The 71,659-nt window shown below is 46.5% G+C and overlaps 1 protein-coding gene across 1 annotated transcript; it reads right to left on the bottom strand.

The window, feature by feature from the left end:
* Window positions 1-46,496: 46,496 nt before the first annotated feature.
* On the bottom strand, window positions 46,497-48,973 carry LOC307027334 (uncharacterized protein). Its single transcript, XM_079695561.1, has 3 exons — window positions 48,951-48,973; window positions 48,265-48,568; window positions 46,497-48,136 (listed from the first exon to the last, which is right to left on the bottom strand). Exons 2-3 carry the CDS (start codon window positions 48,565-48,567, stop codon window positions 46,595-46,597), a joined length of 1,845 nt encoding a protein of 614 aa, XP_079551687.1. The 5' UTR covers window position 48,568; window positions 48,951-48,973; the 3' UTR covers window positions 46,497-46,594.
* Window positions 48,974-71,659: the final 22,686 nt, after the last annotated feature.

Below are 71,659 nucleotides of genomic sequence, written 5' to 3'. Positions count from 1 at the left end.
AGTACTCAGGTCCAGTGGCTCACTGCGTTAACGCTCTCCCCTTGATGCGGATGGTCGCGTGTTCGAATCCATGCTGTGGCAAAAAAAAAATCATTTTCACCCTTTTTCTATTGATCTCCAAAAAGTGAACTTTTACATTTTCTGAGTCTGGAGGAATTCAAGGGGAGTTTTCAGGGGAGTGCGTTCTCTCTGCCATCTCCTCCCTGTGTGTGCGTTGCTGCATGCAGCAGCTGCGTGTGTGTGTAAACTGCCCCTCCCCCTCGCAAGCAGGCGGGGGAGAGAGAGATCTTTCGTCTCGATTTACACATGCTATGACTCCGGGGGTACTTCCATTCACTTCGTCTTGATCTGTTTATGTTATTTCATGTCTCGTTTGTCCATTGTGACGGTGGTAAAGCCAGGGAAATATCCCGGAGATATACTGATAAATCTTTATAACAGCATTTTCCTGCGATCACAGCTGTTCACAGCTACGAGGCTGGGACCGCTTCCATTCGCTTCGTCTTGATCTGTAGATGTTATTTCATGTCTCATTTGTTCATTTTGATGGAGAAAAAGTTGTACATTTAGTGAATTCAGAGTGTCTAAGCTGCACAAGCAGGCATGTTTGAGTACTCAGGTCCAGTGGCTCACTGCGTTAACGCTCGCCCCTGGATGCGGTTGGTCGCGTGTTCGAATCGATGCTGTGGCATACTTTTTTTCATTTTCACCCTTTTTCTATGGATCTCCAAAAAGTGAACTTTTACATTTTCTGAGTCTGGAGGAATTCAAGGGGAGTTTTCAGGGGAGTGCGTTCTCTCTGCCATCTCCTCCCTGTGTGTGCGTTGCTGCATGCAGCAGCTGCGTGTGTGTGTAAACTGCCCCTCCCCCTCGCAAGCAGGCGGGGGAGAGAGAGATCTTTCGTCTCGATTTACACATGCTATGACTCCGGGGGTACTTCCATTCGCTTCGTCTTGATCTGTTGATGTTATTTCATGTCTCGTTTGTCCATTTGGACGGTGGTAAAGCCAGGGAAATATCCCGGAGATATACTGATAAATCTTTAAAACAGCATTTTCCTGCGATCACAGCTGTTCACAGCTACGAGGCTGGGACCGCTTCCATTCGCTTCGTCTTGATCTGTAGATGTTATTTCATGTCTCATTTGTTCATTTTGATGGAGAAAAAGTTGTACATTTAGTGAATTCAGAGTGTCTAAGCTGCACAAGCAGGCATGTTTGAGTACTCAGGTCCAGTGGCTCACTGCGTTAACGCTCGCCCCTGGATGCGGTTGGTCGCGTGTTCGAATCCATGCTGTGGCAAAAAAAAAAAATGTTCACCCTTTTTCTATGGATCTCCAAAAAGTGAACTTTTACATTTTCTGAGTCTGGAGGAATTCAAGGGGAGTTTTCAGGGGAGTGCGTTCTCTCTGCCATCTCCTCCCTGTGTGTGCGTTGCTGCATGCAGCAGCTGCGTGTGTGTGTAAACTGCCCCTCCCCCTCGCAAGCAGGCGGGGGAGAGAGAGATCTTTCGTCTCGATTTACACATGCTATGACTCCGGGGGTACTTCCATTCGCTTCGTCTTGATCTGTTGATGTTATTTCATGTCTCGTTTGTCCATTGTGACGGTGGTAAAGCCAGGGAAATGTCCCGGAGATATACTGAGAAATCTTTGAAACAGCATTTTCCTGCGATCACAGCTGTTCACAGCTACGAGGCTGGGACCGCTTCCATTCGCTTCGTCTTGATCTGTAGATGTTATTTCATGTATAATTTGTTCATTTTGATGGAGAAAAAGTTGTACATTTAGTGAATTCAGAGTGTCTAAGCTGCACAAGTAGGCATGTTTGAGTACTCAGGTCCAGTGGCTCACTGCGTTAACGCTCGCCCTTGGATGCGGTTGGTCGCGTGTTCAAATCCATGCTGTGGCATACTTTTTTTCATTTTCACCCTTTTTCTATGGATCTCCAAAAAGTGAACTTTTACATTTTCTGAGTCTGGAGGAATTCAAGGGGAGTTTTCAGGGGAGTGCGTTTTCTCTGCCATCTCCTCCCTGTGTGTGCGTTGCTGCATGCAGCAGCTGCGTGTGTGTGTAAACTGCCCCTCCCACTCGCAAGCAGGCGGGGGAGAGAGAGATCTTTCGTCTCGATTTACACATGCTATGACTCCGGGGGTACTTCCATTCGCTTCGTCTTGATCTGTTGATGTTATTTCATGTCTCGTTTGTCCATTGTGACGGTGGTAAAGCCAGGGAAATGTCCCGGAGATATACTGAGAAATCTTTGAAACAGCATTTTCCTGTGATCACAGCTGTTCACAGCTACGAGGCTGGGACCGCTTCCATTCGCTTCGTCTTGATCTGTAGATGTTATTTCATGTATAATTTGTTCATTTTGATGGAGAAAAAGTTGTACATTTAGTGAATTCAGAGTGTCTAAGCTGCACACGTAGGCATGTTTGAGTACTCAGGTCCAGTGGCTCACTGCGTTAACGCTCGCCCTTGGATGCGGTTGGTCGCGTGTTCAAATCCATGCTGTGGCATACTTTTTTTCATTTTCACCCTTTTTCTATGGATCTCCAAAAAGTGAACTTTTACATTTTCTGAGTCTGGAGGAATTCAAGGGGAGTTTTCAGGGGAGTGCGTTCTCTCTGCCATCTCCTCCCTGTGTGTGCGTTGCTGCATGCAGCAGCTGCGTGTGTGTGTAAACTGCCCCTCCCCCTCGCAAGCAGGCGGGGGATAGAGAGATCTTTCGTCTCGATTTACACATGCTATGACTCCGGGGGTATTTCCATTCGCTTCGTCTTGATCTGTTGATGTTATTTCATGTCTCGTTTGTCCATTTGGACGGTGGTAAAGCCAGGGAAATATCCCGGAGATATACTGATAAATCTTTATAACAGCATTTTCCTGCGATCACAGCTGTTCACAGCTACGAGGCTGGGACTGCTTCCATTCGCTTCGTCTTGATCTGTAGATGTTATTTCATGTCTCATTTGTTCATTTTGATGGAGAAAAAGTTGTACATTTAGTGAATTCAGAGTGTCTAAGCTGCACAAGCAGGCATGTTTGAGTACTCAGGTCCAGTGGCTCACTGCGTTAACGCTCGCCCCTGGATGCGGTTGGTCGCGTGTTCGAATCCATGCTGTGGCAAAAAAAAAATCATTTTCACCCTTTTTCTATGGATCTCCAAAAAGTGAACTTTTACATTTTCTGAGTCTGGAGGAATTCAAGGGGAGCTTTCAGGGGAGTGCGTTCTCTCTGCCATCTCCTCCCTGTGTGTGCGTTGCTGCATGCAGCAGCTGCGTGTGTGTGTAAACTGCCCCTCCCCCTCGCAAGCAGGCGGGGGAGAGAGAGATCTTTCGTCTCGATTTACACATGCTATGACTCCGGGGGTACTTCCATTCGCTTCGTCTTGATCTGTTGATGTTATTTCATGTCTCGTTTGTCCATTGTGACGGTGGTAAAGCCAGGGAAATGTCCCGGAGATAGACTGAGAAATCTTTGAAACAGCATTTTCCTGCGATCACAGCTGTTCACAGCTACGAGGCTGGGACCGCTTCCATTCGCTTCGTCTTGATCTGTAGTTGTTATTTCATGTATAATTTGTTCATTTTGATGGAGAAAAAGTTGTACATTTAGTGAATTCAGAGTGTCTAAGATGCACAAGCAGGCATGTTTGAGTACTCAGGTCCAGTGGCTCACTGCGTTAACGCTTGCCCCTGGATGCGGTTGGTCTCGTGTTCGAATCCATGCTGTGGCATACTTTTTTTCATTTTCACCCTTTTTCTATGGATCTCCAAAAAGCGAACTTTTACATTTTCTGAGTCTGGAGGAATTCAAGGGGAGTTTTCAGGGGAGTGCGTTCTCTCTGCCATCTCCTCCCTGTGTGTGCGTTGCTGCATGCAGCAGCTGCGTGTGTGTGTAAACTGCCCCTCCCCCTCGCAAGCAGGCGGGGGAGAGAGAGATCTTTCGTCTCGATTTACACATGCTATGACTCCGGGGGTACTTCCATTCGCTTCGTCTTGATCTGTTTATGTTATTTCATGTCTCGTGTGTCCATTGTGACGGTGGTAAAGCAAGGGAAATGTCCCGGAGATATACTGAGAAATCTTTGTAACAGCATTTTCCTGCGATCTCAGCTGTTCACAGCTACGAGGCTGGGACCGCTTCCATTCGCTTCGTCTTGATCTTTAGATGTTATTTCATGTCTCATTTGTTCATTTTGATGGAAAAAAAGTTGTACATTTAGTGAATTCAGAGTTTCTAAGCTGCACAAGTAGGCATGTTTGAGTACTCAGGTCCAGTGGCTCACTGCGTTAACGCTCTCCCCTTGATGCGGATGGTCGCGTGTTCGAATCCATGCTGTGGCAAAAAAAAAATCATTTTCACCCTTTTTCTATTGATCTCCAAAAAGTGAACTTTTACATTTTCTGAGTCTGGAGGAATTCAAGGGGAGTTTTCAGGGGAGTGCGTTCTCTCTGCCATCTCCTCCCTGTGTGTGCGTTGCTGCATGCAGCAGCTGCGTGTGTGTGTAAACTGCCCCTCCCGCTCGCAAGCAGGCGGGGGAGAGAGAGATCTTTCGTCTCGATTTACACATGCTATGACTCCGGGGGTACTTCCATTCGCTTCGTCTTGATCTGTTGATGTTATTTCATGTCTCGTTTGTCCATTGTGACGGTGGTAAAGCCAGGGAAATGTCCCGGAGATATACTGAGAAATCTTTGAAACAGCATTTTCCTGTGATCACAGCTGTTCACAGCTACGAGGCTGGGACCGCTTCCATTCGCTTCGTCTTGATCTGTAGATGTTATTTCATGTATAATTTGTTCATTTTGATGGAGAAAAAGTTGTACATTTAGTGAATTCAGAGTGTCTAAGCTGCACACGTAGGCATGTTTGAGTACTCAGGTCCAGTGGCTCACTGCGTTAACGCTCGCCCTTGGATGCGGTTGGTCGCGTGTTCAAATCCATGCTGTGGCATACTTTTTTTCATTTTCACCCTTTTTCTATGGATCTCCAAAAAGTGAACTTTTACATTTTCTGAGTCTGGAGGAATTCAAGGGGAGTTTTCAGGGGAGTGCGTTCTCTCTGCCATCTCCTCCCTGTGTGTGCGTTGCTGCATGCAGCAGCTGCGTGTGTGTGTAAACTGCCCCTCCCCCTCGCAAGCAGGCGGGGGATAGAGAGATCTTTCGTCTCGATTTACACATGCTATGACTCCGGGGGTATTTCCATTCGCTTCGTCTTGATCTGTTGAGGTTATTTCATGTCTCGTTTGTCCATTTGGACGGTGGTAAAGCCAGGGAAATATCCCGGAGATATACTGATAAATCTTTATAACAGCATTTTCCTGCGATCACAGCTGTTCACAGCTACGAGGCTGGGACTGCTTCCATTCGCTTCGTCTTGATCTGTAGATGTTATTTCATGTCTCATTTGTTCATTTTGATGGAGAAAAAGTTGTACATTTAGTGAATTCAGAGTGTCTAAGCTGCACAAGCAGGCATGTTTGAGTACTCAGGTCCAGTGGCTCACTGCGTTAACGCTCGCCCCTGGATGCGGTTGGTCGCGTGTTCGAATCCATGCTGTGGCAAAAAAAAAATCATTTTCACCCTTTTTCTATGGATCTCCAAAAAGTGAACTTTTACATTTTCTGAGTCTGGAGGAATTCAAGGGGAGCTTTCAGGGGAGTGCGTTCTCTCTGCCATCTCCTCCCTGTGTGTGCGTTGCTGCATGCAGCAGCTGCGTGTGTGTGTAAACTGCCCCTCCCCCTCGCAAGCAGGCGGGGGAGAGAGAGATCTTTCGTCTCGATTTACACATGCTATGACTCCGGGGGTACTTCCATTCGCTTCGTCTTGATCTGTTTATGTTATTTCATGTCTCGTGTGTCCATTGTGACGGTGGTAAAGCAAGGGAAATGTCCCGGAGATATACTGAGAAATCTTTGTAACAGCATTTTCCTGCGATCTCAGCTGTTCACAGCTACGAGGCTGGGACCGCTTCCATTCGCTTCGTCTTGATCTTTAGATGTTATTTCATGTCTCATTTGTTCATTTTGATGGAAAAAAAGTTGTACATTTAGTGAATTCAGAGTTTCTAAGCTGCACAAGTAGGCATGTTTGAGTACTCAGGTCCAGTGGCTCACTGCGTTAACGCTCTCCCCTTGATGCGGATGGTCGCGTGTTCGAATCCATGCTGTGGCAAAAAAAAAATCATTTTCACCCTTTTTCTATTGATCTCCAAAAAGTGAACTTTTACATTTTCTGAGTCTGGAGGAATTCAAGGGGAGTTTTCAGGGGAGTGCGTTCTCTCTGCCATCTCCTCCCTGTGTGTGTTTTGCTGCATGCAGCAGCTGCGTGTGTGTTTAAACTGCCCCTCCCCCTCGCAAGCAGGCGGGGGAGAGAGAGATCTTTCGTCTCGATTTACACATGCTATGACTCCGGGGGTACTTCCATTCGCTTCGTCTTGATCTGTTGATGTTATTTCATGTCTCGTTTGTCCATTGTGATGGTGGTAAAGCCAGGGAAAGGTCCCGGAGATATACTGAGAAATCTTTGAAACAGCATTTTCCTGCGATCACAGCTGTTCACAGCTACGAGGCTGGGACCGCTTCTATTCGCTTCGTCTTGATCTGTAGATGTTATTTCATGTATAATTTGTTCATTTTGATGGAGAAAAAGTTGTACATTTACTGAATTCAGAGTGTCTAAGATGCACAAGCAGGCATGTTTGAGTACTCAGGTCCAGTGGCTCACTGCGTTAACGCTCGCCCCTGGATGCGGTTGGTCTCGTGTTCGAATCCATGCTGTGGCATACTTTTTTTCATTTTCACCCTTTTTCTATGGATCTCCAAAAAGTGAACTTTTACATTTTCTGAGTCTGGAGGAATTCAAGGGGAGTTTTCAGGGGAGTGCGTTCTCTCTGCCATCTCCTCCCTGTGTGTGCGTTGCTGCATGCAGCAGCTGCGTGTGTGTGTAAACTGCCCCTCCCCCTCGCAAGCAGGCGGGGGAGAGAGAGATCTTTCGTCTCGATTTACACATGCTATGACTCCGGGGGTACTTCCATTTGCTTCGTCTTGATCTGTTTATGTTATTTCATGTCTCGTTTGTCCATTGTGACGGTGGTAAAGCCAGGGAAATGTCCCGGAGATATACTGAGAAATCTTTGTAACAGCATTTTCCTGCGATCACAGCTGTTCACAGCTACGAGGCTGGGACCGCTTCCATTCGCTTCGTCTTGATCTGTAGATGTTATTTCATGTCTCATCTGTTCATTTTGATGGAAAAAAAGTTGTACATTTAGTGAATTCAGAGTTTCTAAGCTGCACAAGTAGGCATGTTTGAGTACTCAGGTCCAGTGGCTCACTGCGTTAACGCTCTCCCCTTGATGCGGATGGTCGCGTGTTCGAATCCATGCTGTGGCAAAAAAAAAATCATTTTCACCCTTTTTCTATGGATCTCCAAAAAGTGAACTTTTACATTTTCTGAGTCTGGAGGAATTCAAGGGGAGTTTTCAGGGGAGTGCGTTCTCTCTGCCATCTCCTCCCTGTGTGTGCGTTGCTGCATGCAGCAGCTGCGTGTGTGTGTAAACTGCCCCTCCCCCTCGCAAGCAGGCGGGGGAGAGAGAGATCTTTCATCTCGATTTACACATGCTATGACTCCGGGGGTACTTCCATTCGCTTCGTCTTGATCTGTTTATGTTATTTCATGTCTCGTTTGTCCATTGTGACGGTGGTAAAGCCAGGGAAATGTCCCGGAGATATACTGAGAAATCTTTGTAACAGCATTTTCCTGCGATCACAGCTGTTCACAGCTACGAGGCTGGGACCGCTTCCATTCGCTTCGTCTTGATCTGTAGATGTTATTTCATGTCTCATTTGTTCATTTTGATGGAGAAAAAGTTGTACATTTAGTGAATTCAGAGTGTCTAAGCTGCACAAGCAGGCATGTTTGAGTACTCAGGTCCAGTGGCTCACTGCGTTAACGCTCGCCCCTGGATGCGGTTGGTCGCGTGTTCGAATCCATGCTGTGGCAAAAAAAAAATCATTTTCACCCTTTTTCTATGGATCTCCAAAAAGTGAACTTTTACATTTTCTGAGTCTGGAGGAATTCAAGGGGAGTTTTCAGGGGAGTGCGTTCTCTCTGCCATCTCCTCCCTGTGTGTGCGTTGCTGCATGCAGCAGCTGCGTGTGTGTGTAAATTGCCCCTCCCCCTCGCAAGCAGGCGGGGGAGAGAGAGATCTTTCGTCTCGATTTACACATGCTGTGACTCCGGGGGTACTTCCATTCGCTTCGTCTTGATCTGTTGATTTTATTTCATGTCTCGTTTGTCCATTGTGACGGTGGTAAAGCCAGGGAAATGTCCCGGAGATATACTGAGAAATCTTTGTAACAGCATTTTCCTGCGATCACAGCTGTTCACAGCTACGAGGCTGGGACCGCTTCCATTCGCTTCGTCTTGATCTGTAGATGTTATTTCATGTCTCATTTGTTCATTTTGATGGAGAAAAAGTTGTACATTTAGTGAATTCAGAGTGTCTAAGCTGCACAAGCAGGCATGTTTGAGTACTCAGGTCCAGTGGCTCACTGCGTTAACGCTCGCCCCTGGATGCGGTTGGTCGCGTGTTCGAATCCATGCTGTGGCAAAAAAAAAATCATTTTCACCCTTTTTCTATGGATCTCCAAAAAGTGAACTTTTACATTTTCTGAGTCTGGAGGAATTCAAGGGGAGTTTTCAGGGGAGAGCGTTCTCTCTGCCATCTCCTCCCTGTGTGTGCGTTGCTGCATGCAGCAGCTGCGTGTGTGTGTAAACTGCCCCACCCCCTCTCTCTCCCCCTCGCAAGCAGGCGGGGGAGAGAGAGATCTTTCGTCTCGATTTACACATGCTGTGACTCCGGGGGTACTTCCATTCGCTTCGTCTTGATCTGTTGATTTTATTTCATGTCTCGTTTGTCCATTGTGACGGTGGTAAAGCCAGGGAAATGTCCCGGAGATATACTGAGAAATCTTTGTAACAGCATTTTCCTGCGATCACAGCTGTTCACAGCTACGAGGCTGGGACCGCTTCCATTCGCTTCGTCTTGATCTGTAGATGTTATTTCATGTCTCAATTGTTCATTTTGATTGAGAAAAAGTTGTACATTTAGTGAATTCAGAGTGTCTAAGCTGCACAAGTAGGCATGTTTGAGGACTCAGGTCCAGTGGCTCACTGCGTTAACGCTCGCCCCTGGATGCGGTTGGTCGCGTGTTCGAATCCATGCTTTGGCATACTTTTTTTCATTTTCACCCTTTTTCTATGGATCTCCAAAAAGTGAACTTTTACATTTTCTGAGTCTGGAGGAATTCAAGGGGAGTTTTCAGGGGAGTGCGTTCTCTCTGCCATCTCCTCCCTGTGTGTGCGTTGCTGCATGCAGCAGCTGCGTGTGTGTGTAAACTGCCCCACCCCCTCTCTCTCCCCCTCGCAAGCAGGCGGGGGAGAGAGAGATCTTTCGTCTCGATTTACACATGCTGTGACTCCGGGGGTACTTCCATTCGCTTCGTCTTGATCTGTTGATTTTATTTCATGTCTCGGTTGTCCATTGTGACGGTGGTAAAGCCAGGGAAATGTCCCGGAGATATACTGAGAAATCTTTGTAACAGCATTTTCCTGCGATCACAGCTGTTCACAGCTACGAGGCTGGGACCGCTTCCATTCGCTTCGTCTTGATCTGTAGATGTTATTTCATGTCTCAATTGTTCATTTTGATTGAGAAAAAGTTGTACATTTAGTGAATTCAGAGTGTCTAAGCTGCACAAGTAGGCATGTTTGAGGACTCAGGTCCAGTGGCTCACTGCGTTAACGCTCGCCCCTGGATGCGGTTGGTCGCGTGTTCGAATCCATGCTGTGGCATACTTTTTTTCATTTTCACCCTTTTTCTACGGATCTCCAAAAAGTGAACTTTTACATTTTCTGAGTCTGGAGGAATTCAAGGGGAGTTTTCAGGGGAGTGCGTTCTCTCTGCCATCTCCTCCCTGTGTGTGCGTTGCTGCATGCAGCAGCTGCGTGTGTGTGTAAACTGCCCCTCCCCCTCGCAAGCAGGCGGGGGAGAGAGAGATCTTTCGTCTCGATTTACACATGCTATGACTCCGGGGGTACTTCCATTCGCTTCGTCTTGATATGTTGATGTTATTTCATGTCTCGTTTGTCCATTTGGACGGTGGTAAAGCCAGGGAAATATCCCGGAGATATACTGATAAATCTTTATAACAGCATTTTCCTGCGATCAAAGCTGTTCACAGCTACGAGGCTGGGACCACTTCCATTCGCTTCGTCTTGATCTGTAGATGTTATTTCATGTCTCATTTGTTCATTTTGATGGAGAAAAAGTTGTACATTTAGTGAATTCAGAGTGTCTAAGCTGCACAAGCAGGCATGTTTGAGTACTCAGGTCCAGTGGCTCACTGCGTTAACGCTCGCCCCTGGATGCGGTTGGTCGCGTGTTCGAATCCATGCTGTGGCAAAAAAAAAATCATTTTCACCCTTTTTCTATGGATCTCCAAAAAGTGAACTTTTACATTTTCTGAGTCTGGAGGAATTCAAGGGGAGTTTTCAGGGGAGTGCGTTCTCTCTGCCATCTCCTCCCTGTGTGTGCGTTGCTGCATGCAGCAGCTGCGTGTGTGTGTAAACTGCCCCTCCCCCTTGCAAGCAGGCGGGGGAGAGAGAGATCTTTCGTCTCGATTTACACATGCTATGACTCCGGGGGTACTTCCATTCGCTTCGTCTTGATCTGTTGATGTTATTTCATGTCTCGTTTGTCCATTGTGACGGTGGTAAAGCCAGGGAAATGTCCCGGAGATATACTGAGAAATCTTTGAAACAGCATTTTCCTGCGATCACAGCTGTTCACAGCTACGAGGCTGGGACCGCTTCCATTCGCTTCGTCTTGATCTGTAGATGTTATTTCATGTCTCATTTGTTCATTTTGATGGAGAAAAAGTTGTACATTTAGTGAATTCAGAGTGTCTAAGCTGCACAAGCAGGCATGTTTGAGTACTCAGGTCCAGTGGCTCACTGCGTTAACGCTCGCCCCTGGATGCGGTTGGTCACGTGTTCAAATCCATGCTGTGGCATACTTTTTTTCATTTTCACCCTTTTTCTATGGATCTCCAAAAAGTGAACTTTTACATTTTCTGAGTCTGGAGGAATTCAAGGGGAGTTTTCAGGGGAGTGGGTTCTCTCTGCCATCTCCTCCCTGTGTGTGCGTTGCTGCATGCAGCAGCTGCGTGTGTGTGTAAACTGCCCCTCCCCCTCGCAAGCAGGCGGGGGAGAGAGAGATCTTTCGTCTCGATTTACACATGCTATGACTCCGGGGGTACTTCCATTCGCTTCGTCTTGATCTGTTGATGTTATTTCATGTCTCGTTTGTCCATTGTGACGGTGGTAAAGCCAGGGAAAAGTCCTGGAGATATACTGAGAAATCTTTGTAACAGCATTTTCCTGCGATCACAGCTGTTCACAGCTAAGAGGCTGGGACCGCTTCCATTCGCTTCTTCTTCATCTGTAGATGTTATTTCATGTCTCATTTGTTCATTTTGATGGAGAAAAAGTTGTACATTTAGTGAATTCAGAGTTTCTAAGATGCACAAGCAGGCATTTTTGAGTACTCAGGTCCAGTGGCTCACTGCGTTAACGCTCTCCCCTGGATGCGGTTGGTCGCGTGTTCGAATCCATGCTGTGGGAAAAAAAAAATCATTTTCACCCTTTTTCTATGGATCTCCAAAAAGTGAACTTTTACATGTTCTGAGTCTGGAGGAATTCAAGGGGAGTTTTCAGGGGAGTGCGTTCTCTCTAACCAATGAGCTAACTGAAACTAACCAATGAGCTAACTGAAGCTAACCAATGAGCTAACTGATGCTAACCAATGAGCTAACCCAGGCTAACCAATGAGCTAGCCGAGGCTAACCAATGAGCTAACTGAAGCTAACCAATGAGCTAACCGAGGCTAACCAATGAGCTAACTGAGGCTAACCAATGAGCTAACTGATGCTAACCAATGAGCTAACCGAGGCTAACCAATGAGCTAACTGAATCTAACCAGGGCTAAACAATGAGCTAACCGAGGAATGAGCTAACCCAGGCTAACCAATGAGCTAACCGAGGCTAACCAATGAGCTAACTGAAGCTAACCAATGAGCTAACCCAGGCTAACCAATGAGCTAACCGAGGCTAACCAATGAGCTAACTGAAGCTAACCAATGAGCTAACCCAGGCTAACCAATGAGCTAACCCAGGCTAACCAATGAGCTAACCCAGGCTAACCAATGAGCTAACTGAAGCTAACCAATGAGCTAACGCAGGCTAACCATTGAGCTAACCAAGGCTAACCAATGAGCTAACTGAAGCTAACCAATGAGCTAACCCAGGCTAACCAATGAGCTAACTGAGGCTAACCAATGAGCTAACCCAGGCTAACCAATGAGCTAACTGAAGCTAACCAATGAGCTAACTGAGGAATGAGCTAACCCAGGCTAACCAATGAGCTAACTGAGGCTAACCAAAGAGCTAACTGATGCTAACCAGAGAGCTAACTGATGCTAACCAATGAGCTAACCCAGGCTAACCAATGAGCTAACCGAGGCTAACCAATGAGCTAACTGAAGCTAACCAATGAGCTAACCCAGGCTAACCAATGAGCTAACCCAGGCTAACCAATGAGCTAGCCCAGGCTAACCAATGAGCTAACTGAATCTAACCAATGAGCTAACCGAGGCTAACCAATGAGCTAACTGAGGCTAATCAATGAGCTAACTGATGCTAACCAATGAGCTAACTGAGGCTAACCAATGAGCTAACTGAAGCTAACCCAGGCTAACCAATGAGCTAACCGAGGAATGAGCTAACCCAGGCTAACCAATGAGCTAACCGAGGCTAACCAATGAGCTAACTGAAGCTAACCAATGAGCTAACCCAGGCTAACCAATGAGCTAACCATGGCTAACCAATGAGCTAACCGAGGCTAACAAATGAGCTAACTGAGGCTAACCAATGAGCTAACTGATGCTAACCAATGAGCTAACCGAGGCTAACCAATGAGCTAACCGAGGCTAACCAATGAGCTAACTGAAGCTAACCAATGAGCTTACCCAGGCTAACCAATGAGCTAACCCAGGCTAACCAATGAGCTAGCCCAGGCTAACCAATGAGCTAACTGCATCTAACCAATGAGCTAACCGAGGCTAACCAATGAGCTAACTGAGGCTAACCAATGAGCTAACTGATGCTAACCAATGAGCTAACCGAGGCTAACCAATGAGCTAACTGAAGCTAACCCAGGCTAACCAATGAGCTAACCGAGGCTAACCAATGAGCTAATTGAAGCAAACCAATGAGCTAACCCAGGCTAACCAATGAGCTAACCCAGGCTAACCAATGAGCTAACCGAGGCTAACCAATGAGCTAACTGAGGCTAACCAATGAGCTAACCCAGGCTAACCAATGAGCTAACCGAGGCTAACCAATGAGCTAACCCAGGCTAACCAATGAGCTAACTGAAGCTAACCAATGAGCTAACGCAGGCTAACCATTGAGCTAACCGAGGCTAACCAATGAGCTAACTGAAGCTAACCAATGAGCTAACCCAGGCTAACCAATGAGCTAACTGAGGCTAACCAATGAGCTAACCCAGGCTAACCAATGAGCTAACTGAAGCTAACCAATGAGCTAACTGAGGAATGAGCTAACCCAGGCTAACCAATGAGCTAACTGAGGCTAACCAAAGAGCTAACTGATGCTAACCAGAGAGCTAACTGATGCTAACCAATGAGCTAACCAAGGCTAACCAATGAGCCAACCAAAGCTAACCAATGAGCTAACCCAGGCTAACCAATGAGCTAACCCAGGCTAACCAATGAGCTAACTGGGGCTAAACAATGAGCTAACTGATGCTAACCAATGAGCTAACTGAAGCTAACCCAGGCTAACCCAGGCTAACCAATGAGCTAACTGAAGCTAACAATGAGCTAACGCAGGCTAACCATTGAGCTAACCGAGGCTAACCAATGAGCTAACTGAGGCTAACCAATGAGCTAACTGATAATAACCAATGTGCTAACCGAGGCTAACCAATGAGCTAACTGAAGCTAACCAATGAGCTAACCCAGGCTAACCGAGGAATGAGCTAACCCAGGCTAACCAATGAGCTAACCGAGGCTAACCAATGAGCTAACTGAAGCTAACCAATGAGCTAACTGAAGCTAACCAATGAGCTAACCAAGGCTAACCAATGAGCTAACTGATGCTAACCAATGAGCTAACTGAGGCTAACCGATGAGCTAACTGATGCTAACCAATGAGCTAATCCAGGCTAACCAATGAGCTAACCCAGGCTAACCAATGAGCTAACCGAGGAATGAGCTAACACAGGCTAACCAATGAGCTAACCAAGGCTAACCAATGAGCTAACTGGAGCTAACCAATGAGCTAACTGAAGCTAACCAATGAGCTAACCGAGGCTAACCAATGAGCTAACTGATGCTAACCAATGAGCTAAGTGAGGCTAACCAATGAGCTAACTGATGCTAACCAATGAGCTAACCCAGGCTAACCAATGAGCTAACCGAGGCTAACCAATGAGCTAACTGAAGCTAACCAATGAGCTAACTGAAGCTAAACAATGAGCTAACTGATGCTAACCAATGAGCTAACCGAGGCTAACCAATGAGCTAACTGATGCTAACCAATGAGCTAATCCAGGCTAACCAATGAGCTAACCCAGGCTAACCAATGAGCTAACCGAGGAATGAGCTAACACAGGCTAACCAATGAGCTAACCAAGGCTAACCAATGAGCTAACTGGAGCTAACCAATGAGCTAACTGAAGCTAACCAATGAGCTAACCGAGGCTAACCAATGAGCTAACTGATGCTAACCAATGAGCTAAGTGAGGCTAACCAATGAGCTAACTGATGCTAACCAATGAGCTAACCCAGGCTAACCAATGAGCTAACCGAGGCTAACCAATGAGCTAACTGAAGCTAACCAATGAGCTAACTGAAGCTAAACAATGAGCTAACTGATGCTAACCAATGAGCTAACCGAGGCTAACCAATGAGCTAACTGAAGCTAACCAATGAGCTAATCCAGGCTAATCAATGAACTAACTGAAGCTAACCAATGAGCTAGCCCAGGCTAATCAATGAACTAACTGAAGCTAACCAATGAGCTAACCAAGGCTAACCAATGAGCTAACCGAGTAACGAGCTAACCCAGGCAAACCAATGAGCTAACCGAGGCTAACCAATGAGCTAACTGAGGCTAACCAATGAGCTAACTGATGCTAACCAATGAGCTAACCCAGGCTAACCAATGAGCTAACCGAGGCTAACCAATGAGCTAAATGAAGCTAACCAATGAGCTAACCCAGGCTAACCAATGAGCTAACCCAGGCTAACCAATGAGCTAGCCCAGGCTAACCAATGAGCTAACTGAATCTAACCAATGAGCTAACCGAGGCTAACCAATGAGCTAACTGAGGCTAATCAATGAGCTAACTGATGCTAACCAATGAGCTAACTGAGGCTAACCAATGAGCTAACTGAAGCTAACCCAGGCTAACCAATGAGCTAACCGAGGAATGAGCTAACCCAGGCTAACCAATGAGCTAACCGAGGCTAACCAATGAGCTAACTGAAGCTAACCAATGAGCTAACTGAAGCTAACCAATGAGCTAACTGATGCTAACCAATGAGCTAACCCAGGCTAACCAATGAGCTAGCCCAGGCTAACCAATGAGCTAACTGAAGCTAACCAATGAGCTAACCGAGGCTAACCAATGAGCTAACTGAGGCTAACCAATGAGCTAACTGATGCTAACCAATGAGCTTACCGAGGCTAACCAATGAGCTAACTGAAGCTAACCAGGGCTAACCAATGAGCTAACCGAGGCTAACCAATGAGCTAACTTAAGCTAACCAATGAGCTAACCAAGGCTAACCAATGAGCTAACTGAGGCTAACCAATGAGCTAACCGAGGCTAACGATTTACACATGCTATGACTCCGGGGGTACTTCCATTCGCTTCGTCTTGATCTGTTGATGTTATTTCATGTCTCGTTTGTCCATTGTGACGGTGGTAAAGCCAGAGAAATGTCCCGGAGATATACTGAGAAATCTTTGGAACAGCATTTTCCTGCGATCACAGCTGTTCACAGCTACGAGGCTGGGACTGCTTCCATTCGCTTCGTCTTGATCTGTAGATGTTATTTCATGTCTCATTTGTTCATTTTGATGGAGAAAAAGTTGTACATTTAGTGAATTCAGAGTGTCTAAGCTGCACAAGCAGGCATGTTTGAGTACTCAGGTCCAGTGGCTCACTGCGTTAACGCTCGCCCCTGGATGCGGTTGGTCGCGTGTTCGAATCCATGCTGTGGCATACTTTTTTTCATTTTCACCCTTTGGATCTCCAAAAAGTGAACTTTTACATTTTCTGAGTCTGGAGGAATTCAAGGGGAGTTTTCAGGGGAGTGCGTTCTCTCTGCCATCTCCTCCCTGTGTGTGCGTTGCTGCATGCAGCAGCTGCGTGTGTGTGTAAACTGCCCCTCCCCCTTGCAAGCAGGCGGGGGAGAGAGAGATCTGTCGTCTCGATTTACACATGCTATGACTCCAGGGGTACTTCCATTCGCTTCGTCTTGATCTGTTGATGTTATTTCATGTCTCGTTTGTCCATTGTGACGGTGGTAAAGCCAGGGAAAAGTCCCGGAGATATACTGAGAAATCTTTGTAACAGCATTTTCCTGCAATCACAGCTGTTCACAGCTACGAGGCTGGGACCGCTTCCATTCGCTTCGTCTTGATCTGTAGATGTTATTTCATGTCTCATTTGTTCATTTTGATGGAGAAAAAGTTGTACATTTAGTGAATTCAGAGTGTCTAAGATGCACAAACAGGCATGTTTGAGTCCTCAGGTCCAGTGGCTCACTGCGTTAACGCTCGCCCCTGGATGCGGTTGGTCGCGTGTTCGAATCCATGCTGTGGCATACTTTTTTTCATTTTCACCCTTTGGATCTCCAAATAGTGAACTTTTACATTTTCTGAGTCTGGAGGAATTCAAGGGGAGTTTTCAGGGGAGTGCGTTCTCTCTGCCATCTCCTCCCTGTGTGTGCGTTGCTGCATGCAGCAGCTGCGTGTGTGTGTAAACTGCCCCTCCCCCTCGCAAGCAGGCGGGGGAGAGAGAGATCTGTCGTCTCGATTTACACATGCTATGACTCCGGGGGTACTTCCATTCGCTTCGTCTCGATCTGTTGATGTTATTTCATGTCTTGTTTGTCCATTGTGACGGTGGTAAAGCCAGGGAAAAGTCCCGGAGATATACTGAGAAATCTTTGGAACAGCATTTTCCTGCGATCACAGCTGTTCACAGCTACGAGGCTGGGACCGCTTCCATTCGCTTCGTCTTGATCTGTAGATGTTATTTCATGTCTCATTTGTTCATTTTGATTGAGAAAAAGTTGTACATTTAGTGAATTCAGAGTGTCTAAGCTGCACAAGCAGGCATGTTTGAGTACTCAGGTCCAGTGGCTCACTGCGTTAACGCTCGCCCCTGGATGCTTTTGGTCGCGTGTTCGAATCCATGCTGTGGCAAAACAAAATTCATGTTCACCCTTTTTCTATGGATCTCCAAAAAGTGAACTTTTACATTTTCTGAGTCTGGAGGAATTCAAGGGGAGTTTTCAGGGGAGTGCGTTCTCTCTGCCATCTCCTCCCTGTGTGTGCGTTGCTGCATGCAGCAGCTGCGTGTGTGTGTAAACTGCCCCTCCCCCTCGCAAGCAGGCGGGGGAGAGAGAGATCTGTCGTCTCGATTTACACATGCTATGACTCCGGGGGTACTTCCATTCGCTTCGTCTTGATCTGTTGATGTTATTTCATGTCTCGTTTGTCCATTGTAACGGTGGTAAAGCCAGGGAAAAGTCCCGGAGATATACTGAGAAATCTTTGGAACAGCATTTTCCTGCGATCACAGCTGTTCACAGCTACGAGGCTGGGACCGCCTCCATTCGCTTCGTCTTGATCTGTAGATGTTATTTCATGTCTCATTTGTTCATTTTGATGGAGAAAAAGTTGTACATTTAGTGAATTCAGAGTGTCTAAGCTGCACAAGCAGGCATGTTTGAGTACTCAGGTCCAGTGGCTCACTGCGTTAACGCTCGCCCCTGGATGCGGTTGGTCGTGTGTTCGAATCCATGCTGTGGCAAAACAAAATTCATGTTCACCCTTTTTCTATGGATCTCCAAAAAGTGAACTTTTACATTTTCTGAGTCTGGAGGAATTCAAGGGGAGTTTTCAGGGGAGTGCGTTCTCTCTGCCATCTCCTCCCTGTGTGTGCGTTGCTGCATGCAGCAGCTGCGTGTATGTGTAAACTGCCCCTCCCCCTCGCAAGCAGGCGGGGGAGAGAGAGATCTTTCGTCTCGATTTACACATGCTATGACTCCGGGGGTACTTCCATTCGCTTCGTCTTGATCTGTTGATGTTATTTCATGTCTCGTTTGTCCATTGTGACGGTGGTAAAGCCAGGGAAATGTCCCGGAGATATACTGAGAAATCTTTGTAACAGCATTTTCCTGCGATCACAGCTGTTCACAGCTACGAGGCTGGGACCGCTTCCATTCGCTTCGTGTTGATCTGTAGATGTTATTTCATGTCTCATTTGTTCATTTTGATGGAGAAAAAGTTGTACATTTAGTGAATTCAGAGTGTCTAAGATGCACAAGCAGGCATGTTTGAGTACTCAGGTCCAGTGGCTCACTGCGTTAACGCTCGCCCCTGGATGCGGTTGGTCGCGTGTTCAAATCCATGCTGTGGCATACTTTTTTTCATTTTCACCCTTTTTCTATGGATCTCCAAAAAGTGAAGTTTTACATTTTCTGAGTCTGGAGGAATTCAAGGGGAGTTTTCAGGGGAGTGCGTTCTCTCTGCCATCTCCTCCCTGTGTGTGCGTTGCTGCATGCAGCAGCTGCGTGTGTGTGTAAACTGCCCCTCCCCCTCGCAAGCAGGCGGGGGAGAGAGAGATCTTTCGTCTCGATTTACACATGCTATGACTCCGGGGGTACTTCCATTCGCTTCGTCTTGATCTGTTGATGTTATTTTATGTCTCGTTTGTCCATTGTGACGGTGGTAAAGCCAGGGAAATGTCCCGGAGATATACTGAGAAATCTTTGAAACAGCATTTTCCTGCGATCACAGCTGTTCACAGCTACGAGGCTGGGACCGCTTCCATTCGCTTCGTCTTGATCTGTAGATGTTATTTCATGTCTCATTTGTTCATTTTGATGTAAAAAAAGTTGTACATTTAGTGAATTCAGAGTGTCTAAGATGCACAAGCAGGCATGTTTGAGTACTCAGGTCCAGTGGCTCACTGCGTTAACGCTCGCCCCTGGATGCGGTTGGTCGCGTGTTCGAATCCATGCTGTGGCATTCTTTTTTTCATTTTCACCCTTTTTCTATGGATCTCCAAAAAGTGAACTTTTACATTTTCTGAGTCTGGAGGAATTCAAGGGGAGTTTTCAGGGGAGTGCGTTCTCTCTGCCATCTCCTCCCTGTGTGTGCGTTGCTGCATGCAGCAGCTGCGTGTGTGTGTAAACTGCCCCTCCCCCTCGCAAGCAGGCGGGGGAGAGAGAGATCTTTCGTCTCGATTTACACATGCTATGACTCCGGGGGTACTTCCATTCGCTTCGTCTTGATCTGTTGATGTTATTTCATGTCTCGTTTGTCCATTGTGACGGTGGTAAAGCCAGGGAAATGTCCCGGAGATATACTGAGAAATCTTTGTAACAGCATTTTCCTGCGATCACAGTTGTTCACAGCTACGAGGCTGGGACCACTTCCATTCGCTTCGTCTTGATCTGTAGATGTTATTTCATGTCTCATTTGTTCATTTTGATGTAAAAAAAGTTGTACATTTAGTGAATTCAGAGTGTCTAAGATGCACAAGCAGGCATGTTTGAGTACTCAGGTCCAGTGGCTCACTGCGTTAACGCTCGCCCCTGGATGCGGTTGGTCGCGTGTTCGAATCCATGCTGTGGCATACTTTTTTTCATTTTCACCCTTTTTCTATGGATCTCCAAAAAGTGAACTTTTACATTTTCTGAGTCTGGAGGAATTCAAGGGGAGTTTTCAGGGGAGTGCGTTCTCTCTGCCATCTCCTCCCTGTGTGTGCGTTGCTGCATGCAGCAGCTGCGTGTGTGTGTAAACTGCCCCTCCCCCTCGCAAGCAGGCGGGGGAGAGAGAGATCTGTCGTCTCGATTTACACATGCTATGACTCCGGGGGTACTTCCATTCGCTTCGTCATGATCTGTTGATGTTATTTCATGTCTCGTTTGTCCATTGTAACGGTGGTAAAGCCAGGGAAAAGTCCCGGAGATATACTGAGAAATCTTTGGAACAGCATTTTCCTGCGATCACAGCTGTTCACAGCTACGAGGCTGGGACCGCCTCCATTCGCTTCGTCTTGATCTGTAGATGTTATTTCATGTCTCATTTGTTCATTTTGATGGAGAAAAAGTTGTACATTTAGTGAATTCAGAGTGTCTAAGCTGCACAAGCAGGCATGTTTGAGTACTCAGGTCCAGTGGCTCACTGCGTTAACGCTCGCCCCTGGATGCGGTTGGTCGTGTGTTCGAATCCATGCTGTGGCAAAACAAAGTTCATGTTCACCCTTTTTCTATGGATCTCCAAAAAGTGAACTTTTACATTTTCTGAGTCTGGAGGAATTCAAGGGGAGTTTTCAGGGGAGTGCGTTCTCTCTGCCATCTCCTCCCTGTGTGTGCGTTGCTGCATGCAGCAGCTGCGTGTATGTGTAAACTGCCCCTCCCCCTCGCAAGCAGGCGGGGGAGAGAGAGATCTTTCGTCTCGATTTACACATGCTATGACTCCGGGGGTACTTCCATTCGCTTCGTCTTGATCTGTTGATGTTATTTCATGTCTCGTTTGTCCATTGTGACGGTGGTAAAGCCAGGGAAATGTCCCGGAGATATACTGAGAAATCTTTGTAACAGCATTTTCCTGCGATCACAGCTGTTCACAGCTACGAGGCTGGGACCGCTTCCATTCGCTTCGTCTTGATCTGTAGATGTTATTTCATGTATAATTTGTTCATTTTGATGGAGAAAAAGTTGTACATTTAGTGAATTCAGAGTGTCTAAGCTGCACAAGTAGGCATGTTTGAGTACTCAGGTCCAGTGGCTCACTGCGTTAACGCTCTCCCCTTGATGCGGATGGGCATGTGTTCGAATCCATGCTGTGGCAAAAAAAAAATCATTTTCACCCTTTTTCTATTGATCTCCAAAAAGTGAAGTTTTACATTTTCTGAGTCTGGAGGAATTCAAGGGGAGTTTTCAGGGGAGTGCGTTCTCTCTGCCATCTCCTCCCTGTGTGTGCGTTGCTGCATGCAGCAGCTGCGTGTGTGTGTAAACTGCCCCTCCCCCTCGCAAGCAGGCGGGGGAGAGAGAGATCTTTCGTCTCGATTTACACATGCTATGACTCCGGGGGTACTTCCATTCGCTTCGTCTTGATCTGTTGATGTTATTTTATGTCTCGTTTGTCCATTGTGACGGTGGTAAAGCCAGGGAAATGTCCCGGAGATATACTGAGAAATCTTTGAAACAGCATTTTCCTGCGATCACAGCTGTTCACAGCTACGAGGCTGGGACCGCTTCCATTCGCTTCGTCTTGATCTGTAGATGTTATTTCATGTCTCATTTGTTCATTTTGATGTAAAAAAAGTTGTACATTTAGTGAATTCAGAGTGTCTAAGATGCACAAGCAGGCATGTTTGAGTACTCAGGTCCAGTGGCTCACTGCGTTAACGCTCGCCCCTGGATGCGGTTGGTCGCGTGTTCGAATCCATGCTGTGGCATACTCTTTTTCATTTTCACCCTTTTTCTATGGATCTCCAAAAAGTGAACTTTTACATTTTCTGAGTCTGGAGGAATTCAAGGGGAGTTTTCAGGGGAGTGCGTTCTCTCTGCCATCTCCTCACTGTGTGTGCGTTGCTGCATGCAGCAGCTGCGTGTGTGTGTAAACTGCCTCTCCCCCTCGCAAGCAGGCGGGGGAGAGAGAGATCTGTCGTCTCGATTTACACATGCTATGACTCCGGGGGTACTTCCATTCGCTTCGTCTTGATCTGTTGATGTTATTTCATGTCTCGTTTGTCCATTGGGACGGTGGTAAAGCCAGGGAAAAGTCCCGGAGATATACTGAGAAATCTTTGGAACAGCATTTTCCTGCGATCACAGCTGTTCACAGCTACGAGTCTGGGACCGCTTCCATTCACTTTGTCTTGATCTGTAGATGTTATTTCATGTCTCATTTGTTCATTTTGATGGAGAGAAAGTTGTACATTTAGTGAATTCAGAGTGTCTAAGCTGCACAAGTAGGCATGTTTGAGTACTCAGGTCCAGTGGCTCACTGCGTTAACGCTCGCCCCTGGATGCCGTTGGTCGCGTGTTCGAATCCATGCTGTGGCATACTTTTTTTAATTTTCACCCTTTTTCTATGGATCTCCAAAAAGTGAACTTTTACATTTTCTGAGTCTGGAGGAATTCAAGGGGAGTTTTCAGGGGAGTGCGTTCTCTCTGCCATCTCCTCCCTGTGTGTGCGTTGCTGCATGCAGCAGCTGCGTGTGTGTGTAAACTGCCCCTCCCCCTCGCAAGCAGGCGGGGGAGAGAGAGATCTTTCGTCTCGATTTACACATGCTATGACTCCGGGGGTACTTCCATTCGCTTCGTCTTGATCTGTTGATGTTAATTTATGTCTCGTTTGTCCATTGTGACGGTGGTAAAGCCAGGGAAATGTCCCGGAGATATACTGAGAAATCTTTGAAACAGAATTTTCCTGCGATCACAGCTGTTCACAGCTACGAGGCTGGGACCGCTTCCATTCGCTTCGTCTTGATCTGTAGATGTTATTTCATGTATAATTTGTTCATTTTGATGGAGAAAAAGTTGTACATTTAGTGAATTCAGAGTGTCTAAGCTGCACAAGTAGGCATGTTTGAGTACTCAGGTCCAGTGGCTCACTGCGTTAACGCTCGCCCCTGGATGCGGTTGGTCACGTGTTCAAATCCATGCTGTGGCATACTTTTTTTCATTTTCACCCTTTTTCTATGGATCTCCAAAAAGTGAACTTTTACATTTTCTGAGTCTGGAGGAATTCAAGGGGAGTTTTCAGGGGAGTGCGTTCTCTCTGCCATCTCCTCCCTGTGTGTGCGTTGCTGCATGCAGCAGCTGCGTGTGTGTGTAAACTGCCCCTCCCCCTCGCAAGCAGGCGGGGGAGAGAGAGATCTGTCGTCTCGATTTACACATGCTATGACTCCGGGGGTACTTCCATTCGCTTCGTCTTGATCTGTTGATGTTATTTCATGTCTCGTTTGTCCATTGTGACGGTGGTAAAGCCAGGGAAATGTCCCGGAGATATACTGAGAAATCTTTGGAACAGCATTTTCCTGCGATCACAGCTGTTCACAGCTACGAGGCTGGGACCGCTTCCATTCGCTTCGTCTTGATCTGTAGATGTTATTTCATGTCTCATTTGTTCATTTTGATGGAGAGAAAGTTGTACATTTAGTGAATTCAGAGTGTCTAAGCTGCACAAGTAGGCATGTTTGAGTACTCAGGTCCAGTTGCTCACTGCATTAACGCTCGCCCCTGGATGCGGTTGGTCGCGTGTTCGAATCCATGCTGTGGCAAAAAAAAAAACATTTTCACCCTTTTTCTATGGATCTCCAAAAAGTGAACTTTTACATTTTCTGAGTCTGGAGGAATTCAAGGGGAGTTTTCAGGGGAGTGCGTTCTCTCTGCCATCTCCTCCCTGTGTGTGCGTTGCTGCATGCAGCAGCTGCGTGTGTGTGTAAACTGCCCCTCCCCCTTGCAAGCAGGCGGGGGAGAGAGAGATCTTTCGTCTCGATTTACACATGCTATGAATCCGGGGGTACTTCCATTCGCTTCGTCTTGATCTGTTGATGTTAATTTATGTCTCGTTTGTCCATTGTGACGGTGGTAAAGCCAGGGAAATGTCCCGGAGATATACTGAGAAATCTTTGAAACAGAATTTTCCTGCGATCACAGCTGTTCACAGCTACGAGGCTGGGACCGCTTCCATTCGCTTCGTCTTGATCTGTAGATGTTATTTCATGTATAATTTGTTCATTTTGATGGAGAAAAAGTTGTACATTTAGTGAATTCAGAGTGTCTAAGCTGCACAAGTAGGCATGTTTGAGTACTCAGGTCCAGTGGCTCACTGCGTTAACGCTCGCCCCTGGATGCGGTTGGTCACGTGTTCAAATCCATGCTGTGGCATACTTTTTTTCATTTTCACCCTTTTTCTATGGATCTCCAAAAAGTGAACTTTTACATTTTCTGAGTCTGGAGGAATTCAAGGGGAGTTTTCAGGGGAGTGCGTTCTCTCTGCCATCTCCTCCCTGTGTGTGCGTTGCTGCATGCAGCAGCTGCGTGTGTGTGTAAACTGCCCCTCCCCCTCGCAAGCAGGCGGGGGAGAGAGAGATCTGTCGTCTCGATTTACACATGCTATGACTCCGGGGGTACTTCCATTCGCTTCGTCTTGATCTGTTGATGTTATTTCATGTCTCGTTTGTCCATTGTGACGGTGGTAAAGCCAGGGAAATGTCCCGGAGATATACTGAGAAATCTTTGGAACAGCATTTTCCTGCGATCACAGCTGTTCACAGCTACGAGGCTGGGACCGCTTCCATTCGCTTCGTCTTGATCTGTAGATGTTATTTCATGTCTCATTTGTTCATTTTGATGGAGAGAAAGTTGTACATTTAGTGAATTCAGAGTGTCTAAGCTGCACAAGTAGGCATGTTTGAGTACTCAGGTCCAGTTGCTCACTGCATTAACGCTCGCCCCTGGATGCGGTTGGTCGCGTGTTCGAATCCATGCTGTGGCAAAAAAAAAAACATTTTCACCCTTTTTCTATGGATCTCCAAAAAGTGAACTTTTACATTTTCTGAGTCTGGAGGAATTCAAGGGGAGTTTTCAGGGGAGTGCGTTCTCTCTGCCATCTCCTCCCTGTGTGTGCGTTGCTGCATGCAGCAGCTGCGTGTGTGTGTAAACTGCCCCTCCCCCTTGCAAGCAGGCGGGGGAGAGAGAGATCTTTCGTCTCGATTTACACATGCTATGAATCCGGGGGTACTTCCATTCGCTTCGTCTTGATCTGTTGATGTTATTTCATGTCTCGTTTGTCCATTGTGACGGTGGTAAAGCCAGGGAAATGTCCCGGAGATATACTGAGAAATCTTTGAAACAGCATTTTCCTGCGATCACAGCTGTTCACAGCTACGAGGCTGGGACCGCTTCCATTCGCTTCGTCTTGATCTGTAGATGTTATTTCATGTATAATTTGTTCATTTTGATGGAGAAAAAGTTGTACATTTAGTGAATTCAGAGTGTCTAAGCTGCACAAGTAGGCATGTTTGAGTACTCAGGTCCAGTGGCTCACTGCGTTAACGCTCGCCCCTGGATGCGGTTGGTCACGTGTTCAAATCCATGCTGTGGCATACTTTTTTTCATTTTCACCCTTTTTCTATGGATCTCCAAAAAGTGAACTTTTACATGTTCTGAGTCTGGAGGAATTCAAGGGGAGTTTTCAGGGGAGTGCGTTCTCTCTAACCAATGAGCTAACTGAAACTAACCAATGAGCTAACTGAAGCTAACCAATGAGCTAACTGATGCTAACCAATGAGCTAACCCAGGCTAACCAATGAGCTAGCCCAGGCTAACCAATGAGCTAACTGAAGCTAACCAATGAGCTAACTGAAGCTAACCAATGAGCTAACCCAGGCTAACCAATGAGCTAACCGAGGCTAACCAATGAGCTAACTGAAGCTAACCAATGAGCTAACCCAGGCTAACCAATGAGCTAACCCAGGCTAACCAATGAGCTAACCCAGGCTAACCAATGAGCTAACCCAGGCTAACCAATGAGCTAACTGAAGCTAACCAATGAGCTAACGCAGGCTAACCATTGAGCTAACCAAGGTTAACCAATGAGCTAACTGAAGCTAACCAATGAGCTAACCCAGGCTAACCAATGAGCTAACTGAGGCTAACCAATGAGCTAACCCAGGCTAACCAATGAGCTAACTGAAGCTAACCAATGAGCTAACTGAGGAATGAGCTAACCCAGGCTAACCAATGAGCTAACTGAGGCTAACCAAAGAGCTAACTGATGCTAACCAGAGAGCTAACTGATGCTAACCAATGAGCTAACCCAGGCTAACCAATGAGCTAACCGAGGCTAACCAATGAGCTAACTGAAGCTAACCAATGAGCTAACCCAGGCTAACCAATGAGCTAACCCAGGCTAACCAATGAGCTAGCCCAGGCTAACCAATGAGCTAACTGAATCTAACCAATGAGCTAACCGAGGCTAACCAATGAGCTAACTGAGGCTAATCAATGAGCTAACTGATGCTAACCAATGAGCTAACTGAGGCTAACCAATGAGCTAACTGAAGCTAACCCAGGCTAACCAATGAGCTAACCGAGAAATGAGCTAACCCAGGCTAACCAATGAGCTAACCGAGGCTAACCAATGAGCTAACTGAAGCTAACCAATGAGCTAACCCAGGCTAACCAATGAGCTAACCATGGCTAACCAATGAGCTAACCGAGGCTAACAAATGAGCTAACTGAGGCTAACCAATGAGCTAACTGATGCTAACCAATGAGCTAACCGAGGCTAACCAATGAGCTAACCGAGGCTAACCAATGAGCTAACTGAAGCTAACCAATGAGCTTACCCAGGCTAACCAATGAGCTAACCCAGGCTAACCAATGAGCTAGCCCAGGCTAACCAATGAGCTAACTGCATCTAACCAATGAGCTAACCGAGGCTAACCAATGAGCTAACTGAGGCTAACCAATGAGCTAACTGATGCTAACCAATGAGCTAACCGAGGCTAACCAATGAGCTAACTGAAGCTAACCCAGGCTAACCAATGAGCTAACCGAGGCTAACCAATGAGCTAATTGAAGCAAACCAATGAGCTAACCCAGGCTAACCAATGAGCTAACCCAGGCTAACCAATGAGCTAACCGAGGCTAACCAATGAGCTAACTGAGGCTAACCAATGAGCTAACCCAGGCTAACCAATGAGCTAACCGAGGCTAACCAATGAGCTAACCCAGGCTAACCAATGAGCTAACTGAAGCTAACCAATGAGCTAACGCAGGCTAACCATTGAGCTAACCGAGGCTAACCAATGAGCTAACTGAAGCTAACCAATGAGCTAACCCAGGCTAACCAATGAGCTAACTGAGGCTAACCAATGAGCTAACCCAGGCTAACCAATGAGCTAACTGAAGCTAACCAATGAGCTAACTGAGGAATGAGCTAACCCAGGCTAACCAATGAGCTAACTGAGGCTAACCAATGAGCTAACCCAGGCTAACCAATGAGCTAACTGAAGCTAACCAATGAGCTAACGCAGGCTAACCAGAGAGCTAACTGATGCTAACCAATGAGCGAACCAAGGCTAACCAATGAGCCAACCAAAGCTAACCAATGAGCTAACCCAGGCTAACCAATGAGCTAACCCAGGCTAACCAATGAGCTAACTGGGGCTAAACAATGAGCTAACTGATGCTAACCAATGAGCTAACTGAAGCTAACCCAGGCTAACCCAGGCTAACCAATGAGCTAACTGAAGCTAACAATGAGCTAACTGAGGCTAACCAATGAGCTAACTGATAATAACCAATGTGCTAACCGAGGCTAACCAATGAGCTAACTGAAGCTAACCAATGAGCTAACCCAGGCTAACCGAGGAATGAGCTAACCCAGGCTAACCAATGAGCTAACCGAGGCTAACCAATGAGCTAACTGAAGCTAACCAATGAGCTAACTGAAGCTAACCAATGAGCTAACCAAGGCTAACCAATGAGCTAACTGATGCTAACCAATGAGCTAACTGAGGCTAACCGATGAGCTAACTGATGCTAACCAATGAGCTAATCCAGGCTAACCAATGAGCTAACCCAGGCTAACCAATGAGCTAACCGAGGAATGAGCTAACACAGGCTAACCAATGAGCTAACCAAGGCTAACCAATGAGCTAACTGGAGCTAACCAATGAGCTAACTGAAGCTAACCAATGAGCTAACCGAGGCTAACCAATGAGCTAACTGATGCTAACCAATGAGCTAAGTGAGGCTAACCAATGAGCTAACTGATGCTAACCAATGAGCTAACCCAGGCTAACCAATGATCTAACCGAGGCTAACCAATGAGCTAACTGAAGCTAACCAATGAGCTAACTGAAGCTAAACAATGAGCTAACTGATGCTAACCAATGAGCTAACCGAGGCTAACCAATGAGCTAACTGAAGCTAACCAATGAGCTAATCCAGGCTAATCAATGAACTAACTGAAGCTAACCAATGAGCTAGCCCAGGCTAATCAATGAACTAACTGAAGCTAACCAATGAGCTAACCAAGGCTAACCAATGAGCTAACCGAGTAACGAGCTAACCCAGGCAAACCAATGAGCTAACAGAGGCTAACCAATGAGCTAACTGAGGCTAACCAATGAGCTAACTGATGCTAACCAATGAGCTAACCCAGGCTAACCAATGAGCTAACCGAGGCTAACCAATGAGCTAAATGAAGCTAACCAATGAGCTAACCCAGGCTAACCAATGAGCTAACCCAGGCTAACCAATGAGCTAGCCCAGGCTAACCAATGAGCTAACTGAATCTAACCAATGAGCTAACCGAGGCTAACCAATGAGCTAACTGAGGCTAATCAATGAGCTAACTGATGCTAACCAATGAGCTAACTGAGGCTAACCAATGAGCTAACTGAAGCTAACCCAGGCTAACCAATGAGCTAACCGAGGAATGAGCTAACCCAGGCTAACCAATGAGCTAACCGAGGCTAACCAATGAGCTAACTGAAGCTAACCAATGAGCTAACTGAAGCTAACCAATGAGCTAACTGATGCTAACCAATGAGCTAACCCAGGCTAACCAATGAGCTAGCCCAGGCTAACCAATGAGCTAACTGAAGCTAACCAATGAGCTAACTGATGCTAACCAATGAGCTTACCGAGGCTAACCAATGAGCTAACTGAAGCTAACCAGGGCTAACCAATGAGCTAACCGAGGCTAACCAATGAGCTAACTGAAGCTAACCAATGAGCTAACCAAGGCTAACCAATGAGCTAACTGAGGCTAACCAATGAGCTAACCGAGGCTAACGATTTACACATGCTATGACTCCGGGGGTACTTCCATTCGCTTCGTCTTGATCTGTTGATGTTATTTCATGTCTCGTTTGTCCATTGTGACGGTGGTAAAGCCAGAGAAATGTCCCGGAGATATACTGAGAAATCTTTGGAACAGCATTTTCCTGCGATCACAGCTGTTCACAGCTACGAGGCTGGGACTGCTTCCATTCGCTTCGTCTTGATCTGTAGATGTTATTTCATGTCTCATTTGTTCATTTTGATGGAGAAAAAGTTGTACATTTAGTGAATTCAGAGTGTCTAAGCTGCACAAGCAGGCATGTTTGAGTACTCAGGTCCAGTGGCTCACTGCGTTAACGCTCGCCCCTGGATGCGGTTGGTCGCGTGTTCGAATCCATGCTGTGGCATACTTTTTTTCATTTTCACCCTTTGGATCTCCAAAAAGTGAACTTTTACATTTTCTGAGTCTGGAGGAATTCAAGGGGAGTTTTCAGGGGAGTGCGTTCTCTCTGCCATCTCCTCCCTGTGTGTGCGTTGCTGCATGCAGCAGCTGCGTGTGTGTGTAAACTGCCCCTCCCCCTCGCAAGCAGGCGGGGGAGAGAGAGATCTGTCGTCTCGATTTACACATGCTATGACTCCAGGGGTACTTCCATTCGCTTCGTCTTGATCTGTTGATGTTATTTCATGTCTCGTTTGTCCATTGTGACGGTGGTAAAGCCAGGGAAAAGTCCCGGAGATATACTGAGAAATCTTTGTAACAGCATTTTCCTGCAATCACAGCTGTTCACAGCTACGAGGCTGGGACCGCTTCCATTCGCTTCGTCTTGATCTGTAGATGTTATTTCATGTCTCATTTGTTCATTTTGATGGAGAAAAAGTTGTACATTTAGTGAATTCAGAGTGTCTAAGATGCACAAACAGGCATGTTTGAGTCCTCAGGTCCAGTGGCTCACTGCGTTAACGCTCGCCCCTGGATGCGGTTGGTCGCATGTTCGAATCCATGCTGTGGCATACGTTTTTTCATTTTCACCCTTTTTCTATGGATCTCCAAAAAGTGAACTTTTACATTTTCTGAGTCTGGAGGAATTCAAGGGGAGTTTTCAGGGGAGTGCGTTCTCTCTGCCATCTCCTCCCTGTGTGTGCGTTGCTGCATGCAGCAGCTGCGTGTGTGTGTAAACTGCCCCTCCCCCTCGCAAGCAGGCGGGGGAGAGAGAGATCTTTCGTCTCGATTTACACATGCTATGACTCCGGGGGTACTTCCATTCGCTTCGTCTTGATCTGTTGATGTTATTTCATGTCTCGTTTGTCCATTGTGACGGTGGTAAAGCCAGGGAAATGTCCCGGAGATATACTGAGAAATCTTTGGAACAGCATTTTCCTGCGATCACAGCTGTTCACAGCTACGAGGCTGGGACTGCTTCCATTCGCTTCGTCTTGATCTGTAGATGTTATTTCATGTCTCATTTGTTCATTTTGATGGAGAAAAAGTTGTACATTTAGCGAATTCAGAGTGTCTAAGCTGCACAAGCAGGCATGTTTGAGTACTCAGGTCCAGTGGCTCACTGCGTTAACGCTCGCCCCTGGATGCGGTTGGTCGCGTGTTCGAATCCATGCTGTGGCATACTTTTTTTCATTTTCACCCTTTGGATCTCCAAATAGTGAACTTTTACATTTTCTGAGTCTGGAGGAATTCAAGGGGAGTTTTCAGGGGAGTGCGTTCTCTCTGCCATCTCCTCCCTGTGTGTGCGTTGCTGCATGCAGCAGCTGCGTGTGTGTGTAAACTGCCCCTCCCCCTCGCAAGCAGGCGGGGGAGAGAGAGATCTGTCGTCTCGATTTACACATGCTATGACTCCGGGGGTACTTCCATTCGCTTCGTCTCGATCTGTTGATGTTATTTCATGTCTTGTTTGTCCATTGTGACGGTGGTAAAGCCAGGGAAAAGTCCCGGAGATATACTGAGAAATCTTTGGAACAGCATTTTCCTGCGATCACAGCTGTTCACAGCTACGAGGCTGGGACCGCTTCCATTCGCTTCGTCTTGATCTGTAGATGTTATTTCATGTCTCATTTGTTCATTTTGATTGAGAAAAAGTTGTACATTTAGTGAATTCAGAGTGTCTAAGCTGCACAAGCAGGCATGTTTGAGTACTCAGGTCCAGTGGCTCACTGCGTTAACGCTCGCCCCTGGATGCTTTTGGTCGCGTGTTCGAATCCATGCTGTGGCAAAACAAAATTCATGTTCACCCTTTTTCTATGGATCTCCAAAAAGTGAACTTTTACATTTTCTGAGTCTGGAGGAATTCAAGGGGAGTTTTCAGGGGAGTGCGTTCTCTCTGCCATCTCCTCCCTGTGTGTGCGTTGCTGCATGCAGCAGCTGCGTGTGTGTGTAAACTGCCCCTCCCCCTCGCAAGCAGGCGGGGGAGAGAGAGATCTTTCGTCTCGATTTACACATGCTATGACTCCGGGGGTACTTCCATTCGCTTCGTCTTGATCTGTTGATGTTATTTTATGTCTCGTTTGTCCATTGTGACGGTGGTAAAGCCAGGGAAATGTCCCGGAGATATACTGAGAAATCTTTGAAACAGCATTTTCCTGCGATCACAGCTGTTCACAGCTACGAGGCTGGGACCGCTTCCATTCGCTTCGTCTTGATCTGTAGATGTTATTTCATGTATAATTTGTTCATTTTGATGGAGAAAAAGTTGTACATTTAGTGAATTCAGAGTGTCTAAGCTGCACAAGTAGGCATGTTTGAGTACTCAGGTACAGTGGTTCACTGCGTTAACGCTCGCCCCTGGATGCGGTTGGTCGCGTATTCAAATCCATGCTGTGGCATACTTTTTTTCATTTTCACCCTTTTTCTATGGATCTCCAAAAAGTGAACTTTTACATTTTCTGAGTCTGGAGGAATTCAAGGGGAGTTTTCAGGGGAGTGCGTTCTCTCTGCCATCTCCTCCCTGTGTGTGTGTTGCTGCATGCAGCAGCTGCGTGTGTGTGTAAACTGCCCCTCCCCCTCGCAAGCAGGCGGGGGAGAGAGAGATCTGTCGTCTCGATTTACACATGCTATGACTCCGGGGGTACTTCCATTCGCTTCGTCTTGATCTGTTGATGTTATTTCATGTCTCGTTTGTCCATTGTGACTGTGGTAAAGCCAGGGAAATGTCCCGGAGATATACTGAGAAATCTTTGAAACAGCATTTTCCTGCGATCACAGCTGTTCACAGCTACGAGGCTGGGACCGCTTTCATTCGCTTCGTCTTGATCTGTAGATGTTATTTCATGTATAATTTGTTCATTTTGATGGAGAAAAAGTTGTACATTTAGTGAATTCAGAGTGTCTAAGCTGCACAAGTAGGCATGTTTGAGTACTCAGGTCCAGTGGCTCACTGCGTTAACGCTCGCCCCTGGATGCGGTTGGTCGCGTGTTCAAATCCATGCTGTGGCATACTTTTTTTCATTTTCACCCTTTTTTCTATGGATCTCCAAAAAGTGAACTTTTACATTTTCTGAGTCTGGAGGAATTCAAGGGGAGTTTCAGGGGAGTGCGTTCTCTCTGCCATCTCCTCCCTGTGTGTGCGTTGCTGCATGCAGCAGCTGCGTGTGTGTGTAAACTGCCCCTCCCCCTCGCAAGCAGGCGGGGGAGAGAGAGATCTGTCGTCTCGATTTACACATGATATGACTCCGGGGGTACTTCCATTCGCTTCGTCTTGATCTGTTGATGTTATTTCATGTCTCGTTTGTCCATTGTGACGGTGGTAAAGCCAGGGAAAAGTCCCGGAGATATACTGAGAAATCTTTGTAACAGCATTTTCCTGCAATCACAGCTGTTCACAGCTACGAGGCTGGGACCGCTTCCATTCGCTTCGTCTGGATCTGTAGATGTTATTTCATGTCTCATTTGTTCATTTTGATTGAGAAAAAGTTGTACATTTAGTGAATTCAGAGTGTCTAAGATGCACAAGCAGCCATGTTTGAGTACTCAGGTCCAGTGGCTCACTGCGTTAACGCTCGCCCCTGGATGCGGTTGGTCGTGTGTTCGAATCCATGCTGTGGCAAAACAAAATTAATGTTCACCCTTTTTCTATGGATCTCCAAAAAGTGAACTTTTACATTTTCTGAGTCTGGAGGAATTCAAGGGGAGTTTTCAGGGGAGTGGGTTCTCTCTGCCATCTCCTCCCTGTGTGTGCGTTGCTGCTTGCAGCAGCTGCGTGTGTGTGTAAACTGCCCCTCCCCCTCGCAAGCAGGCGGGGGAGAGAGAGATCTTTCGTCTCGATTTACACATGCTATGACTCCGGGGGTACTTCCATTCGCTTCGTCTTGATCTGTTGATGTTATTTCATGTCTCGTTTGTCCATTGTGACGGTGGTAAAGCCAGGGAAATGTCCCGGAGATATACTGAGAAATCTTTGGAACAGCATTTTCCTGCGATCACAGCTGTTCTTAGCTACGAGGCTGGGACCGCTTCCATTCGCTTCGTCTTGATCTGTAGATGTTATTTCATGTCTCATTTGTTCATTTTGATTGAGAAAAAGTTGTACATTTAGTGAATTCAGAGTGTCTAAGATGCACAAGCAGGCATGTTTGAGTACTCAGGTCCAGTGGCTCACTGCGTTAACGCTCGCCCCTGGATGCGGTTGGTCTCGTGTTCGAATCAATGCTGTGGCAAAAAAAAAATCATTTTCACCCTTTTTCTATGGATCTCCAAAAAGTGAACTTTTACATTTTCTGAGTCTGGAGGAATTCAAGGGGAGTTTTCAGGGGAGTGCGTTCTCTCTGCCATCTCCTCCCTGTGTGTGCGTTGCTGCATGCAGCAGCTGCGTGTGTGTGTAAACTGCCCCTCCCCCTCGCAAGCAGGCAGGGGAGAGAGAGATCTTTCGTCTCGATTTACACATGCTATGACTCCGGGGGTACTTCCATTCGCTTCGTCTTGATCTGTTGATGTTATTTCATGTCTCGTTTGTCCATTGTGACGGTGGTAAAGCCAGGGAAACGTCCCGGAGATATACTGAGAAATCTTTGTAACAGCATTTTCCTGCAATCACAGCTGTTCACAGCTACGAGGCTGGGACCGCTTCCATTCACTTCGTCTTGATCTGTAGATGTTATTTCATGTCTCATTTGTTCATTTTGATGGAGAGAAAGTTGTACATTTAGTGAATTCAGAGTGTCTAAGCTGCACAAGTAGGCATGTTTGAGTACTCAGGTCCAGTGGCTCACTGCGTTAACGCTCTCCCCTGGATGCGGTTGGTCGCGTGTTCGAATCCATGCTGTGGGAAAAAAAAAATCATTTTCACCCTTTTTCTATGGATCTCCAAAAAGTGAACTTTTACATGTTCTGAGTCTGGAGGAATTCAAGGGGAGTTTTCAGGGGAGTGCGTTCTCTCTAACCAATGAGCTAACTGAAACTAACCAATGAGCTAACTGAAGCTAACCAATGAGCTAACTGATGCTAACCAATGAGCTAACCCAGGCTAACCAATGAGCTAGCCCAGGCTAACCAATGAGCTAACTGAAGCTAACCAATGAGCTAACCGAGGCTAACCAATGAGCTAACTGAGGCTAACCAATGAGCTAACTGATGCTAACCAATGAGCTAACCGAGGCTAACCAATGAGCTAACTGAATCTAACCAGGGCTAAACAATGAGCTAACCGAGGAATGAGCTAACCCAGGCTAACCAATGAGCTAACCGAGGCTAACCAATGAGCTAACTGAAGCTAACCAATGAGCTAACCCAGGCTAACCAATGAGCTAACCGAGGCTAACCAATGAGCTAACTGAAGCTAACCAATGAGCTAACCCAGGCTAACCAATGAGCTAACCCAGGCTAACCAATGAGCTAACCCAGGCTAACCAATGAGCTAACTGAAGCTAACCAATGAGCTAACGCAGGCTAACCATTGAGCTAACCAAGGCTAACCAATGAGCTAACTGAAGCTAACCAATGAGCTAACCCAGGCTAACCAATGAGCTAACTGAGGCTAACCAATGAGCTAACCCAGGCTAACCAATGAGCTAACTGAAGCTAACCAATGAGCTAACTGAGGAATGAGCTAACCCAGGCTAACCAATGAGCTAACTGAGGCTAACCAAAGAGCTAACTGATGCTAACCAGAGAGCTAACTGATGCTAACCAATGAGCTAACCCAGGCTAACCAATGAGCTAACCGAGGCTAACCAATGAGCTAACTGAAGCTAACCAATGAGCTAACCCAGGCTAACCAATGAGCTAACCCAGGCTAACCAATGAGCTAGCCCAGGCTAACCAATGAGCTAACTGAATCTAACCAATGAGCTAACCGAGGCTAACCAATGAGCTAACTGAGGCTAATCAATGAGCTAACTGATGCTAACCAATGAGCTAACTGAGGCTAACCAATGAGCTAACTGAAGCTAACCCAGGCTAACCAATGAGCTAACCGAGGAATGAGCTAACCCAGGCTAACCAATGAGCTAACCGAGGCTAACCAATGAGCTAACTGAAGCTAACCAATGAGCTAACCCAGGCTAACCAATGAGCTAACCATGGCTAACCAATGAGCTAACCGAGGCTAACAAATGAGCTAACTGAGGCTAAACAATGAGCTAACTGATGCTAACCAATGAGCTAACCGAGGCTAACCAATGAGCTAACCGAGGCTAACCAATGAGCTAACTGAAGCTAACCAATGAGCTTACCCAGGCTAACCAATGAGCTAACCCAGGCTAACCAATGAGCTAGCCCAGGCTAACCAATGAGCTAACTGCATCTAACCAATGAGCTAACCGAGGCTAACCAATGAGCTAACTGAGGCTAACCAATGAGCTAACTGATGCTAACCAATGAGCTAACCGAGGCTAACCAATGAGCTAACTGAAGCTAACCCAGGCTAACCAATGAGCTAACCGAGGCTAACCAATGAGCTAATTGAAGCAAACCAATGAGCTAACCCAGGCTAACCAATGAGCTAACCCAGGCTAACCAATGAGCTAACCGAGGCTAACCAATGAGCTAACTGAGGCTAACCAATGAGCTAACCCAGGCTAACCAATGAGCTAACCGAGGCTAACCAATGAGCTAACCCAGGCTAACCAATGAGCTAACTGAAGCTAACCAATGAGCTAACGCAGGCTAACCATTGAGCTAACCGAGGCTAACCAATGAGCTAACTGAAGCTAACCAATGAGCTAACCCAGGCTAACCAATGAGCTAACTGAGGCTAACCAATGAGCTAACCCAGGCTAACCAATGAGCTAACTGAAGCTAACCAATGAGCTAACTGAGGAATGAGCTAACCCAGGCTAACCAATGAGCTAACTGATGCTAACCAGAGAGCTAACTGATGCTAACCAATGAGCTAACCAAGGCTAACCAATGAGCCAACCAAAGCTAACCAATGAGCTAACCCAGGCTAACCAATGAGCTAACCCAGGCTAACCAATGAGCTAACTGGGGCTAAACAATGAGCTAACTGATGCTAACCAATGAGCTAACTGAAGCTAACCCAGGCTAACCCAGGCTAACCAATGAGCTAACTGAAGCTAACAATGAGCTAACTGAGGCTAACCAATGAGCTAACTGATAATAACCAATGTGCTAACCGAGGCTAACCAATGAGCTAACTGAAGCTAACCAATGAGCTAACCCAGGCTAACCGAGGAATGAGCTAACCCAGGCTAACCAATGAGCTAACCGAGGCTAACCAATGAGCTAACTGAAGCTAACCAATGAGCTAACTGAAGCTAACCAATGAGCTAACCAAGGCTAACCAATGAGCTAACTGATGCTAACCAATGAGCTAACTGAGGCTAACCGATGAGCTAACTGATGCTAACCAATGAGCTAATCCAGGCTAACCAATGAGCTAACCCAGGCTAACCAATGAGCTAACCGAGGAATGAGCTAACACAGGCTAACCAATGAGCTAACCAAGGCTAACCAATGAGCTAACTGGAGCTAACCAATGAGCTAACTGAAGCTAACCAATGAGCTAACCGAGGCTAACCAATGAGCTAACTGATGCTAACCAATGAGCTAAGTGAGGCTAACCAATGAGCTAACTGATGCTAACCAATGAGCTAACCCAGGCTAACCAATGAGCTAACCGAGGCTAACCAATGAGCTAACTGAAGCTAACCAATGAGCTAACTGAAGCTAAACAATGAGCTAACTGATGCTAACCAATGAGCTAACCGAGGCTAACCAATGAGCTAACTGAAGCTAACCAATGAGCTAATCCAGGCTAATCAATGAACTAACTGAAGCTAACCAATGAGCTAGCCCAGGCTAATCAATGAACTAACTGAAGCTAACCAATGAGCTAACCAAGGCTAACCAATGAGCTAACCGAGTAACGAGCTAACCCAGGCAAACCAATGAGCTAACCGAGGCTAACCAATGAGCTAACTGAGGCTAACCAATGAGCTAACTGATGCTAACCAATGAGCTAACCCAGGCTAACCAATGAGCTAACCGAGGCTAACCAATGAGCTAAATGAAGCTAACCAATGAGCTAACCCAGGCTAACCAATGAGCTAACCCAGGCTAACCAATGAGCTAGCCCAGGCTAACCAATGAGCTAACTGAATCTAACCAATGAGCTAACCGAGGCTAACCAATGAGCTAACTGAGGCTAATCAATGAGCTAACTGATGCTAACCAATGAGCTAACTGAGGCTAACCAATGAGCTAACTGAAGCTAACCCAGGCTAACCAATGAGCTAACCGAGGAATGAGCTAACCCAGGCTAACCAATGAGCTAACCGAGGCTAACCAATGAGCTAACTGAAGCTAACCAATGAGCTAACTGAAGCTAACCAATGAGCTAACTGATGCTAACCAATGAGCTAACCCAGGCTAACCAATGAGCTAGCCCAGGCTAACCAATGAGCTAACTGAAGCTAACCAATGAGCTAACCGAGGCTAACCAATGAGCTAACTGAGGCTAACCAATGAGCTAACTGATGCTAACCAATGAGCTTACCGAGGCTAACCAATGAGCTAACTGAAGCTAACCAGGGCTAACCAATGAGCTAACCGAGGCTAACCAATGAGCTAACTGAAGCTAACCAATGAGCTAACCCAGGCTAACCAATGAGCTAACTGAGGCTAACCAATGAGCTAACCGAGGCTAACGATTTACACATGCTATGACTCCGGGGGTACTTCCATTCGCTTCGTCTTGATCTGTTGATGTTATTTCATGTCTCGTTTGTCCATTGTGACGGTGGTAAAGCCAGAGAAATGTCCCGGAGATATACTGAGAAATCTTTGGAACAGCATTTTCCTGCGATCACAGCTGTTCACAGCTACGAGGCTGGGACTGCTTCCATTCGCTTCGTCTTGATCTGTAGATGTTATTTCATGTCTCATTTGTTCATTTTGATGGAGAAAAAGTTGTACATTTAGTGAATTCAGAGTGTCTAAGCTGCACAAGCAGGCATGTTTGAGTACTCAGGTCCAGTGGCTCACTGCGTTAACGCTCGCCCCTGGATGCGGTTGGTCGCGTGTTCGAATCCATGCTGTGGCATACTTTTTTTCATTTTCACCCTTTGGATCTCCAAAAAGTGAACTTTTACATTTTCTGAGTCTGGAGGAATTCAAGGGGAGTTTTCAGGGGAGTGCGTTCTCTCTGCCATCTCCTCCCTGTGTGTGCGTTGCTGCATGCAGCAGCTGCGTGTGTGTGTAAACTGCCCCTCCCCCTCGCAAGCAGGCGGGGGAGAGAGAGATCTGTCGTCTCGATTTACACATGCTATGACTCCGGGGGTACTTCCATTCGCTTCGTCTTGATCTGTTGATGTTATTTCATGTCTCGTTTGTCCATTGTGACGGTGGTAAAGCCAGGGAAATGTCCCGGAGATATACTGAGAAATCTTTGTAACAGCATTTTCCTGCGATCACAGTTGTTCACAGCTACGAGGCTGGGACCACTTCCATTCGCTTCGTCTTGATCTGTATATGTTATTTCATGTCTCATTTGTTCATTTTGATGTAAAAAAAGTTGTACATTTAGTGAATTCAGAGTGTCTAAGATGCACAAGCAGGCATGTTTGAGTACTCAAGTCCAGTGGCTCACTGCGTTAACGCTCGCCCCTGGATGCGGTTGGTCGCGTGTTCGAATCCATGCTGTGGCATACTTTTTTTCATTTTCACCCTTTTTCTATGGATCTCCAAAAAGTGAACTTTTACATTTTCTGAGTCTGGAGGAATTCAAGGGGAGTTTTCAGGGGAGTGCGTTCTCTCTGCCATCTCCTCCCTGTGTGTGCGTTGCTGCATGCAGCAGCTGCGTGTGTGTGTAAACTGCCCCTCCCCCTCGCAAGCAGGCGGGGGAGAGAGAGATCTTTCGTCTCGATTTACACATGCTATGACTCCGGGGGTACTTCCATTCGCTTCGTCTTGATCTGTTGATGTTATTTTATGTCTCGTTTGTCCATTGTGACGGTGGTAAAGCCAGGGAAATGTCCCGGAGATATACTGAGAAATCTTTGAAACAGCATTTTCCTGCGATCACAGCTGTTCACAGCTACGAGGCTGGGACCGCTTCCATTCGCTTCGTCTTGATCTGTAGATGTTATTTCATGTATAATTTGTTCATTTTGATGGAGAAAAAGTTGTACATTTAGTGAATTCAGAGTGTCTAAGCTGCACAAGTAGGCATGTTTGAGTACTCAGGTACAGTGGTTCACTGCGTTAACGCTCGCCCCTGGATGCGGTTGGTCGCGTATTCAAATCCATGCTGTGGCATACTTTTTTTCATTTTCACCCTTTTTCTATGGATCTCCAAAAAGTGAACTTTTACATTTTCTGAGTCTGGAGGAATTCAAGGGGAGTTTTCAGGGGAGTGCGTTCTCTCTGCCATCTCCTCCCTGTGTGTGTGTTGCTGCATGCAGCAGCTGCGTGTGTGTGTAAACTGCCCCTCCCCCTCGCAAGCAGGCGGGGGAGAGAGAGATCTGTCGTCTCGATTTACACATGCTATGACTCCGGGGGTACTTCCATTCGCTTCGTCTTGATCTGTTGATGTTATTTCATGTCTCGTTTGTCCATTGTGACGGTGGTAAAGCCAGTGAAAAGTCCCGCAGATATACTGAGAAATCTTTGTAACAGCATTTTCCCGCAATCACAGCTGTTCACAGCTACGAGGCTGGGACCGCTTCCATTCGCTTCGTCTTGATCTGTAGATGTTATTTCATGTCTCATTTGTTCATTTTGATTGAGAAAAAGTTGTACATTTAGTGAATTCAGAGTGTCTAAGATGCACAAGCAGGCATGTTAGAGTACTCAGGTCCAGTGGCTCACTGCGTTAACGCTCGCCCCTGGATGCGGTTGGTCAAGTGTTCGAGTCCATGCTGTGGCATACTTCTTTTCATTTCCACCCTTTTTCTATGGATCTCCAAAAAGTGAACTTTTACATTTTCTGAGTCTGGAGGAATTCAAGGGGAGTTTTCAGGGGAGTGCGTTCTCTCTGCCATCTCCTCACTGTGTGTGCGTTGCTGCATGCAGCAGCTGCGTGTGTGTGTAAACTGCCCCTCCCCCTCGCAAGCAGGCGGGGGAGAGAGAGATCTGTCGTCTCGATTTACACATGCTATGACTCCGGGGGTACTTCCATTCGCTTCGTCTTGATCTGTTGATGTTATTTCATGTCTCGTTTGTCCATTGTGACGGTGGTAAAGCCAGGGAAAAGTCCCGGAGATATACTGAGAAATCTTTGGAACAGCATTTTCCTGCGATTACAGCTGTTCACAGCTACGAGGCTGGGACCGCTTCCATTCACTTCGTCTTGATCTGTAGATGTTATTTCATGTCTCATTTGTTCATTTTGATGGAGAGAAAGTTGTACATTTAGTGAATTCAGAGTGTCTAAGCTGCACAAGTAGGCATGTTTGAGTACTCAGGTCCAGTGGCTCACTGCGTTAACGCTCTCCCCTGGATGCGGTTGGTCGCGTGTTCGAATCCATGCTGTGGGAAAAAAAAAATCATTTTCACCCTTTTTCTATGGATCTCCAAAAAGTGAACTTTTACATGTTCTGAGTCTGGAGGAATTCAAGGGGAGTTTTCAGGGGAGTGCGTTCTCTCTAACCAATGAGCTAACTGAAACTAACCAATGAGCTAACTGAAGCTAACCAATGAGCTAACTGATGCTAACCAATGAGCTAACCCAGGCTAACCAATGAGCTAGCCCAGGCTAACCAATGAGCTAACTGAAGCTAACCAATGAGCTAACCGAGGCTAACCAATGAGCTAACTGAGGCTAACCAATGAGCTAACTGATGCTAACCAATGAGCTAACCGAGGCTAACCAATGAGCTAACTGAATCTAACCAGGGCTAAACAATGAGCTAACCGAGGAATGAGCTAACCCAGGCTAACCAATGAGCTAACCGAGGCTAACCAATGAGCTAACTGAAGCTAACCAATGAGCTAACCCAGGCTAACCAATGAGCTAACCGAGGCTAACCAATGAGCTAACTGAAGCTAACCAATGAGCTAACCCAGGCTAACCAATGAGCTAACCCAGGCTAACCAATGAGCTAACCCAGGCTAACCAATGAGCTAACTGAAGCTAACCAATGAGCTAACGCAGGCTAACCATTGAGCTAACCAAGGCTAACCAATGAGCTAACTGAAGCTAACCAATGAGCTAACCCAGGCTAACCAATGAGCTAACTGAGGCTAACCAATGAGCTAATCCAGGCTAACCAATGAGCTAACCCAGGCTAACCAATGAGCTAACCGAGGAATGAGCTAACACAGGCTAACCAATGAGCTAACCAAGGCTAACCAATGAGCTAACTGGAGCTAACCAATGAGCTAACTGAAGCTAACCAATGAGCTAACCGAGGCTAACCAATGAGCTAACTGATGCTAACCAATGAGCTAAGTGAGGCTAACCAATGAGCTAACTGATGCTAACCAATGAGCTAACCCAGGCTAACCAATGAGCTAACCGAGGCTAACCAATGAGCTAACTGAAGCTAACCAATGAGCTAACTGAAGCTAAACAATGAGCTAACTGATGCTAACCAATGAGCTAACCGAGGCTAACCAATGAGCTAACTGAAGCTAACCAATGAGCTAATCCAGGCTAATCAATGAACTAACTGAAGCTAACCAATGAGCTAGCCCAGGCTAATCAATGAACTAACTGAAGCTAACCAATGAGCTAACCAAGGCTAACCAATGAGCTAACCGAGTAACAAGCTAACCCAGGCAAACCAATGAGCTAACCGAGGCTAACCAATGAGCTAACTGAGGCTAACCAATGAGCTAACTGATGCTAACCAATGAGCTAACCCAGGCTAACCAATGAGCTAACCGAGGCTAACCAATGAGCTAAATGAAGCTAACCAATGAGCTAACCCAGGCTAACCAATGAGCTAACCCAGGCTAACCAATGAGCTAGCCCAGGCTAACCAATGAGCTAACTGAATCTAACCAATGAGCTAACCGAGGCTAACCAATGAGCTAACTGAGGCTAATCAATGAGCTAACTGATGCTAACCAATGAGCTAACTGAGGCTAACCAATGAGCTAACTGAAGCTAACCCAGGCTAACCAATGAGCTAACCGAGGAATGAGCTAACCCAGGCTAACCAATGAGCTAACCGAGGCTAACCAATGAGCTAACTGAAGCTAACCAATGAGCTAACTGAAGCTAACCAATGAGCTAACTGATGCTAACCAATGAGCTAACCCAGGCTAACCAATGAGCTAGCCCAGGCTAACCAATGAGCTAACTGAAGCTAACCAATGAGCTAACCGAGGCTAACCAATGAGCTAACTGAGGCTAACCAATGAGCTAACTGATGCTAACCAATGAGCTTACCGAGGCTAACCAATGAGCTAACTGAAGCTAACCAGGGCTAACCAATGAGCTAACCGAGGCTAACCAATGAGCTAACTGAAGCTAACCAATGAGCTAACCCAGGCTAACCAATGAGCTAACTGAGGCTAACCAATGAGCTAACCGAGGCTAACGATTTACACATGCTATGACTCCGGGGGTACTTCCATTCGCTTCGTCTTGATCTGTTGATGTTATTTCATGTCTCGTTTGTCCATTGTGACGGTGGTAAAGCCAGAGAAATGTCCCGGAGATATACTGAGAAATCTTTGGAACAGCATTTTCCTGCGATCACAGCTGTTCACAGCTACGAGGCTGGGACTGCTTCCATTCGCTTCGTCTTGATCTGTAGATGTTATTTCATGTCTCATTTGTTCATTTTGATGGAGAAAAAGTTGTACATTTAGTGAATTCAGAGTGTCTAAGCTGCACAAGCAGGCATGTTTGAGTACTCAGGTCCAGTGGCTCACTGCGTTAACGCTCGCCCCTGGATGCGGTTGGTCGCGTGTTCGAATCCATGCTGTGGCATACTTTTTTTCATTTTCACCCTTTTTCTATGGATCTCCAAAAAGTGAACTTTTACATTTTCTGAGTCTGGAGGAATTCAAGGGGAGTTTTCAGGGGAGTGCGTTCTCTCTGCCATCTCCTCCCTGTGTGTGCGTTGCTGCATGCAGCAGCTGCGTGTGTGTGTAAACTGCCCCTCCCCCTCGCAAGCAGGCGGGGGAGAGAGAGATATTTCGTCTCGATTTACACATGCTATGACTCCGGGGGTACTTCCATTCGCTTCGTCTTGATCTGTTGATGTTATTTTATGTCTCGTTTGTCCATTGTGACGGTGGTAAAGCCAGGGAAATGTCCCGGAGATATACTGAGAAATCTTTGAAACAGCATTTTCCTGCGATCACAGCTGTTCACAGCTACGAGGCTGGGACCGCTTCCATTCGCTTCGTCTTGATCTGTAGATGTTATTTCATGTATAATTTGTTCATTTTGATGGAGAAAAAGTTGTACATTTAGTGAATTCAGAGTGTCTAAGCTGCACAAGTAGGCATGTTTGAGTACTCAGGTACAGTGGTTCACTGCGTTAACGCTCGCCCCTGGATGCGGTTGGTCGCGTATTCAAATCCATGCTGTGGCATACTTTTTTTCATTTTCACCCTTTTTCTATGGATCTCCAAAAAGTGAACTTTTACATTTTCTGAGTCTGGAGGAATTCAAGGGGAGTTTTCAGGGGAGTGCGTTCTCTCTGCCATCTCCTCCCTGTGTGTGTGTTGCTGCATGCAGCAGCTGCGTGTGTGTGTAAACTGCCCCTCCCCCTCGCAAGCAGGCGGGGGAGAGAGAGATCTGTCGTCTCGATTTACACATGCTATGACTCCGGGGGTACTTCCATTCGCTTCGTCTTGATCTGTTGATGTTATTTCATGTCTCGTTTGTCCATTGTGACTGTGGTAAAGCCAGTGAAAAGTCCCGCAGATATACTGAGAAATCTTTGTAACAGCATTTTCCCGCAATCACAGCTGTTCACAGCTACGAGGCTGGGACCGCTTCCATTCGCTTCGTCTTGATCTGTAGATGTTATTTCATGTCTCATTTGTTCATTTTGATTGAGAAAAAGTTGTACATTTAGTGAATTCAGAGTGTCTAAGATGCACAAGCAGGCATGTTTGAGTAGGGGAGACCAGGGATAGTTGCAACACTTTTGGGGCTTTTCCCCAATAAGTAAAAAAACATTTACAATTGGATAGCCATTTTGCTATATTATGCATTATCAATATGTCAGCTACTGAAACAATGTCTTTAAGATGTTTTTATGGAATAAGTACAGGTTGGAAATCAATCAATCAATCAATGTTTATTTATATAGCCCAATATCACAAATGTTACATTTGTCTCAGTGGACTTCACAGTTTGTACAGAATATCAGTATGACAATACGACACCCTCTGTCCTTAGACCCTCACATCGTACAAGGAAAAACTTCCAGAGAAAACCCCACAGTTTAAAGGGAAAAATGGGAGAAACCTCAGGGAGAGCAACAGAGGAGGGATCCCTCTCCCAGGACGGACAGACGTGCAATAGATGCCGTGTGTAAATTGAAAAGATAATACATTTGCAACATAGGTAGTCCAAATGTTTTGAAATGCATGTCTGTATAATAAGAAGATGAATCCACGAGGATATCCATCCAGGACTTATGATCCAGGACCGCAGCCACGACTCAAGATCCAGGACTCGCAATCCATGACACAGGACCGCAGGATCATCCATGACTCCGGATCCCGACGTATATAGACACCAAAAAGAAAGAAATTTGGGGAAGCTGGGTTAATCGGAACATGAGAGTACACAGGTATAGACAGAGAGAAGGAAGAAGTAAGATGTCCCCCGACAAACTAAGCCTATATCAGCAAAACTAGGGGCTGAATCTAATCAGCCCTAACTATAAGCTTTATCAAAAAGGAAAGTCTTAAGCGCACTCTTAAAAACGGATAGGGTGTCTGCCGTCCGAACACAAACTGGAAGCTGATTCCACAAAAGTGGAGCTTGATAAGAAAAGGCTCTGGCTCCCATTGTACTTTTAGAGACTCTAGTAACAACCAACAACCCTGCATTCTTGGAACGCAATGCCCTAGTAGGACAATAGGGTATAATGAGTTCTTTAAGGTAAGATGGCGCCTGCCCATTAAGGGCTTTGTAGGCGAGAAGAAGAATTTTAAATTCTATCCTGTGTTCTATAGGGAGCCAGTGTAAGGCAGCCAGAACAGGAGTAATGTGGTCCCTTTTCCTAACTCTGGTTAGTACACGAGCTGCAGCATTTTGAATCAGCTGAAGCGACTTGACTGACTTCTTGGTACACCCTGATAATAAGGAGTTACAATAATCCAGCCTTGAAGTAACAAATGCATGGACTAGTTTCTCTGCATCGTTTTGAGGCAAGATATGCCTGATTTTTGCAATGTTACGTAGATGGAAGTAGGCGGTCCTTGAAATTGATTTTATGTGGGCGTTAAAGGATAAATCCTGATCAAATATAACACCAAGATTCCTTACAGCCTCACTGGAGGCCAAATTAATGCCATCCATAGTTAATATATCTTTAGATAATTTGTTTCGTAGATTCTTCGGGCCAAGTACAATAACTTCAGTTTTGGTCGTGTTTAACATCAAAAAATTTAAGGTCATCCACGTTTTTAAGTCCTTGAGGCAGTCTTGAATTTTATTTAGATGATTAATTTCATCAGGCTTGATTGATAAATATAGTTGAGTATCATCCGCATAACAATGAAAGTTTACAGAATGATTCCTTATAATATTGAAAATGTATTTTTTAAAAAAAACTCAACTGTTACAACCGTCCTTGTGTACAGGGACAGTTGTAACCCATGCAGGCACAGTTGTAACATCTTAATAACGGTTACCCTTCTTCACACTATATGACAAAAAAATAGGGAAAGCTGTCAAATTCTAAGGCAACAAGATTTTAATGGGATTTCACACATCCTCCAACAAACAATGAAAAATGAACAGAACTTGAACAGAACTTAAAACAGAACACCAGAATTAATCAGATTCACAGTTGTGGCAGGTGTAAAAGGCACTTCCATCTGTGCAGTCCTTGTGTGCCCAGGCTTTACAGGAGCAACACTGCAGCCACATCTCCTTGGACCTGGAGTAGCTCTCCAGGCACACAATGCAGTATTGGGCCTCATCTTCATCAGATGAGGCCTGCATCTTCTGCTTCTTGTTGGGTATGGTTTTTTGGCCGAAATTGATTTTTGTCTTCGCTTTAGACTTCTTTGCGTTAGATCTTTTTTTCTCAGCCTTGAGTTGATCTTTCATCGGAGTGTCTGTGAGGACAGCGGTTTCTCTTCTTTTTCTCCCCTTTGTGGTCTGCTTCCTTGGTCCAGCTTTTGGATGTGGACGGATGGACAAGGGTGAGAAAGGCGTTGCAGAGGATGATGTCCCAGGCTCCACACATGGCCTGACAGGGGAGGAGGCTGCGAGTAGAGGAGAGGAGGCTGTGAGTGGAGGAGAGGAGGCTGCGAGTGGAGGAGAGGAGGCTGCGAGTGGAGGAGAGGAGGCTGCGAGTGTAAGAGAGGAGGCTGCGAGTGGAGGAGAGGATGCCACAGTTGGTGTTGGAGCTGCACTGGTAGAAGGTTCTGGTGGTGGGCGGTCTGTGACTTGGGATGGAGCAAAGTCGATATCATTGAAAATGTCTCTATTAAAAGGCCAAATTCCAGTGCACGCGAACCCTGCCTGGATATTTGATGGCGTTGCAGCCAGAGGAAGGGCACTTTTCACAATGCCCGGCAGATCGTAAATGGTCATTGTGGTTCCTGGATGAGTCTTCATCCAATTGTCACAGCGGCTGTTGATGTGCCTCTTCAGTGGCCCATATACAGTGCGATCTAAGGGCTGTAGTTTGTGAGAACAGTGGGGAGGAAAAGAGAGGAGGATGATCCCATGGCTCCTGCAAAAATTAATCCCCTCCACAGAAAGGTGGGAGGAGTGATTGTCCAGAATCAGCAGCACCTTTGACTCCTGTGAGCTCTTGGTATGGCTCTGGAAGTGCTTGAGGAAGACCAAAAAGTCTTCCTCTTGCATCCACCCAGACCCATTTGCTCTGCCAATACAGCCAGGAGGGCCATTGCTGGTGAAGAAGAGATGAAACTTCTTCCGGGGGAATATCATCATTGGGGGGATGGAATTCCCCAATGCATTTACAGCACATGCAAGTGTGACGAGAGTGCCCCGCTCTGCAGATGTCACACTGCCGACTTGTTTCGTCCCTTTTCTGGCAACAATCTTCCCAGGGTTTTGGACAGTTGTGACTCCGGTTTCGTCCATATTCCAAATTTCCTGTGTGACAAACTCATGCTTCGTCAGGACTGCAGACAGGTTGTCAAAAAACTTTTTCACATTTGTTCGGTTGAAGCTTGTAGCCCGTGAGAGACTGGTAGCCTGAGGTCTGCGTATGGAGAGGGTAGGGTGCCGCTTCAAAAACGATGTGAGCCAGTCAGCTCCGGCCATCTCTTTCTCTGCCCAGGTTTGAGGGAAGTTGCAGTTGTAGTTCTTTGCCAATTCATAGGCAAACTTCCGCACCTAAAATGAATATACATTGGAAAATATTTCACTTGTCTGTTCACTATAGGCCTCAATATATTTGATCACTTACTTTTATTTTGTTCAGTAGCCTATAGATAGCCTATTCTACCTTAATTATGACCTACCTCCTTTGAGCTGAGACCATAATATAGATCAGCTGCCTCCATCAGGTAGTCTCTCAATAGCATCTCCTGCTCTGTTGAGAACACCTTCTTTGGAGTCCAGTAGCCTACTCTTGGGGGTGTGTGTGATCCCTGACTCTCCAACCTCAGCCTCTTCTTATGGAACCGGTACAGGGTGACATGGCATATATCCAGGGACTTTGCCACTTCCCTGAATGATTTGCCCTCCTGAACTTCACCTGAGGCCACCTGCAGCAGAGCAAGTGGCACTCCCCTGTCGGTCTTCCTCTGTCTGATACTTGGCATACTGTAAACACACACACACACTTTATGCCTACTGTACAGTATTTAATTCTGTTTATTTTTACAGGGACAATGCACACCAATCAATGCTTGAATGAACAATTGATCATTCAAGCAAATGAGCCATCATTGTAAATGTGCCATGTTACAACCGTCCCGTTACAACCGTCCCAGAACCACCAGTCTTGCTTCACCCCCTGTGAACCTGCCTGATTGCTAGCTTGACCCATATTTAGCTAGCTATATTTGTAGCTTACAAAACAGTTATTCTAATAATACTAGTTTGGATTCCTAGACATTTTGAACTCAAGACAGTATCCAAAAAATACCTCATATCATTTTAGTTAATATTTGACCTCAGAAACACACTTTTGCTGATAACTTACGTGAGATATTCAAACGTGGCTCCTTTTTATTTTGGCGATCTTACCATCTAACTGCGCATGTGCAGAGTGAGTGTCATCACTCTAGCTTGTTTATGATTGGAGATATTGAGGGTGTTACAACCAACCCGTGTTTCAACTGTACCGGGTCTCCCCTACTCAGGTCCAGTGGCTCACTGCGTTAACGCTCGCCCCTGGATGCGGTTGGTCGCGTGTTCAAATCCATGCTGTGGCATACTTTTTTTCATTTTCACCCTTTTTCTATGGATCTCCAAAAAGTGAACTTTTACATTTTCTGAGTCTGGAGGAATTCAAGGGGAGTTTTCAGGGGAGTGCGTTCTCTCTGCCATCTCCTCCCTGTGTGTGCGTTGCTGCATGCAGCAGCTGCGTGTGTGTGTAAACTGCCCCTCCCCCTCGCAAGCAGGCGGGGAGAGAGAGATATTTCGTCTCGATTTACACATGCTATGACTCCGGGGGTACTTCCATTCGCTTCGTCTTGATCTGTTGATGTTATTTCATGTCTCGTTTGTCCATTGTGACGGTGGTAAAGCCAGGGAAATGTCCCGGAGATATACTGAGAAATCTTTGTAACAGCATTTTCCTGCGATCACAGCTGTTCACAGCTACGAGGCTGGGAATGCTTCTATTCGCTTCGTCTTGATCTGTAGATGTTATTTCATGTCTCATTTGTTCATTTTGATGGAGAAAAAGTTGTACATTTAGTGAATTCAGAGTGTCTAAGCTGCACAAGCAGGCATGTTAGAGTACTCAGGTCCAGTGGCTCACTGCGTTAACGCTCGCCCCTGGATGCGGTTGGTCGTGTGTTCGAATCCATGCTGTGGCAAAAAAAAAATCATTTTCACCCTTTTTCTATGGATCTCCAAAAAGTGAACTTTTACCTTTTCTGAGTCTGGAGGAATTCAAGGGGAGTTTTCAGGGGAGTTGGTTCTCTCTGCCATCTCCTCCCTGTGTGTGCGTTGCTGCATGCAGCAGCTGCGTGTGTGTGTGTAAACTGCCCCTCCCTCTCGCAAGCAGGCGGGGGAGAGAGAGATATTTCGTCTCGATTTACACATGCTATGACTCCGGGGGTACTTCCATTCGCTTCGTCTTGATCTGTTGATGTTATTTCATGTCTCGTTTGTCCATTGTGACGGTGGTAAAGCCAGGGAAATGTCCCGGAGATATACTGAGAAATCTTTGGAACAGCATTTTCCTGCGATCACAGCTGTTCACAGCTACGAGGCTGGGACCACTTTCATTCGCTTCGTCTTGATCTGTATATGTTATTTAATGTCTCATTTGTTCATTTTGATGGAAAAAAAGTTGTACATTTAGTGAATTCAGAGTTTCTAAGCTGCACAAGTAGGCATGTTTGAGTACTCAGGTCCAGTGGCTCACTGCGTTAACACTCGCCCCTGGATGCGGTTGGTCGCGTGTTCGAATCCATGCTGTGGCAAAAAAAATATCATTTTCACCCTTTTTCTATGGATCTCCAAAAAGTGAACTTTTACATTTTCTGAGTCTGGAGGAATTCAAGGGGAGTTTTCAGGGGAGTGCGTTCTCTCTGCCATCTCCTCCCTGTGTGTGCGTTGCTGCATGCAGCAGCTGCGTGTGTGTGTAAACTGCCCCTCCCCCTCGCAAGCAGGCGGGGGAGAGAGAGATCTTTCGTCTCGATTTACACATGCTATGACTCCGGGGGTACTTCCATTCGCTTCGTCTTGATCTGTTGATGTTATTTCATGTCTCGTTTGTCCATTGTGACGGTGGTAAAGCCAGGGAAATGTCCCGGAGATATACTGAGAAATCTTTGGAACAGCATTTTCCTGCGATCACAGCTGTTCTTAGCTACGAGGCTGGGACCGCTTCCATTCGCTTCGTCTTGATCTGTAGATGTTATTTCATGTCTCATTTGTTCATTTTGATTGAGAAAAAGTTGTACATTTAGTGAATTCAGAGTGTCTAAGATGCACAAGCAGGCATGTTTGAGTACTCAGGTCCAGTGGCTCACTGCGTTAACGCTCGCCCCTGGATGCGGTTGGTCTCGTGTTCGAATCCATGCTGTGGCAAAAAAAAAATCATTTTCACCCTTTTTCTATGGATCTCCAAAAAGTGAACTTTTACATTTTCTGAGTCTGGAGGAATTCAAGGGGAGTTTTCAGGGGAGTGCGTTCTCTCTGCCATCTCCTCCCTGTGTGTGCGTTGCTGCATGCAGCAGCTGCGTGTGTGTGTAAACTGCCCCTCCCCCTCGCAAGCAGGCGGGGGAGAGAGAGATCTTTCGTCTCGATTTGCACATGCTATGACTCCGGGGGTACTTCCATTCGCTTCGTCTTGATCTGTTGATGTTATTTTATGTCTCGTTTGTCCATTGTGACGGTGGTAAAGCCAGGGAAATGTCCCGGAGATATACTGAGAAATCTTTGAAACAGCATTTTCCTGCGATCACAGCTGTTCACAGCTACGAGGCTGGGACCGCTTCCATTCGCTTGGTCTTGATCTGTAGATGTTATTTCATGTATAATTTGTTCATTTTGATGGAGAAAAAGTTGTACATTTAGTGAATTCAGAGTGTCTAAGATGCACAAGCAGGCATGTTTGAGTACTCAGGTCCAGTGGCTCACTGCGTTAACGCTCGCCCCTGGATGCGGTTGGTCTCGTGTTCGAATCCATGCTGAGGCATACTTTTTTTCATTTTCACCTTTTTCTATGGATCTCCAAAAAGTGAACTTTTACATTTTCTGAGTCTGGAGGAATTCAAGGGGAGTTTTCAGGGGAGTGCGTTCTCTCTGCCATCTCCTCCCTGTGTGTGCGTTGCTGCATGCAGCAGCTGCGTGTGTGTGTAAACTGCCCCTCCCCCTCGCAAGCAGGCAGGGGAGAGAGAGATATTTCGTCTCGATTTACACATGCTATGACTCCGGGGGTACTTCCATTCGCTTCGTCTTGATCTGTTGATGTTATTTCATGTCTCGTTTGTCCATTGTGACGGTGGTAAAGCCAGGGAAACGTCCCGGAGATATACTGAGAAATCTTTGTAACAGCATTTTCCTGCAATCACAGCTGTTCACAGCTACGAGGCTGGGACCGCTTCTATTCGCTTCGTCTTGATCTGTAGATGTTATTTCATGTCTCATTTGTTCATTTTGATGGAGAAAAAGTTGTACATTTAGTGAATTCAGAGTGTCTAAGCTGCACAAGCAGGCATGTTAGAGTACTCAGGTCCAGTGGCTCACTGCGTTAACGCTCGCCCCTGGATGCGGTTGGTCTCGTGTTCGAATCCATGCTGTGGCAAAAAAAAAATCATTTTCACCCTTTTTCTATGGATCTCCAAAAAGTGAACTTTTACATTTTCTGAGTCTGGAGGAATTCAAGGGGAGTTTTCAGGGGAGTGCGTTCTCTCTGCCATCTCCTCCCTGTGTGTGCGTTGCTGCATGCAGCAGCTGCGTGTGTGTGTAAACTGCCCCTCCCCCTCGCAAGCAGGCGGGGGAGAGAGAGATCTTTCGTCTCGATTTACACATGCTATGACTCCGGGGGTACTTCCATTCGCTTCGTCTTGATCTGTTGATGTTATTTCATGTCTCGTTTGTCCATTGTGACGGTGGTAAAGCCAGGGAAATGTCCCGGAGATATACTGAGAAATCTTTGTAACAGTATTTTCCTGCGATCACAGCTGTTCACAGCTACGAGACTGGGACCGCTTCTATTCGCTTCGTCTTGATCTGTAGATGTTATTTCATGTCTCATTTGTTCATTTTGATGGAGAAAAAGTTGTACATTTAGTGAATTCAGAGTGTCTAAGCTGCACAAGCAGGCATGTTAGAGTACTCAGGTCCAGTGGCTCACTGCGTTAACGCTCGCCCCTGGATGCGGTTGGTCGCGTGTTCGAATCCATGCTGTGGCATACTTTTTTTCATTTTCACCCTTTTTCTATGGATCTCCAAAAAGTGAACTTTTACATTTTCTGAGTCTGGAGGAATTCAAGGGGAGTTTTCAGGGGAGTGCGTTCTCTCTGCCATCTCCTCCCTGTGTGTGCGTTGCTGCATGCAGCAGCTGCGTGTGTGTGTAAACTGCCCCTCCCCCTCGCAAGCAGGCGGGGGAGAGAGAGATCTTTCGTCTCGATTTACACATGCTATGACTCCGGGGGTACTTCCATTCGCTTCGTCTTGATCTGTTGATGTTATTTCATGTCTCGTTTGTCCATTGTGACGGTGGTAAAGCCAGGGAAATGTCCCGGAGATATACTGAGAAATCTTTGAAACAGCATTTTCCTGCGATCACAGCTGTTCACAGCTACGAGGCTGGGACCACTTCCATTCGCTTCGTCTTGATCTGTAGATGTTATTTCATGTATAATTTGTTCATTTTGATGGAGAAAAAGTTGTACATTTAGTGAATTCAGAGTGTCTAAGCTGCACAAGTAGGCATGTTTGAGTACTCAGGTCCAGTGGCTCACTGCGTTAACGCTCGCCCCTGGATGCGGTTGGTCGCGTGTTCAAATCCATGCTGTGGCATACTTTTTTTCATTTTCACCCTTTTTCTATGGATCTCCAAAAAGTGAACTTTTACATTTTCTGAGTCTGGAGGAATTCAAGGGGAGTTTTCAGGGGAGTGCGTTCTCTCTGCCATCTCCTCCCTGTGTGTGCGTTGCTGCATGCAGCAGCTGCGTGTGTGTGTAAACTGCCCCTCCCCCTCGCAAGCAGGCGGGGGAGAGAGAGATCTTTCGTCTCGATTTACACATGCTATGACTCCGGGGGTACTTCCATTCGCTTCGTCTTGATCTGTTGATGTTATTTCATGTCTCGTTTGTCCATTGTGACGGTGGTAAAGCCAGGGAAATGTCCCGGAGATATACTGAGAAATCTTTGTAACAGCATTTTCCTGCGATCACAGCTGTTCACAGCTACGAGGCTGGGACCGCTTCTATTCGCTTCGTCTTGATCTGTAGATGTTATTTCATGTCTCATTTGTTCATTTTGTTGTAGAAAAAGTTGTACATTTAGTGAATTCAGAGTGTCTAAGCTGCACAAGCAGGCTTGTTAGAGTACTCAGGTCCAGTGGCTCACTGCGTTAACGCTCGCCCCTGGATGCGGTTGGTCAAGTGTTCGAGTCCATGCTGTGGCATACTTCTTTTCATTTCCACCCTTTTTCTATGGATCTCCAAAAAGTGAACTTTTACATTTTCTGAGTCTGGAGGAATTCAAGGGGAGTTTTCAGGGGAGTGCGTTCTCTCTGCCATCTCCTCACTGTGTGTGCGTTGCTGCATGCAGCAGCTGCGTGTGTGTGTAAACTGCCCCTCCCCCTCGCAAGCAGGCGGGGGAGAGAGAGATCTGTCGTCTCGATTTACACATGCTATGACTCCGGGGGTACTTCCATTCGCTTCGTCTTGATCTGTTGATGTTATTTCATGTCTCGTTTGTCCATTGTGACGGTGGTAAAGCCAGGGAAAAGTCCCGGAGATATACTGAGAAATCTTTGGAACAGCATTTTCCTGCGATCACAGCTGTTCACAGCTACGAGGCTGGGACCGCTTCCATTCACTTCGTCTTGATCTGTAGATGTTATTTCATGTCTCATTTGTTCATTTTGATGGAGAGAAAGTTGTACATTTAGTGAATTCAGAGTGTCTAAGCTGCACAAGTAGGCATGTTTGAGTACTCAGGTCCAGTGGCTCACTGCGTTAACGCTCGCCCCTGGATGCCGTTGGTCGCGTGTTCGAATCCATGCTGTGGCATACTTTTTTTCATTTTCACCCTTTTTCTATGGATCTCCAAAAAGTGAACTTTTACATTTTCTGAGTCTGGAGGAATTCAAGGGGAGTTTTCAGGGGAGTGCGTTCTCTCTGCCATCTCCTCACTGTGTGTGCGTTGCTGCATGCAGCAGCTGCGTGTGTGTGTAAACTGCCCCTCCCCCTCGCAAGCAGGCGGGGGAGAGAGAGATCTGTCGTCTCGATTTAAACATGCTATGACTCCGGGGGTACTTCCATTCGCTTCGTCTTGATCTGTTGATGTTATTTCATGTCTCGTTTGTCCATTGTGACGGTGGTAAAGCCAGGGAAAAGTCCCGGAGATATACTGAGAAATCTTTGGAACAGCATTTTCCTGCGATCACAGCTGTTCACAGCTACGAGGCTGGGACCGCTTCCATTCACTTCGTCTTGATCTGTAGATGTTATTTCATGTCTCATTTGTTCATTTTGATGGAGAGAAAGTTGTACATTTAGTGAATTCAGAGTGTCTAAGCTGCACAAGTAGGCATGTTTGAGTACTCAGGTCCAGTGGCTCACTGCGTTAACGCTCGCCCCTGGATGCCGTTGGTCGCGTGTTCGAATCCATGCTGTGGCATACTTTTTTTCATTTTCACCCTTTTTCTATGGATCTCCAAAAAGTGAACTTTTACATTTTCTGAGTCTGGAGGAATTCAAGGGGAGTTTTCAGGGGAGTGCGTTCTCTCTGCCATCTCCTCCCTGTGTGTGCGTTGCTGCATGCAGCAGCTGTGTGTGTGTGTAAACTGCCCCTCCCCCTCGCAAGCAGGCGGGGGAGAGAGAGATCTTTCGTCTCAATTTACACATGCTATGACTCCGGGGGTACTTCCATTCGCTTCGTCTTGATCTGTTTATGTTATTTCATGTCTCGTTTGTCCATTGTGACGGTGGTAAAGCCAGGGAAATGTCCCGGAGATATACTGAGAAATCTTTGTAACAGAATTTTCCTGCGATCACAGCTGTTCACAGCTACGAGGCTGGGACCACTTCCATTCGCTTCGTCTTGATCTGTAGATGTTATTTCATGTCTCATTTGTTCATTTTGATGGAAAAGAAGTTGTACATTTAGTGAATTCAGAGTTTCTAAGCTGCACAAGTAGGCATGTTTGAATTCTCAGGTCCAGTGGCTCACTGCGTTAACGCTCTCCCCTTGATGCGGATGGTCGTGTGTTCGAATCCATGCTGTGGCAAAAAAAAAATCATTTTCACCCTTTTTCTATTGATCTCCAAAATGTGAAGTTTTACATTTTCTGAGTCTGGAGGAATTCAAGGGGAGTTTTCAGGGGAGTGCGTTCTCTCTGCCATCTCCTCCCTGTGTGTGCGTTGCTGCATGCAGCAGCTGCGTGTGTGTGTAAACTGCCCCTCCCCCTCGCAAGCAGGCGGGGGAGAGAGAGATCTTTCGTCTCGATTTACACATGCTATGACTCCGGGGGTACTTCCATTCGCTTCGTCTTGATCTGTTGATGTTATTTCATGTCTCGTTTGTCCATTGTGACGGTGGTAAAGCCAGGGAAATGTCCCGGAGATATACTGAGAAATCTTTGAAACAGCATTTTCCTGCGATCACAGCTGTTCACAGCTACGAGGCTGGGACCGCTTCCATTCGCTTCGTCTTGATCTGTAGATGTTATTTCATGTATAATTTGTTCATTTTGATGGAGAATAAGTTGTACATTTAGTGAATTCAGAGTGTCTAAGCTGCACAAGTAGGCATGTTTGAGTACTCAGGTCCAGTGGCTCACTGCGTTAACGCTCGCCCCTGGATGCGGTTGGTCGCGTGTTCAAATCCACGCTGTGGCATACTTTTTTTCATTTTCACCCTTTTTCTATGGATCTCCAAATAGTGAACTTTTACATTTTCTGAGTCTGGAGGAATTCAAGGGGAGTTTTCAGGGGAGTGCGTTCTCTCTGCCATCTCCTCCCTGTGTGTGCGTTGCTGCATGCAGCAGCTGCGTGTGTGTGTAAACTGCCCCTCCCCCTCGCAAGCAGGCGGGGGAGAGAGAGATCTTTCGTCTCGATTTACACATGCTATGACTCCGGGGGTACTTCCATTCGCTTCGTCTTGATCTGTTGATGTTATTCCATGTCTCGTTTGTCCATTGTGACGGTGGTAAAGCCAGGGAAAAGTCCCGGAGATATACTGAGAAATCTTTGTAACAGCATTTTCCTGCAATCACAGCTGTTCACAGCTACGAGGCTGGGACCGCTTCCATTCGCTTCGTCTTGATCTGTAGATGTTATTTCATGTATAATTTGTTCATTTTGATGGAGAAAAAGTTGTACATTTAGTGAATTCAGAGTGTCTAAGCTGCACAAGTAGGCATGTTTGAGTACTCAGGTCCAGTGGCTCACTGCGTTAACGCTCTCCCCTTGATGCGGATGGTCGTGTATTCGAATCCATGCTGTGGCAAAAAAAAAATCATTTTCACCCTTTTTCTATTGATCTCCAAAAAGTGAAGTTTTACATTTTCTGAGTCTGGAGGAATTCAAGGGGAGTTTTCAGGGGAGTGCGTTCTCTCTGCCATCTCCTCCCTGTGTGTGCGTTGCTGCATGCAGCAGCTGCGTGTGTGTGTAAACTGCCCCTCCCCCTCGCAAGCAGGCGGGGGAGAGAGAGATCTGTCGTCTCGATTTACACATGCTATGACTCCGGGGGTACTTCCATTCGCTTCGTCTTGATCTGTTGATGTTATTTCATGTCTCGTTTGTCCATTGTGACGGTGGTAAAGCCAGGGAAAAGTCCCGGAGATATACTGAGAAATCTTTGTAACAGCATTTTCCTGCAATCACAGCTGTTCACAGCTACGAGGCTGGGACCGCTTCCATTCGCTTCGTCTTGATCTGTAGATGTTATTTCATGTCTCATTTGTTCATTTTGATTGAGAAAAAGTTGTACATTTAGTGAATTCAGAGTGTCTAAGATGCACAAGCAGGCATGTTTGAGTACTCAGGTCCAGTGGCTCACTGCGTTAACGCTCGCCCCTGGATGCGGTTGGTCGCGTGTTCGAATCCATGCTGTGGCATACTTTTTTTCATTTTCACCCTTTTTGTATGGATCTCCAAAAAGTGAACTTTTACATTTTCTGAGTCTGGAGGAATTCAAGGGGAGTTTTCAGGGGAGTGCGTTCTCTCTGCCATCTCCTCCCTGTGTGTGCGTTGCTGCATGCAGCAGCTGCATGTGTGTGTAAACTGCCCCTCCCCCTCGCAAGCAGGCGGGGGAGAGAGAGATCTTTCGTCTCGATTTACACATGCTATGACTCCGGGGGTACTTCCATTCGCTTTCATCTTGATCTGTTGATGTTATTTCATGTCTCGTTTGTCCATTTGGACGGTGGTAAAGCCAGGGAAATATCCCGGAGATATACTGATAAATCTTTATAACAGCATTTTCCTGCGATCACAGCTGTTCACAGCTACGAGGCTGGGACCGCTTCCATTCGCTTCGTCTTGATCTGTAGATGTTATTTCATGTCTCATTTGTTCATTTTGATTGAGAAAAAGTTGTACATTTAGTGAATTCAGAGTGTCTAAGCTGCACAAGCAGGCATGTTAGAGTACTCAGGTCCAGTGGCTCACTGCGTTAACGCTCGCCCCTGGATGCGGTTGGTCGCGTGTTCGAATCCATGCTGTGGCATACTTTTTTTCATTTTCACCCTTTTTCTATGGATCTCCAAAAAGTGAACTTTTACATTTTCTGAGTCTGGAGGAATTCAAGGGGAGTTTTCAGGGGAGTGGGTTCTCTCGGCCATCTCCTCCCTGTGTGTGCGTTGCTGCATGCAGCAGCTGCGTGTGTGTGTAAACTGCCCCTCCCCCTCGCAAGCAGGCGGGGGAGAGAGAGATATTTCGTCTCGATTTACACATGCTATGACTCCGGGGGTACTTCCATTCGCTTCGTCTTGATCTGTTGATGTTATTTCATGTCTCGTTTGTCCATTGTGACGGTGGTAAAGCCAGGGAAATGTCCCGGAGATATACTGAGAAATCTTTGTAACAGCATTTTCCTGCGATCACAGCTGTTCTTAGCTACGAGGCTGGGACCGCTTCCATTCGCTTCGTCTTGACCTGTAGATGTTATTTCATGTCTCATTTGTTCATTTTGATGGAGAAAAAGTTGTACATTTAGTGAATTCAGAGTGTCTAAGCTGCACAAGCAGGCATGTTTGAGTACTCAGGTCCAGTGGCTCACTGCGTTAACGCTTGCCCCTGGATGCGGTTGGTCGCGTGTTCAAATCCACGCTGTGGCATACTTTTTTTCATTTTCACCCTTTTTCTATGGATCTCCAAAAAGTGAACTTTTACATTTTCTGAGTCTGGAGGAATTCAAGGGGAGTTTTCAGGGGAGTGCGTTCTCTCTGCCATCTCCTCCCTGTGTGTGCGTTGCTGCATGCAGCAGCTGCGTGTGTGTGTAAACTGCCCCTCCCCCTCGCAAGCAGGCGGGGGAGAGAGAGATCTTTCGTCTCGATTTACACATGCTATGACTCCGGGGGTACTTTCATTCGCTTCGTCTTGATCTGTTGATGTTATTCCATGTCTCGTTTGTCCATTGTGACGGTGGTAAAGCCAGGGAAAAGTCCCGGAGATATACTGAGAAATCTTTGTAACAGCATTTTCCTGCAATCACAGCTGTTCACAGCTACGAGGCTGGGACCGCTTCCATTCGCTTCGTCTTGATCTGTAGATGTTATTTCATGTATAATTTGTTCATTTTGATGGAGAAAAAGTTGTACATTTAGTGAATTCAGAGTGTCTAAGCTGCACAAGCAGGCATGTTAGAGTACTCAGGTCCAGTGGCTCACTGCGTTAACGCTCGCCCCTGGATGCGGTTGGTCGCGTGTTCGAATCCATGCTGTGGCATACTTTTTTTCATTTTCACCCTTTTTGTATGGATCTCCAAAAAGTGAACTTTTACATTTTCTGAGTCTGGAGGAATTCAAGGGGAGTTTTCAGGGGAGTGCGTTCTCTCTGCCATCTCCTCCCTGTGTGTGCGTTGCTGCATGCAGCAGCTGCGTGTGTGTGTAAACTGCCCCTCCCCCTCGCAAGCAGGCGGGGGAGAGAGAGATCTGTCGTCTCGATTTACACATGCTATGACTCCGGGGGTACTTCCATTCGCTTCGTCTTGATCTGTTGATGTTATTTCATGTCTCGTTTGTCCATTGTGACGGTGGTAAAGCCAGGGAAACGTCCCGGAGATATACTGAGAAATCTTTGTAACAGCATTTTCCTGCAATCACAGCTGTTCACAGCTACGAGGCTGGGACCGCTTCCATTCGCTTCGTCTTGATCTGTAGATTTTATTTCATGTCTCATTTGTTCATTTTGATTGAGAAAAAGTTGTACATTTAGTGAATTCAGAGTGTCTAAGATGCACAAGCAGGCATGTTTGAGTACTCAGGTCCAGTGGCTCACTGCGTTAATGCTCGCCCCTGGATGCGGTTGGTTGCGTGTTCAAATCCATGCTGTGACATACTTTTTTTCATTTTCACCCTTTTTCTATGGATCTCCAAAAAGTGAACTTTTACATTTTCTGAGTCTGGAGGAATTCAAGGGGAGTTTTCAGGGGAGTGCGTTCTCTCTGCCATCTCCTCCCTGTGTGTGCGTTGCTGCATGCAGCAGCTGCGTGTGTGTGTAAACTGCCCCTCCCTCTCGCAAGCAGGCGGGGAGAGAGAGATCTTTCGTCTCGATTTACACATGCTATGACTCCGGGGGTACTTCCATTCGCTTCGTCTTGATCTGTTGATGTTATTTCATGTCTCGTTTGTCCATTGTGACGGTGGTAAAGCCAGGGAAATGTCCCGGAGATATACTGAGAAATCTTTGTAACAGCATTTTCCTGCGATCACAGCTGTTCACAGCTACGAGGCTGGGACCGCTTCTATTCGCTTCGTCTTGATCTGTAGATGTTATTTCATGTCTCATTTGTTCATTTTGATGGAGAAAAAGTTGTACATTTAGTGAATTCAGAGTGTCTAAGCTGCACAAGCAGGCATGTTAGAGTACTCAGGTCCAGTGGCTCACTGCGTTAACGCTCGCCCCTGGATGCGGTTGGTCGCGTGTTCGAATCCATGCTGTGGCATACTTTTTTTCATTTTCACCCTTTTTGTATGGATCTCCAAAAAGTGAACTTTTACATTTTCTGAGTCTGGAGGAATTCAAGGGGAGTTTTCAGGGGAGTGCGTTCTCTCTGCCATCTCCTCCCTGTGTGTGCGTTGCTGCATGCAGCAGCTGCGTGTGTGTGTAAACTGCCCCTCCCCCTCGCAAGCAGGCGGGGGAGAGAGAGATCTTTCGTCTCGATTTACACATGCTATGACTCCGGGGGTACTTCCATTCGCTTCGTCTTGATCTGTTGATGTTATTTCATGTCTCGTTTGTCCATTTGGACGGTGGTAAAGCCAGGGAAATATCCCGGAGATATACTGATAAATCTTTATAACAGCATTTTCCTGCGATCACAGCTGTTCACAGCTACGAGGCTGGGACCGCTTCTATTCGCTTCGTCTTGATCTGTAGATGTTATTTCATGTCTCATTTGTTCATTTTGATGGAGAAAAAGTTGTACATTTAGTGAATTCAGAGTGTCTAAGCTGCACAAGTAGGCATGTTTGAGTACTCAGGTCCAGTGGCTCACTGCGTTAACGCTCGCCCCTGGATGCGGTTGGTCGCGTGTTCAAATCCATGCTGTGGCATACTTTTTTTCATTTTCACCCTTTTTTCTATGGATCTCCAAAAAGTGAACTTTTACATTTTCTGAGTCTGGAGGAATTCAAGGGGAGTTTTCAGGGGAGTGCGTTCTCTCTGCCATCTCCTCCCTGTGTGTGCGTTGCTGCATGCAGCAGCTGCGTGTGTGTGTAAACTGCCCCTCCCCCTCGCAAGCAGGCGGGGGAGAGAGAGATCTGTCGTCTCGATTTATACATGCTATGACTCCGGGGGTACTTCCATTCGCTTCGTCTTGATCTGTTGATGTTATTTCATGTCTCGTTTGTCCATTGTGACGGTGGTAAAGCCATGGAAAAGTCCCGGAGATATACTGAGAAATCTTTGGAACAGCATTTTCCTGCGATCACAGCTGTTCACAGCTACGAGGCTGGGACCGCTTCCATTCGCTTCGTCTTGATCTGTAGATGTTATTTCATGTCTCATTTGTTCATTTTGATCTAGAAAAAGTTGTACATTTAGTGAATTCAGAGTGTCTAAGCTGCACAAGCAGGCATGTTTGAGTACTCAGGTCCAGTGGCTCACTGCGTTAACGCTCGCCCCTGGATGCGGTTGGTCGCGTGTTCGAATCCATCCTGGGGCAAAACAAAATTCATGTTCACCCTTTTTCTATGGATCTCCAAAAAGTGAACTTTTACATTTTCTGAGTCTGGAGGAATTCAAGGGGAGTTTTCAGGGGAGTGCGTTCTCTCTGCCATCTCCTCCCTGTGTGTGCGTTGCTGCATGCAGCAGCTGCGTGTGTGTGTAAACTGCCCCTCCCCCTCGCAAGCAGGCGGGGGAGAGAGAGATCTGTCGTCTCGATTTACACATGCTATGACTCCGGGGGTACTTCCATTTGCTTCGTCTTGATCTGTTGATGTTATTTCATGTCTCGTTTGTCCATTGTGACGGTGGTAAAGCCAGGGAAAAGTCCCGGAGATATACTGAGAAATCTTTGGAACAACATTTTCCTGCGATCACAGCTGTTCACAGCTACGAGGCTGGGACCGCTTCTATTCGCTTCGTCTTGATCTGTAGATGTTATTTCATGTCTCATTTGTTCATTTTGATGGAGAAAAAGTTGTACATTTAGTGAATTCAGAGTGTCTTAGCTGCACAAGCAGGCATGTTAGAGTACTCAGGTCCAGTGGCTCACTGCGTTAACGCTCGCCCCTGGATGCGGTTGGTCGCGTGTTCGAATCCATGCTGTGGCATACTTTTTTTCATTTTCACCCTTTTTGTATGGATCTCCAAAAAGTGAACTTTTACATTTTCTGAGTCTGGAGGAATTCAAGGGGAGTTTTCAGGGGAGTGCGTTCTCTCTGCCATCTCCTCCCTGTGTGTGCGTTGCTGCATGCAGCAGCTGCGTGTGTGTGTAAACTGCCCCTCCCCCTCGCAAGCAGGCGGGGGAGAGAGAGATCTTTCGTCTCGATTTACACATGCTATGACTCCGGGGGTACTTCCATTCGCTTCGTCTTGATCTGTTGATGTTATTTCATGTCTCGTTTGTCCATTTGGACGGTGGTAAAGCCAGGGAAATATCCCGGAGATATACTGATAAATCTTTATAACAGCATTTTCCTGCGATCACAGCTGTTCACAGCTACGAGGCTGGGACCGCTTCTATTCGCTTCGTCTTGATCTGTAGATGTTATTTCATGTCTCATTTGTTCATTTTGATGGAGAAAAAGTTGTACATTTAGTGAATTCAGAGTGTCTAAGCTGCACAAGCAGGCATGTTAGAGTACTCAGGTCCAGTGGCTCACTGCGTTAACGCTCGCCCCTGGATGCGGTTGGTCGCGTGTTCGAATCCATGCTGTGGCATACTTTTTTTCATTTTCACCCTTTTTGTATGGATCTCCAAAAAGTGAACTTTTACATTTTCTGAGTCTGGAGGAATTCAAGGGGAGTTTTCAGGGGAGTGCGTTCTCTCTGCCATCTCCTCCCTGTGTGTGCGTTGCTGCATGCAGCAGCTGCGTGTGTGTGTAAACTGCCCCTCCCCCTCGCAAGCAGGCGGGGGAGAGAGAGATCTTTCGTCTCGATTTACACATGCTATGACTCCGGGGGTACTTCCATTCGCTTCGTCTTGATCTGTTGATGTTATTTCATGTCTCGTTTGTCCATTTGGACGGTGGTAAAGCCAGGGAAATATCCCGGAGATATACTGATAAATCTTTATAACAGCATTTTCCTGCGATCACAGCTGTTCACAGCTACGAGGCTGGGACCGCTTCCATTCGCTTCGTCTTGATCTGTAGATGTTATTTCATGTCTCATTTGTTCATTTTGATGGAGAAAAAGTTGTACATTTAGTGAATTCAGAGTGTCTAAGCTGCACAAGCAGGCATGTTTGAGTACTCAGGTCCAGTGGCTCACTGCGTTAACGCTCGCCCCTGGATGCGGTTGGTCGCGTGTTCGAATCCATGCTGTGGCATACTTTTTTTCATTTTCACCCTTTTTCTATGGATCTCCAAAAAGTGAACTTTTACATTTTCTGAGTCTGGAGGAATTCAAGGGGAGTTTTCAGGGGAGTGCGTTCTCTCTGCCATCTCCTCCCTGTGTGTGCGTTGCTGCATGCAGCAGCTGCGTGTGTGTGTAAACTGCCCCTCCCCCTCGCAAGCAGGCGGGGGAGAGAGAGATCTTTCGTCTCGATTTACACATGCTATGACTCCGGGGGTACTTCCATTCGCTTCGTCTTGATCTGTTGATGTTATTTCATGTCTCATTTGTTCATTTTGATGGAGAAAAAGTTGTACATTTAGTGAATTCAGAGTGTCTAAGCTGCACAAGCAGGCATGTTTGAGTACTCAGGTCCAGTGGCTCACTGCGTTAACGCTCGCCCCTGGATGCGGTTGGTCTCGTGTTCGAATCCATGCTGTGGCAAAAAAAAAATCATTTTCACCCTTTTTCTATGGATCTCCAAAAAGTGAACTTTTACATTTTCTGAGTCTGGAGGAATTCAAGGGGAGTTTTCAGGGGAGTGCGTTCTCTCTGCCATCTCCTCCCTGTGTGTGCGTTGCTGCATGCAGCAGCTGCGTGTGTGTGTAAACTGCCCCTCCCCCTCGCAAGCAGGCGGGGGAGAGAGAGATCTGTCGTCTCGATTTACACATGCTATGACTCCGGGGGTACTTCCATTCGCTTCGTCTTGATCTGTTGATGTTATTTCATGTCTCGTTTGTCCATTGTGACGGTGGTAAAGCCAGTGAAAAGTCCCGGAGATATACTGAGAAATCTTTGTAACAGCATTTTCCCGCAATCACAGCTGTTCACAGCTACGAGGCTGGGACCGCTTCCATTCGCTTCGTCTTGATCTGTAGATGTTATTTCATGTCTCATTTGTTCATTTTGATTGAGAAAAAGTTGTACATTTAGTGAATTCAGAGTGTCTAAGATGCACAAGCAGGCATGTTTGAGTACTCAGGTCCAGTGGCTCACTGCGTTAACGCTCGCCCCTGGATGTGGTTGGTCTCGTGTTCGAATCCATGCTGAGGCATACTTTTTTTCATTTTCACCCTTTTTCTATGGATCTCCAAAAAGTGAACTTTTACATTTTCTGAGTCTGGAGGAATTCAAGGGGAGTTTTCAGGGGAGTGCGTTCTCTCTGCCATCTCCTCCCTGTGTGTGCGTTGCTGCATGCAGCAGCTGCGTGTGTGTGTAAACTGCCCCTCCCCCTCGCAAGCAGGCAGGGGAGAGAGAGATCTTTCGTCTCGATTTACACATGCTATGACTCCGGGGGTACTTCCATTCGCTTCGTCTTGATCTGTTGATGTTATTTCATGTCTCGTTTGTCCATTGTGACGGTGGTAAAGCCAGGGAAACGTCTCGGAGATATACTGAGAAATCTTTGTAACAGCATTTTCCTGCAATCACAGCTGTTCACAGCTACGAGGCTGGGACCGCTTTCATTCGCTTCGTCTTGATCTGTAGATGTTATTTCATGTATAATTTGTTCATTTTGATGGAGAAAAAGTTGTACATTTAGTGAATTCAGAGTGTCTAAGCTGCACAAGTAGGCATGTTTGAGTACTCAGGTCCAGTGGCTCACTGCGTTAACGCTCGCCCCTGGATGCGGTTGGTCGCGTGTTCAAATCCATGCTGTGGCATACTTTTTTTCATTTTCACCCTTTTTTCTATGGATCTCCAAAAAGTGAACTTTTACCTTTTCTGAGTCTGGAGGAATTCAAGGGGAGTTTTCAGGGGAGTGGGTTCTCTCTGCCATCTCCTCCCTGTGTGTGCGTTGCTGCATGCAGCAGCTGCGTGTGTGTGTAAACTGCCCCTCCCCCTCGCAAGCAGGCGGGGGAGAGAGAGATCTTTCGTCTCGATGTACACATGCTATGACTCCGGGGGTACTTCCATTCGCTTCGTCTTGATCTGTTGATGTTATTTCATGTCTCGTTTGTCCATTGTGACGGTGGTAAAGCCAGGGAAATGTCCCGGAGATATACTGAGAAATCTTTGTAACAGCATTTTCCTGCAATCACAGCTGTTCACAGCTACGAGGCTGGGACCGCTTCCATTCGCTTCGTCTTGATCTGTAGATGTTATTTCATGTCTCATTTGTTCATTTTGATGGAGAAAAAGTTGTACATTTAGTGAATTCAGAGTGTCTAAGCTGCACAAGCAGGCATGTTTGAGTACTCAGGTCCAGTGGCTCACTGTGTTAACGCTCGCCCCTGGATTCGGTTGGTCGCGTGTTCGAATCCATGCTGTGGCAAAAAAAAAATCATTTTCACCCTTTTTCTATGGATCTCCAAAAAGTGAACTTTTACATTTTCTGAGTCTGGAGGAATTCAAGGGGAGTTTTCAGGGGAGTGCGTTCTCTCTGCCATCTCCTCCCTGTGTGTGCGTTGCTGCATGCAGCAGCTGCGTGTGTGTGTAAACTGCCCCTCCCCCTCGCAAGCAGGCGGGGGAGAGAGAGATCGTTCGTCTCGATTTACACATGCTATGACTCCGGGGGTACTTCCATTCGCTTCGTCTTGATCTGTTGATGTTATTTCATGTCTCGTTTGTCCATTGTGACGGTGGTAAAGCCAGGGAAATGTCCCGGAGATATACTGAGAAATCTTTGGAACAGCATTTTCCTGCGATCACAGCTGTTCTTAGCTACGAGGCTGGGACCGCTTCCATTCGCTTCGTCTTGATCTGTAGATGTTATTTCATGTCTCATTTGTTCATTTTGATGGAGAAAAAGTTGTACATTTAGTGAATTCAGAGTGTCTAAGCTGCACAAGCAGGCATGTTTGAGTACTCAGGTCCAGTGGCTCACTGCGTTAACGCTCGCCCCTGGATGCGGTTGGTCGCGTGTTCGAATCCATCCTGGGGCAAAACAAAATTCATGTTCACCCTTTTTCTATGGATCTCCAAAAAGTGAACTTTTACATTTTCTGAGTCTGGAGGAATTCAAGGGGAGTTTTCAGGGGAGTGCGTTCTCTCTGCCATCTCCTCCCTGTGTGTGCGTTGCTGCATGCAGCAGCTGCGTGTGTGTGTAAACTGCCCCTCCCCCTCGCAAGCAGGCGGGGGAGAGAGAGATCTGTCGTCTCGATTTACACATGCTATGACTCCGGGGGTACTTCCATTCGCTTCGTCTTGATCTGTTGATGTTATTTCATGTCTCGTTTGTCCATTGTGACGGTGGTAAAGCCAGTGAAAAGTCCCGGAGATATACTGAGAAATCTTTGTAACAGCATTTTCCCGCAATCACAGCTGTTCACAGCTACGAGGCTGGGACCGCTTCCATTCGCTTCGTCTTGATCTGTAGATGTTATTTCATGTCTCATTTGTTCATTTTGATTGAGAAAAAGTTGTACATTTAGTGAATTCAGAGTGTCTAAGATGCACAAGCAGGCATGTTTGAGTACTCAGGTCCAGTGGCTCACTGCGTTAACGCTCGCCCCTGGATGTGGTTGGTCTCGTGTTCGAATCCATGCTGAGGCATACTTTTTTTCATTTTCACCCTTTTTCTATGGATCTCCAAAAAGTGAACTTTTACATTTTCTGAGTCTGGAGGAATTCAAGGGGAGTTTTCAGGGGAGTGCGTTCTCTCTGCCATCTCCTCCCTGTGTGTGCGTTGCTGCATGCAGCAGCTGCGTGTGTGTGTAAACTGCCCCTCCCCCTCGCAAGCAGGCAGGGGAGAGAGAGATCTTTCGTCTCGATTTACACATGCTATGACTCCGGGGGTACTTCCATTCGCTTCGTCTTGATCTGTTGATGTTATTTCATGTCTCGTTTGTCCATTGTGACGGTGGTAAAGCCAGGGAAACGTCTCGGAGATATACTGAGAAATCTTTGTAACAGCATTTTCCTGCAATCACAGCTGTTCACAGCTACGAGGCTGGGACCGCTTTCATTCGCTTCGTCTTGATCTGTAGATGTTATTTCATGTATAATTTGTTCATTTTGATGGAGAAAAAGTTGTACATTTAGTGAATTCAGAGTGTCTAAGCTGCACAAGTAGGCATGTTTGAGTACTCAGGTCCAGTGGCTCACTGCGTTAACGCTCGCCCCTGGATGCGGTTGGTCGCGTGTTCAAATCCATGCTGTGGCATACTTTTTTTCATTTTCACCCTTTTTTCTATGGATCTCCAAAAAGTGAACTTTTACCTTTTCTGAGTCTGGAGGAATTCAAGGGGAGTTTTCAGGGGAGTGGGTTCTCTCTGCCATCTCCTCCCTGTGTGTGCGTTGCTGCATGCAGCAGCTGCGTGTGTGTGTAAACTGCCCCTCCCCCTCGCAAGCAGGCGGGGGAGAGAGAGATCTTTCGTCTCGATGTACACATGCTATGACTCCGGGGGTACTTCCATTCGCTTCGTCTTGATCTGTTGATGTTATTTCATGTCTCGTTTGTCCATTGTGACGGTGGTAAAGCCAGGGAAATGTCCCGGAGATATACTGAGAAATCTTTGTAACAGCATTTTCCTGCAATCACAGCTGTTCACAGCTACGAGGCTGGGACCGCTTCCATTCGCTTCGTCTTGATCTGTAGATGTTATTTCATGTCTCATTTGTTCATTTTGATGGAGAAAAAGTTGTACATTTAGTGAATTCAGAGTGTCTAAGCTGCACAAGCAGGCATGTTTGAGTACTCAGGTCCAGTGGCTCACTGTGTTAACGCTCGCCCCTGGATTCGGTTGGTCGCGTGTTCGAATCCATGCTGTGGCAAAAAAAAAATCATTTTCACCCTTTTTCTATGGATCTCCAAAAAGTGAACTTTTACATTTTCTGAGTCTGGAGGAATTCAAGGGGAGTTTTCAGGGGAGTGCGTTCTCTCTGCCATCTCCTCCCTGTGTGTGCGTTGCTGCATGCAGCAGCTGCGTGTGTGTGTAAACTGCCCCTCCCCCTCGCAAGCAGGCGGGGGAGAGAGAGATCGTTCGTCTCGATTTACACATGCTATGACTCCGGGGGTACTTCCATTCGCTTCGTCTTGATCTGTTGATGTTATTTCATGTCTCGTTTGTCCATTGTGACGGTGGTAAAGCCAGGGAAATGTCCCGGAGATATACTGAGAAATCTTTGGAACAGCATTTTCCTGCGATCACAGCTGTTCTTAGCTACGAGGCTGGGACCGCTTCCATTCGCTTCGTCTTGATCTGTAGATGTTATTTCATGTCTCATTTGTTCATTTTGATGGAGAAAAAGTTGTACATTTAGTGAATTCAGAGTGTCTAAGCTGCACAAGCAGGCATGTTTGAGTACTCAGGTCCAGTGGCTCACTGCGTTAACGCTCGCCCCTGGATGCGGTTGGTCGCGTGTTCGAATCCATCCTGGGGCAAAACAAAATTCATGTTCACCCTTTTTCTATGGATCTCCAAAAAGTGAACTTTTACATTTTCTGAGTCTGGAGGAATTCAAGGGGAGTTTTCAGGGGAGTGCGTTCTCTCTGCCATCTCCTCCCTGTGTGTGCGTTGCTGCATGCAGCAGCTGCGTGTGTGTGTAAACTGCCCCTCCCCCTCGCAAGCAGGCGGGGGAGAGAGAGATCTGTCGTCTCGATTTACACATGCTATGACTCCGGGGGTACTTCCATTCGCTTCGTCTTGATCTGTTGATGTTATTTCATGTCTCGTTTGTCCATTGTGACGGTGGTAAAGCCAGTGAAAAGTCCCGGAGATATACTGAGAAATCTTTGTAACAGCATTTTCCCGCAATCACAGCTGTTCACAGCTACGAGGCTGGGACCGCTTCCATTCGCTTCGTCTTGATCTGTAGATGTTATTTCATGTCTCATTTGTTCATTTTGATTGAGAAAAAGTTGTACATTTAGTGAATTCAGAGTGTCTAAGATGCACAAGCAGGCATGTTTGAGTACTCAGGTCCAGTGGCTCACTGCGTTAACGCTCGCCCCTGGATGTGGTTGGTCTCGTGTTCGAATCCATGCTGAGGCATACTTTTTTTCATTTTCACCCTTTTTCTATGGATCTCCAAAAAGTGAACTTTTACATTTTCTGAGTCTGGAGGAATTCAAGGGGAGTTTTCAGGGGAGTGCGTTCTCTCTGCCATCTCCTCCCTGTGTGTGCGTTGCTGCATGCAGCAGCTGCGTGTGTGTGTAAACTGCCCCTCCCCCTCGCAAGCAGGCAGGGGAGAGAGAGATCTTTCGTCTCGATTTACACATGCTATGACTCCGGGGGTACTTCCATTCGCTTCGTCTTGATCTGTTGATGTTATTTCATGTCTCGTTTGTCCATTGTGACGGTGGTAAAGCCAGGGAAACGTCTCGGAGATATACTGAGAAATCTTTGTAACAGCATTTTCCTGCAATCACAGCTGTTCACAGCTACGAGGCTGGGACCGCTTTCATTCGCTTCGTCTTGATCTGTAGATGTTATTTCATGTATAATTTGTTCATTTTGATGGAGAAAAAGTTGTACATTTAGTGAATTCAGAGTGTCTAAGCTGCACAAGTAGGCATGTTTGAGTACTCAGGTCCAGTGGCTCACTGCGTTAACGCTCGCCCCTGGATGCGGTTGGTCGCGTGTTCAAATCCATGCTGTGGCATACTTTTTTTCATTTTCACCCTTTTTTCTATGGATCTCCAAAAAGTGAACTTTTACCTTTTCTGAGTCTGGAGGAATTCAAGGGGAGTTTTCAGGGGAGTGGGTTCTCTCTGCCATCTCCTCCCTGTGTGTGCGTTGCTGCATGCAGCAGCTGCGTGTGTGTGTAAACTGCCCCTCCCCCTCGCAAGCAGGCGGGGGAGAGAGAGATCTTTCGTCTCGATGTACACATGCTATGACTCCGGGGGTACTTCCATTCGCTTCGTCTTGATCTGTTGATGTTATTTCATGTCTCGTTTGTCCATTGTGACGGTGGTAAAGCCAGGGAAATGTCCCGGAGATATACTGAGAAATCTTTGTAACAGCATTTTCCTGCAATCACAGCTGTTCACAGCTACGAGGCTGGGACCGCTTCCATTCGCTTCGTCTTGATCTGTAGATGTTATTTCATGTCTCATTTGTTCATTTTGATGGAGAAAAAGTTGTACATTTAGTGAATTCAGAGTGTCTAAGCTGCACAAGCAGGCATGTTTGAGTACTCAGGTCCAGTGGCTCACTGTGTTAACGCTCGCCCCTGGATTCGGTTGGTCGCGTGTTCGAATCCATGCTGTGGCAAAAAAAAAATCATTTTCACCCTTTTTCTATGGATCTCCAAAAAGTGAACTTTTACATTTTCTGAGTCTGGAGGAATTCAAGGGGAGTTTTCAGGGGAGTGCGTTCTCTCTGCCATCTCCTCCCTGTGTGTGCGTTGCTGCATGCAGCAGCTGCGTGTGTGTGTAAACTGCCCCTCCCCCTCGCAAGCAGGCGGGGGAGAGAGAGATCGTTCGTCTCGATTTACACATGCTATGACTCCGGGGGTACTTCCATTCGCTTCGTCTTGATCTGTTGATGTTATTTCATGTCTCGTTTGTCCATTGTGACGGTGGTAAAGCCAGGGAAATGTCCCGGAGATATACTGAGAAATCTTTGGAACAGCATTTTCCTGCGATCACAGCTGTTCTTAGCTACGAGGCTGGGACCGCTTCCATTCGCTTCGTCTTGATCTGTAGATGTTATTTCATGTCTCATTTGTTCATTTTGATGGAGAAAAAGTTGTACATTTAGTGAATTCAGAGTGTCTAAGCTGCACAAGCAGGCATGTTTGAGTACTCAGGTCCAGTGGCTCACTGCGTTAACGCTCGCCCCTGGATGCGGTTGGTCGCGTGTTCGAATCCATGCTGTGGCAAAACAAAATTCATGTTCACCCTTTTTCTATGGATCTCCAAAAAGTGAACTTTTACCTTTTCTGA

Source organism: Notothenia rossii, assembly GCF_949606895.1.
Source record: "Notothenia rossii genome assembly, contig: scaffold_23, whole genome shotgun sequence".
Taxonomy (NCBI): domain Eukaryota; kingdom Metazoa; phylum Chordata; class Actinopteri; order Perciformes; family Nototheniidae; genus Notothenia; species Notothenia rossii.
Note: the sequence above shows the minus strand (reverse complement) of the source record. Positions and strands in the feature narration are given on the sequence as shown.

Excerpts from the sequence above, each read along its gene's own strand:
- LOC307027334 (XM_079695561.1), bottom strand. The coding sequence starts at position 48,567 with ATGCCAAGTATCAGACAGAGGAAGACCGACAGGGGAGTGCCACTTGCT. Across the intron at positions 48,137-48,264 it reads ATGGTCTCAGCTCAAAGGAG|GTGCGGAAGTTTGCCTATGA; the intron begins GTAGGTCATAAT and ends TATTCATTTTAG.